Raw genomic sequence first — 60,609 nt, forward strand, 5'->3', positions numbered from 1 at the left:
TATTGAGAGATACTAGTCAATTCTTTTCCCATTCTTTATTTTCAGAACCACACATTACCACACATTACTACTAAGCTCATGCAATCTTATCAGATGTATTTCAGCTATCTGATATATTCTAATCATTTGTGAACACTGTGTTGTGGGTGTGAAGAGTGAATAAATCTTTTTTCTGAACAACTCAAACCGACTAGTGTTATGACTGGACACTCTGCAGAGGAAGAAAGAGAAACAGCATTATATAGTTACAATCTTTTTTAGCTGGTAAAGTGAATGAGTGTGTAAAGTTCTTACAGTTCACAGTTTTTGGGGAATTAAAGTCTGTATTGACAGTGCAAGTATAGCAGTAGTGCGGGTATTGGGTCTGTAGTGCAGGTCTGTTTTGAAAAGTTCCAGTACTGTGTGTGTTCTAGTACAGAGTTTCAGTACTGTGTGTGTTCTAGTACAGAGTTTCAGTACTGTGTGTGTTCTAGTACAGAGTTTCAGTACTGTGTGTGTTCTAGTACAGAGTTCCAGTACTGTGTGTGTTCTAGTACAGAGTTTCAGTACTGTGTGTGTTCTAGTACAGAGTTCCAGTACTGTGTGTGTTCTAGTACAGAGTTTCAGTACTGTGTGTGTTCTAGTACAGAGTTCCAGTACTGTGTGTGTTCTAGTACAGAGTTTCAGTACTGTGTGTGTTCTAATACAGAGTTCCAGTACTGTGTGTGTTCTAATACAGAGTTCCAGTACTGTGTGTGTTCTAGTACAGAGTTCCAGTACTGTGTGTGTTCTAGTACAGAGTTCCAGTACTGTGTGTGTTCTAGTACAGAGTTTAAGTACTGTGTGTGTTCTAGTACAGAGTTCCAGTACTGTGTGTGTTCTAGTACAGAGTTTCAGTACTGTGTGTGTTCTAATACAGAGTTCCAGAACTGTGTGTGTTCTAGTACAGAGTTTCAGTACTGTGTGTGTTCTAATACAGAGTTCCAGTACTGTGTGTGTTCTAGTACTGTGTGTGTTCTAGTACTGTGTGTGTTCTAGTACAGAGTTTCAGTACTGTGTGTGTTCTAGTACTGTGTGTGTTCTAGTACTGTGTGTGTTCTAGTACAGAGTTCCAGTACTGTGTGTGTTCTAGTACAGAGTTTCAGTACTGTGTGTGATCTAGTACAGATTTCCAGTACTGTGTGTGTTCTAGTACAGAGTTCCAGTACTGTGTGTGTTCTAATACAGAGTTCCAGTACTGTGTGTGTTCTAGTACAGAGTTCCAGTACTGTGTGTGTTCTAGTACAGAGTTTCAGTACTGTGTGTGTTCTAATACAGAGTTCCAGTACTGTGTGTGTTCTAATACAGAGTTCCAGTACTGTGTGTGTTCTAGTACAGAGTTTCAGTACTGTGTGTGTTATAGTACAGAGTTTCAGTACTGTGTGTGTTCTAGTACAGAGTTTCAGTACTGTGTGTGTTCTAGTACAGGGTTTCAGTACTGTGTGTGTTCTAGTACAGAGTTCCAGTACTGTGTGTGTTCTAGTACAGAGTTCCAGTACTGTGTGTGTTCTAGTACAGGGTTTCAGTACTGTGTGTGTTCTAGTACAGAGTTTCAGTACTGTGTGTGTTCTAGTACAGAGTTTCAGTACTGTGTTTGTGGGGGGGTTATTATTTCCCCATATTTTGTACCTTTTGTACCTTCTTGTATCTTGTTATAGACTGGAGTATAGGCACTTTAGGCAATTTAGTTAACCAGAGAAGACACAAAAACAGACATTTTAAAATCTCTCATTAAACATTAAAAAGCATGAAAAAATCTTCCTGCTCTTTTTTCTAAAGCACATTCCAGCAAATCTCTCTCTCTCTCTCTCTCTCTCTCTCTTTCTTTCTCTCTTTCTCTCACACACACACTTTGGCTCTCTTCTCACACAGTTTTTCTATGGGAATTTGTTGACAAGGCCCCTGCTGAAACCTGACTTAGAGATGGTCAAGCACTCTTATGGCCCAATTAACCCTCCACCCTCCCCAGCACTCCACTCCCAGCAAACACCACTCTCTCCCACGCCCCCTCCACCCTCTAAAACACACACGTACACTTCTTCACAGTCAAAAACCTCGCTCTAGCATCTCTGTCTGTTTAGTATTTGGTATTTGGCTTCAGCTTTACATCTTTAACCCCTAATGAAAGCATGTGACAGATGCTGTGAACGTTGTGCCAACAATAATCTGCACTTTTTCCCCTTCTCTCCTGAGCCCACAAGCATGTAGCTACACTCGAGAGCTCCTCTGATCACGGGCAAATAGTTTGGCACTCAGCCTCAACAATAACATACCTCTCTCTTTTAAACCTGTCAGAAGTGACAAGCTGCTTTAACGTATGGTAGTGTGTTTTTCCAGTCACCTGCAAAATGGGTTTGACTTTTTGGGTGAAACGCAAAAATAAACATACTAAATATTATAAAACGAAGCGAAGACTGAAAAAGAGAATAAGGTCTTTAGTGGTTGGCATTTGGAGTGTTCAGAAACATGAGCCGGAGAGGCTCTGAAATCATTTTTCATTTCACGCTGAGATAAAGCCACATTCTTTCAACTAAGGCAACCTGAGCTGCTTTAGCGTTCGCAGTGGTGATGGGCGAGACGGCAACGCGGGACATGTCTCTGTGTACTCACTCACTTCCATTAATGCCACGAGCACGTGCTGCTGGAAACCTATACCCACAACTAATGCAGCGCAGATACGTACACACACATGAGCTCACTCAATAGGGATGCTTGTCTGTTTGTACGCATGATTCTGGCTACGTGAGAAAAAGAAAAATACAAAAAAAAAAAAAGCTGGATTAAACTGTACACATTTTAATTTAATATCCCTTTGTAGTTTTGATCATTTTTAAGTCAGAATTAAGTTTTCAATAAGAGCATTAGCAATGAACATGACAAAGCTCTGATAAGGAAGCTTTAAATAAAGAAATGAATGGTACCACAGTGCAGCTCACAGCGCAAACAGCAAAACAGCTTCTACTCTTAACAGATAACAGAATAAATTACTGTAAAAAGTAGGAGAGGAAACATGTTAAACTTTCTCTTCATAGAAGCAACACCAGTGTGATATAAGATATATGAGTATTGTGTTATGAGAGTTAGTTATGAGATTTAATCCGCATTTTAAAATAAATAAAAATGAATCTACCTTCTGACTTTTTGAACTCAACAGTAGCGACTCCGTGCTCATATTGTTGATACTGTGTGAAAAGAGTGAATTACAGAAGGGGGTTGGGCTTAAACTTGAAAAAACGAGACACAGGGGCATTGGCCCCAGCTGAAATGTGATTGGTCCCTAAAGTGCCTCTGTCCTGTCACTCATGTGTTTTTGACCAGAGATCGATGTTCAGATTATAGGTGGCTGCAGCTCCATCTCTAATTCCATACTAGTGGTGCTAATGAGCCAAATAGGAATTTCCAGTGTGATTAAAGCTTATATAGGGAAGATGTTTTGATGTTTTGATCTGACAGTATTTGTGAAAAAGTAAAAAGGTTTGAAAAACTAATACAATGCAGGATATTCTAACATGCTGTGTGTTTAAGGGTATTTTGTCTTTAGAGTAAAAATACAGTAAAAGTTAATTTTATGCCAAAAATAAAAAATAAAATCTACAGTCATGATTGTTGATTATATATTTATAGAACCAACAAAAAAAATAAGCAGAAGCAAAAGACTTTCACAGCAAAATCTACAAAAATCCACATAACCACAAATTTGAAAGCAAAATCCTGGCAAAATCCAAACCTTGTAATACCTTTGACATAAAAATAATTTAAATTATTTTCAAGTGTTTGAACATGGTGTTACTGGTGAAAAATACTTGGTCACTTACTCATAAAAATCCTAGATTTGCCACTGGAAGGAAGTGTGGTCAGTGCCAAGATGAACGGTGTGTTGTCATGATTCATGTGTCCAGAAGGCCTGATGTCATGTTGTTGGGTTAAATTTTGTATGCCTGATTGTCTTTGGTCTTCATTACAGGCTTTTTGACAACCTAACATTACATTAACAAGGTTCTTCAACTAGTAGCCCTACCTTTTCTGAAAGCACAGTCCACTGCACTATTTCAACAAGACAATGCTCTAACACATACTGCTGCAAACTCAAGAGCTTGCCTTAAAGTGGCAGTCAACATTATTTCGAGTGGAGAAGGGATAAAATGTTGTGTTTAATGGTACCAGTGTTCAATGGTACCATCCCTGCTAATAGCCTAATAAAATCATTCTAAAAACTGGGGTGTTGGGTCGCTTTTCGCGGGAGTTCTTCTGGCCACGTCACACGTCTTTACATACATACGTCACATGTACAGCATCTAAAAGAGGATCTGGATCAGTTTTACTGAACGCGAGCGGCTGGTGGAGCAATGGAGACTTCAGAAGGGGAAACTCAGAGCTCAGTAGCTCATTCACTCATAGTACAAAACAAAGAAACTAAGGAGTAAAGTTTCTGACTGAGCGCGCTCTCTCTTTCTCTCTCTCATCACACCCGCCCAGTTTAAAACGATTCTTCCACATGCTCTGTGCAATTACCCACTCTCACCAGAGAGGGCCCTAAATCCCAAAACTTACGGACATCGGCTTTAAAGACACAAATACTGTGCCATGTCCAGCCACACCGGAATATTCAAGCTGCATGGGATGGATTATGGCAGAACACCATTAGGAACCTTTACAGCTCAATGCCAAATGTCTGGCCTGTTGTAACACAGGAATTACACACATTCTTCTGTACGTGTAAATATTGTCTCTATCAGTTTACATTTTTAATCATTTATTGTTCCTGGTAGCCTTTATTTTCCTTTTGAATTTCACTGCAATCTAACACTTCCTTCTGGGAAGTTATACTGAAGGAATCAAATATTTATTTTATATTACGTTTTTTATAAAAAGAGAAAAAAGAATCCAGTCATCAAAAAAAATCACTGAGCTTCTTTCAGCATGTGTGTGTGTGTGTGTGTGTGTGTGTGAGAGTGTGTGTGTGTGTGTGTGTGTGTATTTGGCCAGCAGGGTAGGAGGAACTATGAGGGAGGCGTTTTGTTGTGAGGGGACTTTCCCAGAGAAACACACAAACACACACACACACACACACACACACACACACAGTTTGGAGATCAAACGACAGATTCCACTTTCACTGCTGTTCCACTGAGACACCTGCGACTGTTACAGCTCCATCAAATCCGGCTGTCATTAATCATATCGCTGTGCTTCTGACAGCTAAACAGCTTAATAAGCACACACATGCATGCAAACACACACACACACACACACACACACACAGATACAGATCAAACATCTCTACACATCTCACCTGTGGTTCTACTGTCATGGTGTATAACTCTGTAATTGATATGCAGTTTTCATGCAGTTTCAGGATATGGAGTCATACATTATTTCCAAAAGAAGCTGTAGAACATATCGTTTCTGTCATAGAGCTGGATAATATGACAGAATTATGAGTGTAATAAATTATATTACAGTATCCTCTTTGTGGATATGGTCATTACATCTAGAGCACAGATTAAGTAACGTGCATTATGTGAAATGTTTAATGCAAATCATTTGTAATCAGTTGGTTCTATTTCTTGTCCAATCCAAAGAAACAAGTGTCACAAAATAGTGGACATAAGCAGGTAAGATTAAGGGTACTTTCTTAAAAGGACAGGACTAATTTGTGTTGTTTATCTATTTGCATGGACAATTCTAGCCAGATGTCACCAGTTATCTTTTTTACACACTGTACTGTTTACTGTGGATGGTATTGCCTTCTATTACATTTTCTGGTACACATTGTGGTAGTGTGGGTGGCATGGTCAAAAGGTACCGCTGTTGAATAGCGGCTTAATGGCAAAGGAGGCGCTTGGAGCAGTTGTAAGCTGTTCAGCTGACGTAAGTTTATTGACAAAAAAAAACAACAACAAAAAAAAACAATACACTATATACACTTATTAGGAGAAGGCAGAGATAAGTGGATTATGCTACCACTAGTTAAGACTATAAGGGTAAAAACGGTAACCCAGTCCTTAATAGAGTTCTTAAGCTTTTTAGCTCCAGCGAACATGTCCGTCCCAGAGAACTCAATCTACCTCTCCTCTCCCCTAATGCTCACCCTATACCCCTTAAATACCCCCTGGGCTAAACCGAAAGAGTACATTTACACAAATTACACAAATAACAAATAAACACATAACCGGTTATTTGCATTCATACAACATACTAGGACTAATAGGACAGGTAAGTATAATACACACACACATATATATATATATATATATAAATACACATTTTATAAACAATTTTGCTTTTTCCCCCACAGGTAATCTGGAACCCCCCTGGCACCAAAGGTTTCTTCCCACCCCATTAAGGGTATAAAAGCTAGGTGACCCGTGCGCTGCCACTCCCTAAGGAAGCCGGTAAGTAGCAGGGGTAACCTGCATAACTGAATACCTAAAATTGTCTTTTAGGATAGTTGGTGATTGGTGTGGGGACCCACCATATCACATACATATAATACCATATAATGGATTAAGTATTATTAAATGCCCACACAAGAAGAAATGGAATGCCCCATCCATCTGGTACCTTCTTTTAGGCCTCAGATTCAATATGTTTCATTACCAGAGGTGTATAAAAGGTACAATGATACTACGTTAGTCTCTCAGATCCTACTATCTTCACTATAGAGATCTCTGTGCTCTGCAGAACATTGCTAAGCAGTGCTTGCTGAAATATTTGTGATCTTTTAAGAGACCAGTAAAGGTCAAAAGGTCTTTGGCTTTAACTTTCTGTGGTACCAGTGAGTCAGATTTCATACGTTTTTCCCAGCTAAATCCAAATACAGCTTTGAGGCAAACAGCCATGCTCAAAATACTGACCAATAATTAAGATATAAAAAAAACGAAACCAAATTTATGAAATGATTACTCCTTTGTGATGATGTTATAAACAGGAAAATAGGAATTTAAAGCCATGTTCCATTTGTTTATGGCTTATTCCCACCAGTGTCAGCTTGGAAAGGGGGTCAGCTGGACACCAGACTGAAGAGTAAATAGCCTGGAGGAGTGAGTGAGCAAGAGAATGAGAGAGAGAGAAAGAGAGAGAGAAAGAGAGAGAGAGAGAGAGATGGAATCAATTTTGCTCTTTAGTACTTGTGACTGCTGAATGATGTTTTGTTTGCTCAGATGATTCACAGGCTGCTATTATATTATTATTATATAAATGAAATCTGTTTTAGAAATACAATTATTAACAAATAAATAAAATAAGTAAGCACGAAGTTAACACGAAGTAACCGCATGGCCTCCATCCACATTGTTGGGCACGTGCTTGTAAACGCACATGTCAAAAACTATGCACCTCAGTTCAGCACAGTTTAGCAGTGCAGATATTTCCAGTTACAGCAGAAATCATACTTTTAATTCCAGAAAAACGTTATTATTTATGCTGTTTTCCTCGGGTTTTCAGAGCTCGGCACTGACTTAGCTCTTGATCGGTCCGGACGCAAGACAACACACTGGTGGGGGTGGGGCTGGTGACGTCATGGACCCTGCATTGTTTAATATCGCAATAAATATAATCGAAAAAAGAACATTTGCAAATTTGCATTTGTCATTTTTTTCTAATATCAAGCAACCCTACTGAACACTAACAACAGAGTGCAGAACAGCCCGTGGCCATTTTTTTTAGCAGGATAATTCTTACCCACATACAGCAGGAGTTTCATAAAATACCCCACAATTTCTATAACCCTTCCTACTACTTTTTAAAATCTACATTGTAACAAGTGCAGTGATTAATCCATACAATTCATTAAACTGCTTAGCATCTTAAACCAAAAACAATATAATCTTAAAGTACTTATCACTAGTGGCCATTTCTCAGGCAGACAGAAATTACATTCCTACCTATTTAAAGGCTTATTCCTTTAAAAATCTCACAACATTGTGTTTTTTTTTCTTTTGTTCTTTTAAAGGGTGTTGCTCAGGGAGGGCACCAGCGTTTGAATGTGGAAAGATTTACACACATGAATACCTTAATGACACAACTCCATTGTGTGAGATGAGGAAGGCCGCTGTCCAGCTCATACTGTGGAAAACTCTGTTGTTCTGAAAGCAATTCTCTTAACACAACAACAAAAACTCACTGGAATCCAAGTGGATGAGCAAAAAAAAGCTACAGCCGTACAAAGGAGCCTCTTAATCAGAGTGTGGAAGTGATGACTGAACATTTCAGAGCAGCGAAAGCTCTCAGGGCCGAAAGGTCCATCCGACCACTGACGACAAAGATATGGTGGCCAGATGAATGACCAGTGGTCATAATTCAGGAATTTATCAGGCTCTTTTTCAGCCCCTTAACTTGGCATGAACACAATGAATCCATCAATGCTGCATTCTGTGTGCCATGAGCCTATATTTTTCTCTCTCTTTCTTGGCATCTCACACAGAAAGCAAGAAACAGGGAGAGACAGAGAGAAAGAATGTTAAATGTTTATTATTATAACGTAAAAATAATGCATTTTAATGCTTAAAAAAAATCTATTTTTTGTTACCAGAACAAAAATCTTGACAAAAAGAGTTCAATAGTAATACATTACTTAATTCCAAAGCATTCTGCTTCAGTACGAGGAACACAAAGAACAATCCAAATATACATTTTTTTTTTCTTTTTTTTTATTATTTTTGACTGACCTAAACTGACCTTCTTCTTTGCATTTGGAAGTGTTTCAAAACCCATGCAGTGATTTCTAGTACATAATCCTGTCTGTTTTAATCCGAGGGCCAAAAGATCACCAGCATCCAATACTGACTGTCAGCCTTTTCTTAATCTTTTAATAATATTCTATATTGTAGATGGTGGGATATCCAAAGCCTTTAGTTTTACATTGAGAAACATAGTCTGAAATTGTTTTACAGTTTTTCTCAGATTGGCGAAGCTCTAAGCAGCTTTGCTTCTAAGTAACTCTGCCTCTGCCTCTCTAAAATGTTCTTGGAGCAGTTTTTTACTAGAACCACCAACTATTCTAGCCGTTTGTTTTCTTTTTTTAATAATTTTATTTCTATTTTTTACCATTTTTCTTCCCAATTTACATGTCCAATTACCGAACCCACTTATTAGGACTCTAATCACTATCACTATTTATGCCACAACACCAAGAGGTGCCTTCTCCGACATATGTAAAGTCAGCCACCACTTTTTTTTGCCAAGTAGCATCAAAGTGCACTCGGATAAAAAGCACAGCAACTTGGTTCTGATACATCAGCTCACAGATGCCATGTGCTGAGCGACATCACCCTTTCGAGTGATGTGGGGAGAGAGTGCCATCTCGGGGCTCTGGTAGCCGATGGCAAGCTACATAAACAGGATTCGAACCAGCGATCTTCTGATCATAGTGGCAGCAGTTAGCCCGCTGTCTTTTTTGAGACATCAAAAACTTGCCATCAAGTTCTAAATGAGTTTATGTTTTTCACAAAATGGTGAAATGTCTCACTTTTAACATCTGACATGTGGCCTATGTTCTACAGTGAATAAAATATGGGCTTAAAAAAATAGTTTTTATTTACATTCATTTCCATTTCACACAGCCTCCCTACTTCTCTGAAATCAGGGTTGTACTTTACTGTGTTCCAGATAAAAAAACAGTAGCTTATGATGAATAACCTTATTCTAGTTTTTGAAGGAGATGTTTTAATGTATATACATTTTTAGCTTTCACTGGGACCTCTTAGTATTTCCTGCTGGCTGCAGCATTGCTTGAGAAAACTTTTGAGGAGGGCTTGACACGGTGTTGACTTTTCTTGTCACAAAAAATATAAATAAAGGTCTAGTAAAAAATGATAGTGGCTAAGCCATTGGCCCCTTGAGACGTGCAGTGAGAGCCAAGTAATTAGGTACATCCAGCACAAACTATAAGAAACAGGAGGTCATCTTGAAGTGAACTGACTGATTTTTGAATTCAGACAGTAGCTGATCTAACACTGGGATTAAACTGTCAACAACCCTTTCTAATTATTATATATGACCAAATCTTAATTTATCTGCTTCAATCTACTGAAAAGCTATATTAATAAGTTAAAATAAAACAATTACCTAAAAAAGAATGGATGTACAAAAAAATAATGCCATCCAAATGCCATCTCTGCATGTCTCAGGCTATATGTAATTGATTAAAGGTATGGTCTGATTTGACACAAGGTTTAGGTGAAGGGTTTAGGCACAGTTTGGCAAGTGCTGGTGTCATGATGTGAGAAGTCATAGTAAATGACTATGGGTCACCCCTGTTGGTGATATGAGAGAATATGTGCAGGATATCCTGTACATCCTGCTACATATATTGCTTGTCATGGCAGGGCTTCAGTTGGCTTCAATTGCCAGCAATTCAGCAGAACAATGCTCACCCACACACTGCAAGAGTTTACCAGAAATGTCTCTGCCAGATTGCAACACTCCCTTGGCTTACATGGTCCTCAGATTTATCACCAATCAAGCATTTATGGAACCAGTTGGGATCCAGCTTCAGCAACCTATGAGTGTGCAGGATCTAGAGGCCCAGTTGTATCACATGGCCACAGAGTCATGTAGCTTTTACCATGTTTTGTACAAAATTAATGATATATAAGTCATAGCATTGGTGACAGTATTAATGTAGGTGTTTGTTAGCAATGTTAGCCTAGCATTACTTTCTAAACTGAAAAAGCACACCAGGTAGTATCCATGTCATGGCTTTATGAATTAATCCAATAGTGTTTAATTTGAAATTTTACTAATTAATGAAATAAATGTTGGAAAATTTAGTCATAGATAGATAGATAGATTTTTAATGCAAAGTGAGCCGACTAATGTAAGATGAGTCAGGACTGTAAGAACGCTAACCGATCCACAGGCCATCCTCTTCAACTGAACTTTCCAATCATTGATTTCTCCATTGGTTGATCAAATGTTTTGGGTCATATGATGCTAATGGTTTATGCTGCTGTTTCAGGGTGTCAGTAGCAGTTCTGAAGCCAGTATCCAGCAGTATGACTGACTGCGATGCTTGACCTCTTAACTAAAATGGCATTGTGTCACTGGCCTTGGTGTAAATTATGGACAGGACTTTGGCTCAGCTTCCTGCACTGGCGACTCAACAGCATCAAACAATAGCGCTCTTCCCTAATTCATCATCCTGTTAGCTCACGCTCACTGTTACCACTGTACAACTTCCTCTGTGGGCTGGTAACATCATTAAGGCCAGAGACATTTGTACAGATGGGTTTACCTCAAAATAACCTTCCCAGTGAGCTCACAGATATTTAAAAGTATCAGATCACTTTTGGAAGATGCTCAGTTTAGTTGTTTGATATTTTAAGTTGTAAAAAAAGACAGAAGAAATATTGAGATACCTGTTAATTCATTGTTTTTTTCTGAAATCAAGGCTATTGAAAAACGGCTTTTGTTGGAGTAACCATTTGTAAGTTGTGAGGTTAGTGAGAATGAACACTTTAACATTGAATATGTAAGTTAAGCAATTTACATTCATCCATTCACACTGTCATTTTACCCCCCACATATGCCAGTGCAGTGGGTGGCAATGATTCTGGCTAGAATTGTCCATGTGAAAACAAAATCAACTCAGGGGGGCCCACATGCATATCCTGCAATTCAGTACAGTGTTCTTTAGCTTCCAAGAGATGTGGCAGATGTGTCACGGGACACAATACTATTTGCATTTCCCATTACATTGAGATGTCAGTGTAGTTTTGCTTCCCAAATTTTTACTCTAGTATTAGCTTTTACTGTGTAGTTGACTGTGTAGTTATAATGATGCATATAAGGCATATAAGGGTTAGCATAGACAATATAGCCTTTCTAGGTCTGCACAGCCCCAATGTTCAACACTGTATTGCTGTTGCATTGCTTCTAGCGCTTGTCTTATAGCCTACATCTGCTGGTTTGGTTCCAACTGTCTTATAGTTTTGCTCACGCTGGAATTCGACCTGATTTTAACTTGTGGAGAAATCCCAATGAACAAGAGCAAACGACTATACTGTACAGATGAATGGAACAGAGAAATGACAGAAGGCAAAGAAGATGAAGAAAGGGCAGTGAAGAAGAAAGCAGGGAGGAAGAGAGCGAGTTAATAAGATCCACAGCATTACAAAGAGAAGGAGCGAAAGGCCAAGTGAGTTAGAGAGGAAGCTGGAAAGTTTGGAAAGATGAGAGAAGCTCTGGAGCTTTGTGTTTAGGGAAATGAAAAGGAAAAATACAGAGAGAGATACAGAAAAGAAGAAAAAGAGAGAGAGAGAAAGAGAGATAGACAGCACGTTAAGTGGAAAAGACAGATGAGGACTTAGATGAGCTGTGAGGGATCTTGATGGCCTTGTTCACACTTGACCTCTGTCCTTTTCCTCAATTGCTGGGATCATCTTTGTCTGCGTGCGCACACACACACACACACACACACGCACACACACACAGTGCCACAGACAGTGGTTGTCATGCTATCTGGTCACAGTGCTCTTTTGTCCGTGGCTGTTTGCAGCTACCCACACATTTTCCTAATGGACTAACGGACGTGTGATGTGATACGGTTGCTTGCGGTCTATAAGCCGTGCTTTATGAATGATGTGATGGTTTTTGGTGATGGTACATTATAGACAATGATTTCACTGTGTCTTCACATGTCCAGTGTTTTTCTTTCATTCATTAACTCTTACAAAAAAAAGGACACTTCTGATTGACCACTGACCTGAAGATTTGTAATAAAACCTTTGACTCTTATGCTTCTTGTGAATATTAAGAACGCTGAAACATATTTTATAACCACTTTAAATTTCCAAACCGAAAAAGCAGGTGTAAAAATGTGCTGCAAATCCTGGTCCAGACCAAAGGACTAAAATTTGGTCAAACCAGAAGAGCTGGCCTTGGTCCAGATCAACTGAACCATGGTCAGGTATATTTCTAATTGGTTCAGACCAGAGACTGTAAAAAAGATGGACGCCGTGTCGCCGTTCCCATTCATTCAATGAAAATAAAGCCAAAATCTTCCGCCATGTTGTTCCACCATTTATGGTCCGCCCATAACCAGCCCTTTTAGAATAACCACACCTTTTTTGAATAGAGCTGAATAACGTTTTAAAAAAACGAATTCTGTGGGGATAAAAAAATTGGACAATATAAGCAGAGGTTACACTAGCTGTTGCATTTAAATAAAGGAGGTAGAATTACAGTATATTGGAAAAAAACATGATTGAAAGTTGTCTGTTTTGCCATTGAAACCTATGGGGATGGGTGGGGTTACACAGCTTTCTGCAACCGAACAGCAGGGGGTGCCCGACCTGTGGTGGCTTCACTTTTGAGAGACGATGCTCTGTCCAGCTATACACAGGCTATGGTTCAGATTTTTCGGTAACAACCATTCAACAATAGAAGAAGAAAAAGAACTGGCGTTGTGCAGAAATCTGACTCCACTTTGCATACATACAGCTATGTTGATTATTCCTGGATCTACTGTAACTGTAGATTAAACCTTAATTATAAACCTTTTATATAATCTTAACAGAAATAACAGGAATCCTTGGGTAATCTGGGAGTCGGATTCAGTACAACTCCTAGGCGGCCAACTCACCCAAATGACAACATTCTACAAACCAATCAGTGTCAAGTATGTGATGACAGTACGTAGCAAAGGTAGTTAGTTTAGTGGGTTCACTTAAGCGCAGTGTAAAACCAAAGCTAAAAAAACACGTGAATATGGGTTCTGGTCTAGATTCTGGTCTAGACTTTTGACTGTGAAAACGCATTCAGAAATAGGTAAGAATAAAGGTAAGTGTAGAAAAATGATTGGCAACTAGCCATGTGCAATTTGACAACGATTTATCACATTGTAATAAATTTTGTTTTAGTGATAAGCAGTATACTTTTCACAGCATATCAAAGATATCATCAGTGCTTAAAGGGCACTGACCAATCAGTGTCATTACATCCATTACAACCAGTGTAAGTTGTCCTCTTTAATGGTTAAGGATTGTGACCAGCAGTGTCTGGCTAGAATTGTCTGTGACCATTGTCATGAAATCTTGGCAATAGCTAACAGTACCAGCTCCTGTCCTATGACATTTGGCATGTAGATGTATATTACTGTACTAAGTATGGGAGAGTTTTCCAATAAAGGTTTTTAAAAATCTGCAGCTACTGATGTGTTTTGCCTGTGTGTCAAAATATTGTGATAAATATGATGTATTAAAACTGTTTAAACACTGAATAAAGTTTTAGTGCAGATCTACGATCTGACTCAGTGTCCCAGATTACCCTGAACCACCATCACCAAACGGAAGTGCACAAGTAGTGCATATTCATAAACAATGCCACTGTGTAATTTTGCATCTGCAGTGTGCATTTGCATGGATGTGTATTATAAAACAGCGCGATTTCTGGACATCTCCTTCAGGCTATGCTAATTTCATTTGCAAAGTTCAGACACCTTCTGTGTGAGCATTAAATGTTATAAAACCTTTTACTTCCCTCAGGTGTCGCAATGCTGCATTAGCCTTTATTAAGCCTCGTGTTCATTTAGATTTATGCAGAATGTTCACAATATTTTATTCATGATTCTTATGTTTATTTATGTTCTAGAATGATTTACATCATGATTGTACAATGTGGCATTGAGTTAGCTGCTATTTCTTTACAATTATCCTCTGTCGTGAAACTTGGAAGTGGTAAGACCTATATATATATATATATTTCACTGAATGTTTAGTTTATGATCCACATATACTTAATTTTTGCTATACTGGTTACAGTGTACTGACACTTTATCTTACTTGAACTTTGCAAAGATCACATTTATTTCATTTTATATGTAACTTATCCTACTGTAATATGTGTTAAGAAGTTAATTATGAATCTTTATCTGCTCTGTAGAATCGTGTTCTATTTGTAATACATATCTTTTCGGTTGTGTATAGTTTTGTAATTCCCTAAAAAACAAGACAAAGATAAAAACTGGCTATTTAATTTACTTGGAAAATGAGTATAAAGCTGCAACAAAAACATGTCTGATATTTGGTATTTTGTTTTTGGCCAAATGTTTAATTATGTTTTAAGGCTGCAAATAATGATTATTTTGGTAGTCGACTAAACTGATGATTATTTTTTCGATTAGTCGAAAAGTCAACTATTATTTATACCATGTCCTCCATCTCTAAAAACCATAGAAACAGCTAAACATGAGATTTAAAAAGCATTTAAATGTGTAGATTTTGTATACTTTAATTTTGCTTTACTGTTTACAGTGGACTGACACTTTATCTTACTTGAACTTTGCAAAAAACATAGAATTTTTATTTTATTACAAGGCTTGTTGCTGTGATAAGTGTTAAGATGTTAGTTATGTATCTATATCTGCTCTATTGAATCATGTTCTATTTGCAATACATATCTATTGGGTTGTATAGTTTTGTAGTTTCCTAAAAACCAAAGATAAAAAATATAAAAAATGGCTATTTAATTTACTTGGAAAATGAGCATAAAGCTGCAACAAAAAATCTCTGATAATTGGTATTTTGTTTTTGGCCAAATGTTTAATTATGTTTTAAGGCTGCAACTAATGATTATTTTGGTAGTCGAATAATCTGATTATATATTTTTTTGATTAGTCGAAAAGTCAACGATTATTTATGCCATGTCCTCTATTTCTAAAAACTATAGAAGCAGCTGAACATTTAAAAGGTTTAAAAGGCATTTAAATGCATTGTAGATTTTGTTTAAACATGGAAATTACTAATATTTAGTGAGTAAATATGTAATCTGTTGTGTTTGGGCACTTTTGGAGACACAGACCAAGTTGAGTGTAACCTGTGTGAGCAAGCCATTTACCCATCTCCCTTTTGAAGTGGACAAATTTAAGTAATCATCATTGTCCATTATATTGACTAATTGTTACAGCCCTATTATGTTTGTTTATTTAACAAACAAATACACAAACAAACAAAACAAAGTTTTCTAGGAGATGTCCCCACAGTCATTTAGATAGCTATGGTTTCCATTATCCATATAGGGACAATTGAGGACATTTATTTTGTCCTCATAAAGACCTAAACGCATGGCCACACATTCATAGGCTACACACACACAAACACACACACACACACACACACACACACACACACACACACACACACACACACACACACACACTCCCCAAATATGGATGAGGCGGCCCTGCCCTGAAGGGGCGGGAAAGATAAGAGCTCTGAAACTCGTGCAGTTCAGCAGAGGCGCTCGAGCTGAGCGTAATCAGGCCGCTCGGACCGCGCGCGCACACCGATAAGCCTCCACGGAACAGAGGAACAACGAAAACCTCCAAACCCAGCAGCTCATCCTCTCCCCACACACACACTGGAGCACTGTCCTGGATACTGACTGAATCATCACTAGCCTGGACTAACAGCATCTCATCAGAGAAGTGAATGAGTTTAGGAAGACTGGTTTGCCAACATCCACATCCCTGAACATCACTCTACCCAGTTTACCCAGTTCATCTGAGAGGCGCCTGCGCTGTTTAAACGATGCTAATGCTAAGTGTGAAACTTTTTTCCAGAATTTTCCCTTGTCTGCAGAGTTTTATGCGATTTACTGAGGAGATTTACTGTCAGTTAATCCGGTTTTAGTTTTTTTTATGTAGAAAAGGCAAAGAAAGACTTTGGATTTTTAGGATTTTTAGCTAAACTGACCTTTAACGTTACTGCCGAGATTTAGTGTCAGTTAATCTGTTTTGGAGGTTTGTTTAAGTTTATTTTCTGTGGCTGAAAGCCTTAAAAGACACTGGATTTCTGAGGTGATTTATGTCACATTATGTCACACGAATTTCCATTGTTTTATCAAAGTGTATAGCTTTAGTTTTTGAGATCACAGAGGAGATTTTGTGTCAGTTAACCTGTTTTGAGTATGTTGTGTTGAAAAGCTCATTAAAGATGTTGGATTTGTGAGTAAATTAGGCGTTTACTAAGTTACGATATTTTTTAGCTACTTTGTTACTTGAGTTTATGTTTATTAAATGTTGTGACATTTAATGAGGAGATTTATTGTCAGTTAATCTGTTTGGAGTTGTGCTTTTGTGCTTTTTGTGGCGGAAAGCCCAAGAAAATACATTGAGTTTCTGAGTTAATTTATGTTACACAACTTCTTCCACTTTTTTAACGTTAAAGTTGGAGTTTTTAACGATAACTGGTGAGATTTAGTATCAGTTAATCTGTTCAGAGTTTTGTTTTTGAGTTTTGAAGTCGAAAATAGTCGAAAAAAGGCGTAGCGTTTCTGAGGAAATTAATGTTACACTGGTAGTTAGCAATTAGCCGCCTGATTTGCAGCAGTGCTGAATCTCGCGCTCAGGTGATGGACCGCGGGTTTCTTCTCAGTGATAAACGGACTCACTGGGCTGCGGAGGGGGATCTGAGCGCGTGCACGCGCTGACCGGAGGAGGCGGTGGGCTTTTAGACGGACTGACTGACTGATATCTTTTTAACGGAGGAGAGAGAGAGAAAAGAGAGGGAGAGAAAGAGGAGGAAAAGAGGAGATCCTCGCCTCTTTAATAAATGCGCCCGGTCCCGCGGAGGCTCGCGGCGGAGCGGCACCATGAGCGCGAGGGTCTGGCTGCTCGCGGCGCTGGCGGCGTGCGCGCTCTGCGGCACAGTGGAGGTAAGCGCGAGGTTGTTACATGGTGCACTAATTGACCATGCACCGCACCCGTGTGCACGTGGCTACCCTTTCCAGTGCAAACAGACGCTAATAGACTACAATTAAACAGTGTAAACAGCTGTGCTTAAAGGTTTGTGAAACCTTTCAGCACACATTTGAATTGAAACTTCTTAAAAAGTTAAAACGTAATCCCTAAAATCAATTATCCAATATTACATATCTGCCAGTTAGGGTTGGGCAACATACAGCTCTGGAAAAAAAGAGACATCTAAGAAATGATGAGTTTCTTTAATTTTACCAAATTGAAAACCTCTGGAATATAATCAAGAGGAAAATGAATGATCACAAGCCATCAAACCAAGCTGAACTGCTTGAATTTGTGCACCAGGAGTGGCAAAAAGTTATCCAAAAGCATTGTGTAAGACTGGTGGAGGAGAACATGTCATGATGCATGAAAAATGTGTTTATTCCACCAAATATTGATTTCTAAACTCTTAAAACTTTATGTTTTCCTTATTATGCTTTATTTGAGGTCTGAAAGCTCTGCATCTTTTTTGTTATTTCAGCCATTTCTCATTTTCTGCAAATAAATGCTCTAAATGACAATATTTTTATTTGTAATTTGGGAGAAATGTTGAGAAACTAAAGTGATCTCTTAATTTTTCCAGAGCTGTATATTGAATTTCATTAAATTCCGTACTATTTTATACAAGATATCGAAAATGGTAATATTATAATATTGTGATTTACTTCCCAAACAAATAACGTACATGGGTCGTTTGTGTGTAAGTGGTTTGGATTCTGGAGAGATGACACTCAACAGTACAGTCTTGTGCAAATTGTGTTGGAGAAATATAAACAGAATAAAAAACAGATACTTTAATGTCATAATATTATATTATGATTTTCAAGCAATTACTTTGTAGTCATATTTCCCAGCCCAACTTTGAGTGGCCAATGTATGTGACCCTTTTCTTTCAGGTGTTACCTGCACATGCACCAATAACTGGAACAAAAGAATTCTGGTAACTGGTATGATCTTTTTTGGTCTCATCAGTCCACAAAATTAAGTAATTAAGTAACTTCTGTTCGGTGCAGATGGGAGAACAGTGATTCTCCGCCATTGTTGTTCAGTGTTCTCCTGATTAACATTAAAATGAACCAATTTAAGAAATAAAAAAAAATCTTCTTCTGAATTTCTTAGAAATCTATTCTTCTCAGACCATGATACACTTCCACAAACATGACTTTGATAGATATCTGTTCTTTACATAAAGCAGTGCTCCATGATTGACATCTCACTGATTGAGAACACCTCACTCTAATTCCACCATCAAGTTACCTGCTAATTCCAAGGGTTTAGAAACTTCTGCCACTCATATTGGAATTTTTAATAAATAAAAGTCTGATATTTTGGTATTATTTGCTGGATATGATTCTTTTTATCCACTTTTAGAACTTTTGGAAAATCTGCTGAAGTTTTAAGTAAAACCTATGCAGAAAAATAGAAAGGTTTAGTGGGTTCACAAACCTTTAAGCACCATTGTATCTAACCTTAAAGTACCTTAAAGTATCGTGCAGAAGTTTGTGATGCATGAGTACATTATTTGAAACCAGACAAAAACTTCAGTTGTAAAAAATGTCTAGATACATGTGGATGGGGGCTGAAGTGCAAGACAAAAGCTGCAAGAAAGGTTCATAACGTGCAAAGCAAAGATGTAGTAAGAAGTTTTAAATAGGTGATTGCCTACATTAAAGCACAATAAATACACACGCATAGTTTATGCACTTAATGTTCTACTCTGTTCCCAAATTAGCAACATCTGTTTGCATGGTGCCACATAAAGGGCTCTATTACCATGTGTGCGAGGGTGTGGCCAGATTAGACATGTGCCAGCGTTTAATAGCAAGAGACACCACATATGATGCTGTAATGGTGAACACTTTGATATAGTGTCACTGAATTAAAGTCAAACAAGCTGCAATTCTTAGATATGCAGATCATCATTGGTTTCAGAAGCTCCTGCTACATTGTCCCATTGTGATCCCAAGCTTTATTTGATGTTTCTACAGATGCTTTAATGCATTACTGGGTTTAACACATTCAAAGCTAATGGTAGAGTACAAAAACCTTGAATCTCATTTTGCTGTTTTTGACCATTTGACATCATTTAAATCTGATAGTTTTTCATGTTGAGTCAAACTGTCATGAAGAATCAACCAATACAAATGCTGTAAAATCTTTTTACATTTACTAGTGTAAAAAGTGGAAGGAGCTTTTGAGATTCTCCTGTAAAATTGCCTTTTCAAAGATACATGCTGTTTTTTATCTTAAAGTTGGAGTAAGTGATTTTGTAAAAAAACAGGAAATGGTTCTTCTTACTTAATCCAACCTCTCTTTAACTGTCTATCTCTTCTTGTGAACCTAACACAGTTAGACAGGTAGGTATACAGGCAATATAGCTATTGAAACACAATTGGTCTGAATACTCTTACTCTAATTCAATATGAAATGATTATACCAGGTTTTCACAGCCCTGTGGCCTTTTACAAATAACAACATTTTCTTTTTCTATCGGCAGAATATTCATTTATTATTTGGTACTGTGATGTAAAGAGTTCAAGAAACATTTACATAAATCGCCTACTCTAGCTTTAATACAATTCAGTAGTATAACCTGCAGTAGTATAGACTTTAAAATTTTCACACTGGTCTGTTTACTTATAACAGGTTCTCATCATCGCCTGACAAAAATGTGTATCTGCAAATATTTTACTTAATGGAGAAAGGAAACTACTCTTAACTTTTAGTGGAAGCCATGGAATTCTTTAACAATGTAAACAACAAATGCCATGTTTTTCACGTTTGTGTTTATATAAAGTTATATAAAGTGAAGACTTCCTGAAGTTAAGTCTAGGATTGGTTTAGTTTTAGCACAGCAACAATGGAATGGATATACCCCCACAAAGACAGGAATACAGGCTTGTGTGGGCGGGGGCTGGGAGCAATTTCATACACTGATGTGACTCCGGCAGTGGGTCTCTTCTGAGTGACAATATAAGGGGGATCATTGTTGCAGCCTGTCGGGAAAGAAAAGCTGGTTTATTTAGTGCACACTTTTAAATGTTTAATTGTCCTATGCAGTAACATGTGATATGTAAAATATATGGTGTCACAATATTTTTACGATAAATATTGCAATATTTTTACATTTTTTACAGAAAAAAATACTTTATTAGAAGCAGAATCCCAAAAACTTCTATTTGAGTGTAATCCCATATTGAATACAAAGAGTGTAAAAAGTACACAAACATCCTGGTTCAGTCCATACGGAAAGACAATTCTAGCCAGCTGTCATGATCACCCACAGTGGGCAGCCGGCCTTGATGTGTGACATATTCCTGGTACACACATGACACTGTGTTTTGGGAAATTTCTGCTCAACTTGAACAGAAATTAAATGACCCATCCATCTGGCACTCACTATCAGGCCTCCCTCAGACTTTGGGTAATTCTTGTTGCCTTGCTATAAACAAACTCGCCAGTGTTCAACCTTACTCACAAAATAGCACCTCACAACTATAGCATCCTCTGAGGCTACACTTTATTAACTTAAATAAGTTAAATTCTGCTGTCCCATGACTTTTGGCACTTTATTGTAAGTAGTACTTTGATTTGTATTCAAAGTGTGCCATCCAGTCCTAACTAGACAGGACTAATTAATTAGAAAAAAATAAATGTGCAGTTCTTTAGTGTTTATTAGGAACTAACCATGTCCACAATATGCTCAGAAATGTATGCAGTGTATCACAATAATAAAATGCCATCTGCAGTATGATAACAGTTAGGGGTGGGAGATATGGCCCTAAAATAATATCACAATATTTCATGGCATTTTTGCGATAACGATACTCTTGACGATATGACAAAACTCAGATTTTTTTTTCTCAAGAATACACTACTGCACAATACTAATAATACACTCCATATATCTCCATATATCCAGTGCTGCAGAAAAATGTATTATACTGGACAGATACGATTTGTCTCTAGTAGATATATAATGGGAAATGAGAACAGTGTGATTTTTTTCACAAAAAAAATCTAAAATCAGCACTAAATCACTTTCACTAAATCAGCAAAAAAGTAGTACCCCGGTGTGATTATTAGGGTTGGGTGATATGGCATGATATTTCAGGGTATAATATTGTTCACGATATTCAAAAATATTGGCGATATTATTGTGTACGATATGATATGGCACACCCCTAACAACAGTTAATTTTGCCCACCCTTAGTCATACAGCCTTTTGAGCAGTATTATATATACAGGGGTTGGACAATGAAACTGAAACACCTGGTTTTAGACCACAATAATTTATTGTGGTGACGGACAGTTCTGGTGGAAACAGGAGAGTTGAGGTGCACATTGAATTCTGCTGTGATTTGGGCAGCCGTGGTTTTATGTTTTTTGGATACAATCCGAATCCGGGTTAGAACCCGAACATCCCTTTCAGACAGCTTCCTCTTGCGTCCACAGTTAATCCTGTTGGATGTGGTTCGTCATTACCCTGGATACCATGGCTCTTGATACATCACAAAGACTTGCTGTCTTGGTCACAGATGCACCAGCAAGACGTGCACTAACAGTTTGTCCTCTTTTAAACTCTGGTATGTCACCCATAATGTTGTGTGCATTGCAATATTTTGAGAAAAACTGTGCTCTTACCCTGCTAACTAAACCTTCACACTCTGCTCTTACTGGTGCAATAATGTGCCATTAATGAAGATTGGCCACCAGGCTGCTCCAATTTAGCCATGAAACCTCCCACACTAAAATGACAGGTGTTTCAGTTTTATTGTCCAACCCCTGTGTGTATATATATATATATATATATATATATATATATATATATATATATATATATACTGAGTACACTGGTTTTAAATGGACAGGCAGCAGGTTAACACTGTGCAAAATATATATATATATATTTTATATAATAATAACATATAATAGTATACTACAGTAGCAGTACTCCGGTGCTGATGTTAGGTAACACTCAGCACCATTGACTGATTACTTGTGTTTTGTTGTTTCGGCATTATGTTCAGTATAACAGATTCAGAGCATTCAGAGTGGGCTCCCAATCAAGCATAGAACCTGAGTCATGTAGCTGAAGGAGTACACTGGAGTGTAAATGGAGACTGAGTGTGTGTGTGTTCTTTTTTAAAGCAGTACTCGTAGCTGCAGGGCATGACCGTTTTTACCTTTTACCTCTTAAGAACAAATGCATGCACACTTTGAGGTGCACCATTAGGAAGTCCCCCTAGTAAGAGCAGCATTTTTATCTTTTTATGGTGCGTGAATCGTATGGAAAAAAATTCAGAGGAAAGCAAAATGATGAGTTTCAACGACTGAAAGCAAAATGATGCCTTTCAGCACTTGAAATTAAGCGTGCATCACAGTATGTGTGCATGTAGTTTCATGTGCGTGGCTCATGTTTATTTCATGTTTTATCAAAGTGCTGAGCAGTGGCAGGCTTGTATCTAAACAGGGGAATTCCTACTTCAAGGAAAAGGCATTTCCACACTGCTCTCTTTATAACTGGTTAAAAAAACTAAGAATTTAAAATATTATATAATATTTTTTCTCAAGTTGAAGAACAGGTACACAAAAGAAGATGTATTTATTTACTAGCAAAAGCATTCAGGATTGTGATTGATATTTATGTTATGTTGCCATCAAAGCTTCACTTTTATCCCACAGAATGTGTCTATTATTTTTTTTTGCAGCAATCTCCTCTAATCCATGTAATTAAGTCATACACTAGATTGCTGCACTGTGTCTGTTGTACATTTACTAAGAATGTCATTAACCCAGGGTTCTTCAATCCTGTTCCTGGCGCCCCACATCTCTGCACTTTTTAGAAGTTTTTTTTTTTATTTAACACTCCCACTGTAACTCTGAAAGTGCTTGTTATGAGCTGATTAATTGAATCAGGTGCGCTGGGAGAAGGGAAAGCCATAAAAATGTGCAGGGCAGGGGGTGCGAGGACGAGAATTGAAGAACCCTGCATTAACCAATCCAGTGGGTTGATTCATGCATATATATTTTAATGCAAAATCCTAAACTGAAATTTTTTAATCGCATTAAATGTTCAAATGAAGCATTGATTCATCACTCCATCTTTACTCCCCTACTCAGTGATGTAGTAGAGTTACTGCATTGAACTGCATGATAGAAGCTTGGATGAGTGCCGGTGCAAATAAAATTTTCATTTGGTTTTCCTATACTCCTAACGTAAAGTTCAAACTTGAATGGCTTTTTTAACCTGCAGAAACTGCTAAGGGTTAATGTCGTGTCTCTTGCAACTCTTGTGCCAAACCCTAGCATCTTGTTTGAAGTGTATAGTGAAGTGTTAAATGTGTTGAGATTATGTATACGTCACTAAGTCATGTTCCTAAAGACATTCAGTGTAAGAGTCCCTGCTGCAACTTCTGTATTCATATAAAGCAGTGTTTCACAATCCTGATCCTGCACCCCCGAGCTCAGCATAATTGGCACAAAGATTCTTATTTAAAGGAGATATGTTCACTTAATGTATAGTAAATGTGCTATATTGTGATACACAGCTTTGAAAAAAGAAACCACTTCAGTTTCTGAATCAGTTTCACTGATTCTGCTATTTTTTTAAGTATGTTTGAGTAAAATAAACATTGTTGTATTATTCTATAAACTACGGACAACATTTCTCCCTAATTCCACATAAAAATATTGTCATTTAGAGCATTTATATGCAGAAAATGAAAAATTCCTGAAATAACAAAAATATGCAGAGATTTCAGGCCTCAAATAATGCAAAGAAAACAAGTTCATATTCATCAAGTTTTAAGAGTTTTAAGAAATATTTGGTGGAATAACCTCTGGTTTTAATCACAGTTTATATGCATCTTGGCATGTTCTCCTCCACCAGCCTTACACACTGCTTTTGGATAAATTTATGCCACTCTTGGTGCAAAACTTCAAGCAGTTCAGCTTGATTTGATGGCTTGTGATTATATATTCCTTTTGATTATATCCCAGAGGTTTTCAATTTGGTAAAATCAAAGAAACTCATCATTTTTAATATGATGGATATGAATTTTTGGTATAGTGATTTAGCGATCCCTTTTCTTATTGTATCGACAACATGTTTCTTCATGTTTATTGAGGATACCATCAATGCTAAAGGAACACTGACAAAACTGAACAATTCATTAAAGAGTGCACAATTTCCATTCATATTGGATCGTGCACAGCAAAAACTGAATAAAAGAAATCACTGTGCATTGCATTAAAGAATATTTTATTTTTAAGAATCTGTTACTGCTGATCAATTTTATCTCCATGTAAAAACATTGTATTAAATATAGTTTATTTTGTGAAAATGTTTTAAAATATCACAATATAATATTTTACCATATTGACCATCTCTAGTAATCCATCTAATAAGTAGAGTCTAGTAATACATTTGGGATGAGTTGGAGAATTATCCAACATCATGACCTCAGTCACGCTCTTGATGCAGAAATTTAGCAATCATCATGTCCTCACAGCAAATCTCCAAAATCTAGTAGAAAGCATTCCTTGGACAGTAGAGACTCAAACAAAAGCAGGATAAACTCTTTGTAACAGCCTTGGTTTCAGAAATAGCAACAAATGAGCAGGTTGTCTCAGAGTTTCCCATGCTTACTCACTCACTCTTGCCATTATTTTGCTATAATGATACTTATCTCAATTTAAAACTAGTGTATCTGGGGATACATTGTGGCATTTAATACCCAAGTGATTTACTGGCGTACCTTTCGCTAGTATTTCTAATATAATATTTATTTTTTTTAATATTTATTTTTTCTAAATGGGGATACATGTTGTGTTTATGACTGTAGTCTAAAACATCACAGTGTGACTGTGTGCCCAGTAATGTTATATAATAATGTTTTCCACTGTACCCAGTGGATACGCATTCTTTATTATCAGCTATGTGCAGCAGTTCAAAAGGTGACACTCTGTTTTAAATGTTTTGAGTAAGTGTGTGTGTTTGTATATTTGTGAGCAGATGTGTGAGCTGATGTTTAAGTGTGTGTGTGTGTGTCTGTGTGTGTGTGCATGTGCTTGCTTGTGTCAGCAGATCTACGTATCATTATCATCTGTCATTTTTCTGCAGCTCTCTTCTCTCAACATTGCATTCCATTCCTTCTCTCCAATCTTACATTTATTTCAGCTGCAGTGTAATCAGAAGCAACCATGGCTTGGTGGAGAGTCTCGTTCAGTAAAGTTCTGACTGTAGACAACTCAACATATTTTCTTTTAAGCACTGAGTGTGCATGTCCCTAATTATTTATATATATTTTTCAGTTTTTATGGGTGTGGGGTGTGCAGATTTATATATTGCAGGTGTTCTTGCAAGTATGTGCATATCTAGCATCTTGTAAATGTTTATGTGCTGCATGTGTGTCCACAAATTCCAGGCAGCTCATTCATTTAGAAAATCTCGGCGGCAGCATTTTAACAGCTTATCCTCCTGTTGAGACTGAGACATGTTCAAAAACATTGATTTCTGAACTCCTTAAACTTTATGAAGATGTTTGAACTTGTTTTCTTTGCATTGTTTGAGGTCTGAAAGCTCTGCGTCTTTCTTGTTATTTCAGCCAAATAAATTATTTAAATGACAATATTTTTATTTGGAATTTGGGAGAAGTGTTGTCTGTACAGTATATATTTAGGTGGGATATACATTAGTCCAGCTCATTTCTAAATACCCAAATTATCCCAAAAGTATTGGATGGTCCACAGCTCAATGCTGAGGATCTTTATACCCTTCTAGTCCACGTCTGGCACTAAACATGGTGCAGATAGGTTCACATTAATCTGCTTCTGTTCTATTGACTGTACTTCTCTACAGGGACTAAACAAGCTCTTTGTTTGCATTTGCACATCTGTGTCAGTAATGGATGTAACATAAAGTAGCTGAACACATTTATTAAAAGGGGTGTCTACCAGTTTATAAATATATAAACAGTGGGGTTTACATTTACATTTGATTTACATTCGGTGTAGTTTTGTATTGACAGGTTTGAGTCTACACTTCCAAGTTTTTCCTGCTTGAAAATATATTGTCACTGTCCAATGAAAAACACTTATCTCTATTTTTGTTGATTTTTAGTTTACCACATACTTTGAACAGACAAACTGTCCCTCAAACTGTGCCAAAATTTCTTGATGAACGGACCAATAAAACTCTTCAAAATGGCCTGAAATAAACTCTTTTTACATTGACTTCCATTGAAAGTTTACAAGGTTTTTTCTCTCTCCTGTAAAGTTGCTGTTTTGAAGATAAGTGTTTTTCATTGAACAGCGACTATATGGATGGGACTTTCCAATTGAACATCCCATCATAAGCTTTTTTTACTTATAGAAATTTGACCTTCATTTAAACAGCATTGAGAGATGAAGGTAATACACTGACATGTCAGAAGTTATTAGACAGCAGAACGAGAATTGATCATGAGGTATTACTTTAAGGCATGGCTTGAGAACACCCAAACATGTGTAAGTTGTGAGGTGTTATCTTTTGAGTGAGATTTAACACTGAATGACTGAATGCCCACCCCGACATTAATTACTACTTGAGGTGCAGCACATCAGCTTAAATTAGAGCATGGTTGGAGAGGTTTTTGGAGGAGTCTGTCTGTGTGTCTTCTGGACTTTCACGCTTTTCGGTTTGGTCTGAACCAAAGTAGAATGTGTGGAAGGGGCCAGAGTTTGATCTGACCAAAAGAGGTGGTCGCGGTGCAGAGCTACTGAACCATGGTCCAGTGTGAAAGCACTTTTCAAGATGATTCAGACTTTCTGACCAATTACAGGAAGCTGAGGCAGTCTTTAAACATATCAAAAGAAAAAAAAACTGGTGTTGTGCTGAAATCTGTCTCCCTGTGGTGTGCAGGCATGTTACGCAGCAGTATGGACACGATTATTTAGACTGGTAATTCATTTATTTACTGTAACAATAGATTAACCAACTTATTAACCCGTTTATAAACAGAAATCATACTTAACATTCTGCAAACCAATTAATATGAAGTATAGAGAGATGGAGATGATGAGGACAGGATGTAGTAAAGTTCTTTAGTCTGCTCCCTTAAATTGTGAAACCAAAACTATCCTAACTGAATGTATACAACATAACAAAGACACAAACCATGGAGCAAACTCTGATCCAGACTTTCAGGTGTGAAAATGTGAGTGCGTTCACCATGAAAAAAAACAAAGAGCTCTTTAGAAAGAAGGTTGTAGATGCAGATGCAGAGCCTGAGAGGGGTTTTAAAAAGATCTCAGAACATACTGTTACTGTAACAATATTTTGAATACAGCCCTCGCTTGTGATATGCATATCAAAAGCTGAAGTGTGAACAGGCCTGTGTGAGCTCCTACAGCCATTACAAGAGCATTAAGATCACTGCAATTATAGAAAATGAGTTTAAATGAAAGGAGCGTCACATAATGCAGGGTTTACCTGGCTTTGTACATTGTTTATACTTCTCTGAAATAACAGTTTAAGTAAAGAATATCATCCCAGTGATTTTGGAATGAGCAGATTATCCCTGCTCTCTTGTTTGTTTCTATCTTTCTCTATACTCTAGCTGCACAGCATGTTCATATCCCAATGTAGACATGCACAGTATTCACATTACAGGATACAATGTGCATTGTCATGTAAAGTGGGTATAATTCAATTAAATTACAACTTTTTTGCTGTTTGAAATGAAAAGAAAAATCTGCATGTCCTCGTATGCCATATTTACCATTATATATAATTATTATTATTTATTTTACACCAACATTGAGTTAACAGAGTGCATTTTTAATGGCAACTGTTAAAATGAATAAAATCACTGAATAAAATGCTATTGTAATGTCAGTTCTGTCCAATATTGTAAAGCCCACTTTAATGCCCATCCTTCACAGATAGCCCTCACTTCTTTTCTTCATCACTCCATCCCCCACTTCCTCCCTCTGCCCCCTTTCCTGCCCTGTGTCCCCGGTAAATGCTGCCATATGAGGCAGAGCAGTGGTCAGCCAGTGGCCTCTAGTCTGGACACACACTTTATGAACAGGGCCCTTGTGCTGCTACAAGCATAACTGCTATTGTGAGACAAACCAGCTTCCTCCCTTGATCTACACACACTCACCATGCTTATGTGGACAACGAAAAGTTCACGCGGGTTGCCAGAACGACGAGTCTTACTCTGTAGCTGATCAGTGAAAATACATGATTCAGTGTCCAAAATGCCCATCTCTACTATGCTTGTGGTGCAGGTAAATTACCAAGCTATGGGTAGCAACTTTACTGAAGCACAGTGATTACCTGTTCAGCAGAATAATAGCCAGCTCGCCCATTAACATAGCTGCAGCACACTGTTTGCATGCTGCTGTCTATACCTGGCAAACCGGAGTGTGGAAATGGGACTGAGGGAACGGCAGTGGGCAGATTCAGAGGCTACATCCCACTACGGGTGTGCTGCATCATATTATATATGCAATAATATCACTTTTGAATATCATGAGCAATATTATAGCCTGGAATTTCGTGCCATATCACCCACCCCTAATTATCACATCAGGGTACTTTTTTTTTTTTTACTGTTTTCAGCAAAAGAAAAATTCACACTGTTCTCATTTCCCATTAAAAATCTACAAGAGACAGATTATATCTGACCAGTGTAAATTATTTTACTTTAATCCTGAATACATAGAGATATTTGGAGTGCATTATTATTAGTATCATGACATTCTGAATCATTGACTTCTGTTACAAATTTAATATCTCAGGTAAGGGTGTGCCATATCATATTGTATGCAATAATATATATATATATATATATATATATATATTTTTTTTGCAGTTGCAGTAGTGTATTCTTGAAATATTTTTTTTTTTATTCAGTGTTTTGTCATATCGCCAAGAGTACCGTTATTACAAAAATACCATGAAATATTGTGATATTATTTTAGAGCCATAACTGTGACGTATCACATAGTTTACAGTTGTGGTCAAAAGTTTACATACACTTGTAAAAAAACATAATGTTATGGCTGTCTTGAGTTTTCAATAAGTTCTACAACTCTTATTTTTCTGTGATAGAGTGATCGGAACACATACATGTTTGTCACAAAAAACAGTCATAAAATTTGGTTCTTTCATAAATTTATTATGGGTCTGCTGAAAATGTCACCAAATCTGCTGGGTCAAAAATATACATACAGCAACATTAGTATTTGGTTACATGTCCCTTGGCCATTTTCACGGCAACTAGGCGCTTTTGGTAGCCATCCACAAGCTCCTGGCAAGCTTCAGGTCGAATGTTTGACCACTCTTCTTGACAGAATTGGTGCAGTTCAGCTAAATGTGATGGTTTTCTTGCATGAACCCGTTTCTTTAGCACTGTCCACATGTTCTCAATGGGGTTTAAGTCAGGACTTTGGGAAGGCCATTCTAAAACCTTAATTCTAGCCTGGTTTAGCCATTCCTTTACCACTTTTGATGTGTGTTTTGGGTCATTGTCTTGTTGGAACACCCAACTGCGCCCAAGACCCAACCTTCGGGCTGATGGTTTTAAGTTTTCCTGCAGAATTTGGAGGTAATCCTCCTTCTTCATTATCCCATTTACTTTCTGCAAAGAACCAGTTCCACTGGCAGCAAAACATCCCCAGAGCATAATACTACCACCACCATGCTTGACAGTAGGCATGGTGTTCCTGGGATTAAAGGCCTCACCTTTTCTCCTCCAAACATATTGCTGGGTGTTGTGGCCAAACAGCTCAATTTTTGTTTCGTCTGACCAGAGAACTTTCCTCCAGAAGGTTTTATCTTTGTCCATGTGATCAGCAGCAAACTTCAGCCGAGTCTTAAGGTGCCTTTTCTGGAGCAAGGGCTTCTTTCTTGCACGGCAGCCTCTCAGTCCATGGCGATGTAAAACACGCTTGACTGTGGAGACTGACACCTGTGTTCCATCAGCTTCCAAATCCTTGCAGACCTGCTTCTTGGTGATTCTTGGTTGACTCTTGACCATCCTGACCAATCTCCTCTCGGCAGCATGTGATAGCTTGCGTTTTCTTCCTGATCGTGGCAGTGACACAACTGTTCCATGCACTTTATACTTGCGTATAATTGTCTGCACAGTTGCTCTTGGGACCTGTAGCTGCTTTGAAATGGCTCCAAGTGACTTCCCTGACTTGTTCAAGTCAATAATTCGCTTTTTCAGATCCACACTGAGTTCCTTTGACTTTCCCATTGTAGCTTTTGTAGCTGAGTCTAATCACTGGGTCAAATGAGCCCTATTTAAATGGGCTCATGAGAAGTCAACAGCTGTAGTCAATCAGAATCACTTACAAGAAGTGAAGAGGCCATGACATGAAGTTAATTTGATTGACACAACTCGCTACATCACCAAAATTGACAAATTTTGTTGCTGTATGTATATTTTTGACCCAGCAGATTTGGTGACATTTTCAGCAGACCCATAATAAATTTATGAAAGAACCAAATTTTATGACTGTTTTTTGTGACAAACATGTATGTGTTCCGATCACTCTATCACAGAAAAATAAGAGTTGTAGAACTTATTGAAAACTCAAGACAGCCATAACATTATGTTTTTTTACAAGTGTATGTAAACTTTTGACCACAACTGTAAATACTGGCTGAAGCAAAGCTGACAAGAGCTGCCAGTGATTAAACTCACTGTTTCCTTAATATCTGATGGTACATCCTAAACTTATGTGTTACTGCAGAAAATATAATCCTTAATGGTCCTTAAAGGTGTGGAGCTCTACATATTTGTCAGCTAAAGGAAAATTTAGCCTATTTTAATTATTATTATTATTTTTTGTTAAGTTATTTGTCTTGGGTGCTCACTCATTCTCTCTCTCTCTCTCTCTCTCTCTCTCTCTCTCTCTCTCTCTCTCTCTCTCTCAGAATGATCCTCTCCCTGCAGCTCTGGCTGAGTTGGTGAGAAGCGGCTCCATCTCCTCTTCAGAAGAACTGCAGCTGCTGCTGCTTTCTGACTCCGTAGGTAAATCTGCTGCATCCATGCCTCATATTCATGCCTCATCACATCCCACACTCTGTATGATACTGCCTCACACTGCCTCATTCATGCATCAGTAAGATCTCTGATGAAAAGCAATTCATTTAGTTTAATGAATGAAATCAGTGTTGTTTAGCTCTCAGTGAGCAGCGCTTGTGGTGACGTTGCCTTTAGAGAATCTGGTATTTTGTGGTGACTGTTTGAGCAGAGACATAGCGACTTTTTGTAAGTCATGCTGCTCTGTTTTGCAGTCCTGTTTGGAGACTTTTTGTGGCCTTCCAATTTATGGATTTAATTCAGTTCAATTCAATAGTACTTTTTTCAACAAATATTGTCACAAAGCAGCTTCACAAGATACAGGTCCAACCCTTTTGTGAATAAGCACCACAATGATAGTGACAACTGTGCCAAGGAAGGACTTTCTCATACTAAAAGTAAGAAAGCTTGGGAGAAACCAAGGCTTAGTATGAGGATCCCATCCTCTTCCGGTCATCACTCTGAAAACCAAAAACAACTGTACAAAAAAATAATGGAGAGCTATAGCTAATGTAGAAACAGGTTCTGACCTGTTGTTGCTACAAAGTGACTTACAATTCATGGAGTGACATATATTTAGAAAACGATGAGCGGATTTGTAACAAACTGCATATTCAATGATGGTGCCATTTTCCAGCTAACAATTTTTGTTTAGTAGAAAGTTTTTTTAAATGTTACAGTCAATCTGTCAGATTTTCTCAATGTTCTTGGAATGATTTTATTTAAAGTTTTTCAACTATTGGGTAACAACGCTTCAATTTTACAGTCAGTGTCAGTGTTTTAATTTTTATTACATTGATTTGGGAAAGCTACTTTTACCTGTCCATATTGTTAGCATTCAACAAGCTTGGAGGGTTATGTGAGAAACGTTTTAGTAACATTGTGAAGCAAACCATAATTACGTCACATTTTCAGGACGTTTCTGGAACATTATTTCTGTAACTTTACAGGCAAAACTTCCTGGAACCTTTTCAAAAAGTTGCTAAATGTTCTCAGCTAGCTGGGTAATTAGCATGGCTAGTTAAAATTGGTTGTGTGAGCTCAAAATGCGTTGCTCTTTAATTTCTACTGATCCATCCATCACACATTGTAAAGGACAGCTGATTTAAAAACTCATTGAAAAATAATTATTGTATGGACGAAGTCAACATGCTTATGTTTATCTGCTCTAGAGATTCCTACTCTATTTGGCAATACTTTGCTTCAGAAAGTAGACAAAAAAGTCTATAAAAGCAATGGCTGATTAACTTAAAGTAGCAGGATTTAGCATTTATTAGAAGGGGTGTCCACAAACATTTGGACAAATACTAGTTTACACTTTGCTAATTAAGAATATTTGTATTCATCTTCCTGTTGTCATTGGCCTTATATTATATAGTAACAGCCACACTTTCGTCCTCACTTTATTCTCTCATTCCACTGCTCTGCTCTGTTTTATGGACCCATATAAAGCTCACACTCTTCCAGATTAAACTATATAGAGTGTTTTTTAGAGCTGCAGACGGACAGAGCTGCGCAGGCAGACTGCCAGAGGAGACTCTGTATTGTGGCTGCGGGTTTCTTTATGGTCTGCTTGTTTACTCAGCTACCTAAACAACACACACACAGGGTCTTCAGTAAATACTGTAACAATACTGCAGTTCCAGCACCGCACACACACAAACGCTGCAAGTCATAACAATAACTGTAGACTGAAGTTCTCTGATGACATCAGTAGATTAACACTGAACTCTCATTACAGACGATGATCGAGAGAGTTCCCATGCCAACAATACCAACAACCGACTGCCAAGGAGTCTTCTGGGTGAGCCTCAGACGCCCCGATACTTCATACTGTTTCCCTTTCCCTTCTGTTACTCTTTCTGTTTTACTCTCTCTTTCTTTCTCTCTCTCCCTCTCTGTCTTTCTATTTCACCATCTCTGTTTTACTCTCTCTCTTTTTCTCTCCCTCTCTTCCTATCTTATTCTCTGTTTAACCCTCTCTTTCTTTTTCTCTCCCTATCTGTCTTTTTATCTTACTCTATCTGTTTTACTCTCTCTCTATCTATTTTTCTCTTCTCTCTTCCTATCTTATTCTCTGTTTAACTCTCTCTTTCTTTCTCTCTCCCCCTATCTGTCTTTCTATCTTACTTTATTTCATTTACTCTCTCTCTCTTTTTCTTTCCCTCTGTCTGTCTGTTTTACTCTCTCTCTATCTCTTTTCTCTCCCTCTCTTTCTATCTTATTCTGTCTAACCCTCTTTTTCTTTCTCTCTTCCCCTCTCTTTTGTTCTTTCTATCTTACTCTATGTTTTACTCTCTATCTCTTTTTCTCTCCCTCTCTTCCTATCTTATTCTGTTTAACCCTCTCTTTCTTTCTCTCTCTCTCCCCTATCTGTCTTTCTATCTTACTTTATCTCATTTACTCTCTATCTCTTTTCTCTCCCTCTCTTCCTATCTTATTCTCTGTTTAACCCTCTTTCTTTCTCTCTCCCCTATCTGTCTTTCTATCTTACTCTCTGTTTTACTCTCTCTCTCTTTATCTCTCCCCCTATGTCTTTATATCTAACTCTGTCTGTTTTACTCTCTCTCTATCTCTTTTTCTCTCCCTCTCTTCCTGTCTTATTCTGTTTAACCCTCTCTTTCTTTCTCTCTTCCCCTATCTGTCTTTCTATCCATCTTACTCTATATGTTTTACTCTTTCTCTATCTCTTTTTGTCTCCCTCTCTTTCTTTCTCATTCTCTTTTTTTACTCTCTCTAGTCTTTCTCCCTCTCTTCCCTCTTCCTCTTTACTCTCTCCCCTTCTCTGTCTTTCTGTCTTACTCTATCTGTTTTACTCTCTCTTGATCTCTTTTCTCTCCCTCTCTTCCTATCTCATTCTCTTTGTTTTACTCCCTCTATAGCTCTGTCTTTCTCCCTCTCTTCCCTCTTCCTCTTTACAGTCTCCCACTCTCTGTCTTTCTATCTTACTCTATCTGTTTTACTCTCTCTCTATCTCTTTTTCTCTCCCTCTCTTTCTATCTCATTCTCTCTTTTACTCTCTCTATCTCTTTCTCTCTCCTTTTCTTCAGTCTTCCTTTTAATCCCTTTCTTTATCACTTACGCGTTTTCCCTCTCTGCTTCTGTCACTTTTTTCTTTTCTCTCTCTTTTATTTATCTATCTTTTTTCTCTTTCACACTTTCTGTCTCACTCTTTTTTTTCTCTTTAACACAAACTGTTTCTCTCACTTACTCACTTTTCTTTTCTGTTTTGCTTTCTATCTTTGTTTCACTTTCTTTTTGCTCTTATTTCTCTTTTTTATTTTTTGTGTCTCAAGTTCTATATTCTGTTTTTCCATCTCTCTTTTCTCTCTCTCGCTCTCTCGTGTATTTTGGATTTTTTTTTTCTCTTCACGTTTTTATTTCTCTTTTTCTTACTTCTCGCTGTCTTTCTCTCCATTTTTCTTTTTTCTCACTCCATCTCATTCTGACACTTGATTCTCATCTATTTATTCCTTCTTCTCTTCTGTCTCTATCCCTCTTTTTCACTGTATTTGCTCTCTTTGTTATTTCAGTCTCTTTCTCTGGTTCTTCTCCTTTCTGAAGCTTTCTCTTTTTTCTTCTTTCTTTTTCCTTTCTTTTCTCTTTTCATCTTTATATTTCTCTCCTTTTCTATCTCTTCATCCTTCTTTTCTCTCTGCCTCATTCTCTCTTTCTTAATGTAACTTTTTTCTCTCCATCTCTCTTGTCCTTTCTCTTTTCTTTTTTCTTGCTACCAGTTTCTCAATCACTCTATTTATCCCTTCCTTTCTATCCCCCTCTATCTGTCCTTATCTTGTATTAATCTGTACTGTTCTATCTCTCTTTGTGTAAGTTTGTAGGTAGGTGCAGTGTTTTCTGTGGCTGGTATAAATCAGGTTGAGTTGTTGGTTCACTGTCTGAGCAGACGGTCGACTGAACCACAGAAATGATGACCTCACAGCCTAAATCTTTAGCTATCATCTGTCAGATCCATTTTAATTTAATATAAAGTTGGCTTGCTCACTGTTGGTGTATGTGTGTGTATGGGTGTGTATGTACTTGTGAGACTTGTGTGCAGGTCTGTCACACTACACACATCATTAGCTCTTCCCCTGAGTCAGCGGATTGGCCTGTCAGTCAGTAAGCTGGAGGTGTTCTCAAGCAGCTGTATCAAATCACTGCTGCTGAGGAGAGGAATCAGCATAGCAGAGAAAAATGTAGAATATTCAGACAATACGATGGGTTATTAGAGCCATGCTGAGTCTGCTGTTTTAATACGACCCTACAGAGGATAATTTATACAGCACCTACTCCTCCAGCATCTGCTGAACTGTCTGAAGATCTTCTCTTCAGCACTATCTGATTTGGAATTCCATCAGTAGACTTATCATTGAAATGGTCTTGATTATAAATTACGTAATATGTAGTGGAGGAGGCTTTAAATAGTCTCTTATATAATTATTCTGACACGGCTCTGTAGTCATTTTTGTTATTAGAGCTGTAATTAATTATAAATAGTTGGCTTTTAGAAGTTGTAGTTTTTGCCAGTGACGCTAAAAACATGAAATAATTGGGAAATATATTATTTCTTTCTCATGATTCATTGAAATTCTGTCAAAAGTGCAGATTTTAAACTTTAGTCAATTCTACATTTGTGTTTATAAGCAGAAGAGGAGATATTTTACTGTGATCTGAATGTGTTGAGAAGTTGTTGTTTTTTTCATTGTTTTGCCAGGTTTCAAATTTTGATTATTTTTGTTGTGAAAACCAGTGTTTGTAGATGGAAGTGTAAATTGTGTAATTCATTGTGTAAACAAAGGAATTAATTATGTAGTCATTTTTTATTTATATATTATGCACATAGTTCATTAAATGAATAATTACATTCAATTAAATTCTTGAATTTAATAACAAATTACACAACTAACACCTTATCCCTTATCACAATCAGTAATTAATGAGAGCAAGAATGTGAAAAGCATGCAGGAGTCCAATTTCCAAACACTGGATTGAGTTTTCTGCGCCAATCGCGAAGCTCAGGCGGGTTGCCAGATTGACACACAGTAGCGAGCCATGACGAGGCTTACTCCGAGGCTAATCAGAGAATTCAATGTCCAAAATCATCTCACTCATCTCAACTATGTTAGTGGTGGTGGTAAATTATCCAGCTATGGTTAGCAACCATGCTGAAGCTTAGTGATTACCTGTTTAGCAGAAAAATAGCCAGCTTGCCAGTTTTTATTGCTGCAGCACACATACAGTTTTCTATAACTGTGGAAATGGGACTGTGGGAGGGGCCACATCCCACACAGATTACTATGATGTACCTTACAGTTCAAATAAGAAAATACTGTCTGAAGCTCTACAAAAAAAAGAGCTGCTTAAATTAGCATGTTTCCTTAGTATCTGATGATACATCCTGATCTTGTTTTGAGTTACTACAGAATAACATAATATTTAATGGTCCTTTAAAGAAGACTTTATTATTTATTGCTCTGTTTCTTCCTTTTTTGGTTTATTAAAATTTTAAAACAAACCATTTCATCAGTTGTGGTTGACATTGTTATTGCCATTGTCATCACTGTTGTAATTCTGTTTTAGTTTGGTTACAGACTTGGATTTAATTGATCCTAAAAAATAAAGTCTCTGTTGATTAGTCTGTTTGGGTGTATTATGTAAGTTTTGTTGGGAATGATTGTGTATATTTTTTTTCTTGGGTGTTTATAATATCTTGTATTTGCTCCTGAAGCTGCTCAGCCAGCCCAGCAGGCCCTGTGTAAAGTGAGGACAGAGGTCATGGAGGTCACCCGCTCCATGCTGGACCGCAGCAATGCCAACTTCCTGTTATGGCCTCCATGTGTAGAAGTTCAGAGATGCTCAGGATGCTGCAACACGAAGAGTCTGAAGTGTGTTCCTGTGCTCACTCACACACGTTACCTACAGGTACTTACACACACATCATACCCACCCCCCCCCCCCCCCGGCCAAGCAACACATATATAAAATTTACAATAACTACATATTCTCTGTCTTGACTGAATTATATGAACTTAATACACATAAACAGCCCACAAATACAGCTAAAAACCACAAAAGTATACAATAGACAACAACAATCAATGCCTAATGTTCCTACAAGTACAGCCGTTCAACAAATATCACTCATTTGTATGACGACAGTAAGCCAGAGCAGCCAAAACATTAAGTACACACAAAATCTCACCAGTCAGGCTGCCTTTTATTGTGGATTAGTTTCACATTGAAAAACAGCCTTTAAAAGGGCTTTTTAATATGATGTGACTCAATATCTGTCTGATATACAGTTGCAATTCTCTGATAGTTAGATAACTACTGAACTGAGCCAGCAAGCGCGCTGTTTTACAGCTAATCAGCGTGTACCCCTTCAGCACAGCGCTGAGAAGGGGTTAGACAGCCATGGCCCGCCCCCTTAGTAAAAATCACGAATATGATTGGTTAGATTGTCCTATAACTCATTACTACACCCTTCTCAAAATCAGGAGAAGGGTCCACGCAGAAACATGAGCAGAAGCCATTTTAAAAAGCTTTGATTGGTTGGAACCGTTGTCAGTCAGATAAGAGTCCTGTAGCTACTGAAAAACACAGACTAATGCTTTGAAATAATTAGTTGCTGTTTTTTTATTTTAGTTAATTTATAAAATAAGTCCATACACTCAAAATAACTATAATATATATTTCCTGATAAAAAATTATGTAATTATTTACATGCACTTATTGTCACCCCTAGAAGGGCCTCACTGCACACCACCCTTTTTACGCATGCGTGTAAACTCAAATGCTAAATGAAAAGCTGAGTGATTAAACAGTAACAACAGCTTAGGGGGGGGGGGGTCTAACCCTGCCCCTGCAGAGCTGCCTCCCTCAGACTTTAGATCTAACCCTAATGCCTCCCTCCTAATCCAAATAATGACTGCCTTCAGAAGAACTTAATTACTGAGTGGGGTGTGTTATATTTGGGTTAGAGTTGAAACCTGAAGAAAGATAGGTCTCCAGTTAATTACACTTACTATCTATTCTCTATCATAATCATGTGATTGTACCAATTCCTATATTACATAATTATATAAAATTGCACAGGTTCATGAGGTTCTTCAGAAAACCCTTGATTTTTTTTCATGTAGATAAATTGTAAATTGTGTAAATAATTATGTAATCAAAGAAATGCAGTTTTATTTATATGTCATACACATAACAGCACATTCTTACTTTCATCATATAACTAGACATAGAATCACAGAGAACTGTCTAACTATTAAAAGTATAAGTGTATAAGAAATTACAGATGAAGCCAGAGCGCAGTTAGTACTGTTTTCTACACCTTCAAAAGACTATGGTACAGAAGGAGTCTTGGTCTGGCTGACCCACATGGCAACAGCACATTTAGCTCAGCTTAACATTGAACTAAGTCTCAGTTTTAGCAGCGAAGGGAAGAATCAGAGTTCTGACAGGTGAAGTGCAGTAATAAAATAAAAAAAAAAACAGCTTGTCTGGGCAATGCAGCACTACTAATGGACTACATAAAAAATATGGGTGTTCTAAAACCTTTGAACGGTAGTGTATATAATAGGATAAATCAGGATTTATATGTTGAGGAAGCTAAATATAAAATAACACAATTCAATTTGGACTTCAAATTGACTAATTTTAAACAGATATTTAAGTATGTTTGATCCCAGCATAATTTTCTACTTCATTTGCTCAGGTGATGAAGATCCAGTACGCGAACATGCGTCCGGTTTACGATAAAGCCATCGTCTCAGTTAATGATCATGTGGAGTGCCGCTGCCAGCCTGCTCCTCGTCCTGCCCCCCGCAGGAAGTCTCCAGCACACAAACATGAAGTACTACGAGATCGTTCAGGGAAACCTCGCTCTAAAGACGAGCTTCATCGCAGAGACGAACTCAAACACAACCAGAGGCTCCGGCTGGAGGATCTGCTGGACGACAGCTGGCTGCCCAGGGAGAAGCACTCTGAGCTGGATACACCAGCTGGATTTCTGCCCACAGATGGGAAGGAGATCCACTTTGGACATTCAGATGTCTGGAGTCATAATAAGACACATCATAGTGGACATAAAGCTGAATTTGACGGAGACGGAAGGAAACACAATAGCAGTTCCAACGGTACAAGGGGAGGAGGGTTCCTGGAGAGGCTGACCATCCCCTTGCCCAATCACACAGAGAGAAAAGAGACAGATGGAAGCTTGTCCTTACTTAATGTTACAAGTTCAGAACAAAGAGAGCAGTTTCACAAGGGAAAATCAGAGACTCTGAAGAACACCACAGTATCTGAACACAGCCTAACCACTCAGGGACACGTTCCACTGCACGAGTCCAACCTGAACAATCAAGTACAAAGGAACACGTCTCTCAATCAAAAGCACAATGCACCACCTACAAGGCAAACTCATGAAACCTATGGGGTCACTCCTCATCCCACACAGGAGAAGCAAGGGCATTCAGATGACAGACTGAAAGGAAACGAGACCCCAGAGCCAGATAGAACAGGAGAGACAGAGGATAAGAAGACCAGTTCTGTCCTGCTGATGGAGAAAAAGGCTTTAGAAGAGGAGAAAGAGGAGCTGCTGCTGCTCCATAAACTCCTTGATGAAGAAAAGCACAAACATCTGCAGAAAACACAACACAGTGAACAAGAACATCAGAAGCATCACCAGAAACACCAGCATACATACACAACTACACAGCATACAAGTAAGCTCCATTCTTCAAGCACAGCACATTTTAGCTGTTCTTACATTTCCTTTTTTAATTTTTCAATCAATTAATATTTGAGGCCTGCAGTCATTCAACAGTCATTGTTGTCACTTTTTTATATATATAAAAAAAAACATATTTGTTATTGGGGACAGGTCAGGACAGCAGGCAGCCCAGTCCAATATCCCCTGCCTTTTGAACCTGTTGCCTAAAGATGAGATATCTTGGGTTCATACTGTCTGCAATTTAAAAATAATCTAAATATATTTAAGAAAAACTACATTTATTTATTTATATACATTTTTCTCTTTTTTTTTTTTTTGCATTTTCCATAATTGTCCCAACATTTTCTGATTCGCTGTGTAATAAGAGGTAGTGTGAGTGTGACGATCCTTTTGTCACGTGGGCCAAATCAAGAACAGATAAATGCAGATACAAATCAAACAATTTTTTTTACACAGGGGAAAAGCTTACAGGTGTAGTCAGAGACATACCAGAGTAAGCAGGAAAAAGGGTCATACACTGTAAATCCAAAAGGCAGAGGGCAAGGCAAATAAAGGGTAGTCAGAATACAAAAATAAGGTCAGCAATGGTAAACATACGATAGGAGTGGCAAGGCAAAAGAGTAGCAAAAAAACATACAAAAAGCAGTCTTTAATGTGTAAAAACAACCAAAAAGTAATGCTTAGTGGAAAAGCTAACAAGGGAACAAAGGAAACAGGCGGGTATTTATACAAGGCAGTCCAGGTCTGAGCAATCAGAAGCTCGGCAAGCATGAACGCCATAGCGTCATGTGATCAGGGAAGTCCGGTGAGTGAGCATGCTGGGAATTGGAGTCTTTGTTGTGAAGTTTAGTGTCCTGAGCGGGCAAAATGACAGCATCAGGACTGACACATTTAAATTGTTCAATAATTTTTACATCAAGAAAATGTTCTGTATGGAATGAAAGATGGTGATTCTGTGGCATCGTTTAAAGAACCTTTTGTAGTAGCTTTTTTATGAGTGTAAAAGTACAGTATTTAATAACTCTCTCTCCCTCCATCCTTTATCACCTGTAGTTACCACATCATCTGCTCCAGTTAAAGTCTCTCCACCTCACAAGCCTCCCCAGCCACCTCCTCAACCACCTCGACCGCCTCCGCAACCTCCCAAGAAGAGAAGGAAACACCGTAATCGCATCAGCAAGGCCGCCATGAGGGCCATGCTAATGTAGCACCCAAAGGTGAGGTATATTGGCATATATATTTATATACTGTATGTCTACACATACATTACTATCAAGTGATTTATTACTGACAAAGTTGTGCAAAAGTAATGGCAGTGATTTTTTGCACCAGTATGTTCTCTCACATCTTCATACTTTTCTCCCGTTTTCTTTTTTTTTTCACAGACAAGTTAAGGTGCAGTATCAGCGCAAGAGAGATGACCTTTCCTGAATAATGTCGTTTGTTCGTATCGTGTTTATTCATGGAGATCCGCCGGCTACACTACTAATCCTCATCCAGTAACCCTGTTCCTGGGAGAAGCCGTGTTTGGTGGACATCTGGGAATTGAGCTGCTTTTTCCCATGACAAAACAGCGACACTGTGGAGGAGGAGGATACAGAATAGTGCAGCAACTGTACTCTAATGTCCTTCTGCCCTGCTCCCAGGTGGAAACATGATGTCACCCTGTGAAACTGTGCAACTGAGGGGCTGGTTGAGGAATGCGTCTTACAGCTCTGATAGAAAAAGGAAATGAAAAGATTTCCTTAATGGGAAATGTTCTGCCTCTCTGCATCTCTTTTAAGACAAAAGAAAAGCTTTCTGGAATTGAGAAGATGATCTAGAAGTAGTCGGAAATGGAGCCGACAGGTCTGGAAGCTCTGCAGTGCAAGAGACTGGTCTGAAATTTCTTTAAAATGTAAGAGAATGGTCTAGAAGTGGTCTAAAATGGAAAAGACTGGTCTAGAATCTCTTTGCAATGGAGCAGACTGGTCTAGAGGCTCTATAAAATGTTGAAATGCAGCAGGCTGGTCTAGAATCTCTCTGGAACAGTAAGGCATTTTAATTTAGAAGTTTTCCAGTATAGGATGACGGGTCTAGAAACTTTCTGGAGAGAAAATATCTTTACAAAATCTCCCTGGAATTAAAAGACTGGTTTATAAACTTTCTGGAACAAAAAGATGGTCTAGACGCTCTTTGAGATAGGAAGTATTAGAAAAGAACCACTGAATAATGAGTGGTCTCCAAGCTTTCTGGACTGAAACAACTGATCTAGAATCTCTCTTGGACAAGAGAGGCCAGCCTGAAAGCTGTATGTGATGGATGAGACTGGTCTAAGAGCTCTCTTAAGATGGAAAACACTGGTATAACAGCGATCTGAAATGGAAATACAATTGAAGATTCTATACACATGCCCTAACTTGTCAGATAGCCATTGTTAACCAGCTGTAACTAGGTTGGTTATTTAATTTCATATTTAGGGTGGAAAACAGCTTCACGGAATCACTTCACTCACAAGATGTAAGCTAGCAGAAGAGCGTTTGCATTTTCCATTTTTTAAGAACTGAAGAGTAAGGAAAGGCAGGCAAGGGCAGGAGATAGTGACACAGCATAGCCAACAGACGCTAAAGTGTACCATTTAAAGTATATAACAATATTTCCACCATTCCCAGCGTTTCAGACTCTCTATCATGCAGTATTGAACCATTTACAACCACTAAATAGTTTCACCTTCTGTACATAATCCCGAACACCATACTGTTTTACTTTATTTTTTTAATGTAATGTTCATCTTATTTAATTTGACTGTTAACACTGGAAATTCACAAAGAACAGATAAAGCGTTTGCAGCTCCGTTGTATTAATTCCGACATCTATAAATATGAAGGTGCTACATCATGCTAAAAAAAAAAAAATCAGCTTCACTATTAATATTATTTATTCTTTTTCAGCTCTCTTTATTGTAAGTTTCTATTCCTATTTCTGTGTATTTGTTTGGGATGCATTCTGACAAATGTGTGTGTGTGTGGTTTAGTAAGAGTTGAGATGTGTATGTGTGTCTGTCTCCCAGTGTGGCGATGTTTGCACCAGATCTTCCCACCAAGATAAAATAAAACACTAAAACTTACCTGAGAAAATCATTTTTGAAATCTGATATTTGCTTTTGTTGACTGTTTTTTTTAAGAAGTCATGCAGTGTGTTGACGCTGCGAAACAAGCTACAAATGAATTTTTAAATGGTTTATGTGAACTGAGTGTTACATAATTTGAATGGCTCTAGGACAATTAAAAATATATATTTTTTTAGGAAAACTGTAGAACATTATATTCGATCATTTTGCCTTTTTTCAGTTTGTTTCCTCAGCTTTCATACAGTAATTTCCTTTTAAAATAAAGATTACACTGTATGTATTAAGGAGAAAAGGGTAAAACAACCGAATAAGGATTTATATAAGTAATAAATATAGTAATTTAATTGAAAAAAGGTTGACTGTAAGTTGTAATGCTTGTTAATGGACTTATTATAGTTTTTTTTTTTACTGCTAAGAAGCATATGCCTGTACTTTACATTAGGGCTGCAACTAATGATTTTTGATATTTTGTTAGTTGACTAATCTGATTATTTTTTCAAGTTTTTATTTTTAGTCGATTAGTCAACGATGATTTCTGTCATGTCCTCCATCTCTAAAAATGATAGGAACAGCTGAACATGAGATTCAAAAGGCATTTAAATGTCTGGGTGTTGTTTAAATGTGGAAAGTACTGATATTTAATAAGTAAATATGTAATCTGTTGTGTTTGGGCACTTTTACAGTACTTACACTTTTACACTTTTTTTACACTTTTGGAGTACTGTTACAAATTATCCAGTAAATATTTTTAGGTCCTTTTTTTTAAATCTCGATTTTATTCATATTGTCCAATAAGAACCAAGTCAACTACAAGCAAAACTATTTAATTTTGTAAATTAAAGCAAAAGGTATTTGAAACATCTGGCAAAAGCCTTTGTCTAAACCCAGCATGAATTGTGTGATGAGACTAGATACCACTGGCTATGAAGAACCAATGCGATTCTTTTTTTTTACACAAGCAAAATATTTCTTAGTGTTTCCCCTATGTGTGTGTGTGTGTGTGTGTGTGTATGTGCACCACAGCGTGGCATGTTTGTTTGTCTGGTTTTCTGCTGTTTACTTTGTCTTGAGTGGTCTACCGTTCTCTCTCAGTCTAAATAAATGTCTTTTCCTTTTTCCTGTTCTGTATTATTTCACTTCATATATTTTGACCTTTATTGGTAGGTGTAGTTTATACAGAGCCGACTACAGCAGTGTGAAGCTTATTGATATATTCATACACATCTATATACACATATATACGCATCCCTCTCTCTCTCTCTCTCTCTCTCCTGCTCTCCCTCACCATTCTCCCACCCCCCCCTCTGGCCTGACTCCCTTTCTTGTTGACTTTTCTGGCCATTCTCCCAGTATCCCTCCACTGTGTTCCCAGTGTCCAGGCCCAGTTCAGCAGAAAGAAAAGAAGAGGAGTGTATTAATAACCCTGCCTCCCTCTTCCTCTCTCTCTCTCTCTCTCTCTCTCTCTCTCTTTCTTTCTCTCTCTCTCTCTCTCCTTCTCTACTCAGCAAGTCTGATTAAAACAAACACACGGTCACTATGGGTGCCCTTCACCCCTGTTTTTTTTTTTTTATAGGTAACTGCTTACATCTAAGAACTAGAAGAAAAACATTTGGGTACCACTTTAAAATAAGACTACCTTTATAAAGGGTTTATAAATGGTTTACAATTAGTTATTAATGATTTTTAAGGCATTTACAACCTAATTAGTAACCATTAATAAACAAATTGTACACCATTTATGAAGCCTTTATAAAGGTAGTCTTATTTTAAACTGGTACCCACATCTGTAAAATTTTGTCTCATGGTACTGTTTGGTCCGGGCCTGCAAACTTTAATCAGTTTGGACTGTAGCAGGTGTGAAAGTTGCAGGAAACCAAGGTCCAGAATGCATTTTTCTCATACCACCATACCACTAGGAGCGCTACATGGAACACGCCAAAGAAGCACACTGGTACATCTTGACATCTGATGGGACTCGTGGTTCTAGGACAAAAAGTAAATATTCACTCAAGCTTTCTAGAGCTGTGTTCACTGATACATGCTTCTGCGGATGTGATTTCATACAAACTGCAGAACCACCAGTGGTTCCTGACCTCTTTTCCTTACTAGTATAACTCAGTTTGTGGGGTAGTATGGCTGTAATGGCTGAGCACTGGGTTATTGATGACAAGGTTGTGGTTTCTATTCCTGGGTTCCTCAAGCCTCCAGAACCTCCACTCAACACTCCAGGCTCCAGGATTAATCATAAAAGAATAAGTCCCTCACTGTTTAAAAAAAAGGAAAATTCTATGTTAGCTTTTCAGGTTTGTTCTTGTTGTGTCTGTGAGTGGGGACGGTTGTGAGGAGTGGTCTGACCTGTGCTTGCCCACCCACTCTGATATAGCCAAGCCAGACGCACTCCCATACATGATATCAAACTCTGCTTAAAGTGATATCAGTAAGCACCGTGTTAGATTAATGATGCCCTGCATTCCACAGCACAGCCAGAGGCAAAACACTGAATCATCTGTACAGAAGGAATAAAATAACTACACTGATGGACAGAAGACGAATGTTGCTAGGCCTATTTTGCACTGTAGAAATTAAAACAATTAGAACACACACACACTACTTCTACTAACTGCTACTTTCACTTTGCTGTTTCGTGAGTCTGTAAGGTCATGTTCACATTGCCAGGCTGAAGTGACTCAAATCTGATTTTTTTCCTCAATGAGGCTCAGATCTGAATTTGTTTTAATCAGATTTGAGTCACTTTCGTATGTGGTTCTAAATCAGATACGTATCTGATCTATGTACATGCGTCATGTGAACAGTCAAATAGGACTTCATGCGTCTTTTTGCTTTTACACATGTGCTACGTGCTTCTCTCTTGTACCCACACTCTATCTCTTAGTGTAGCTGTGCAGCTATAGCTGCAAAAACAGCAAAAGCAAACCACCTGGCCTTTTTTCACGTCCTCGACCTGAGCTTGTACTTCAGACCAGCTGTTTGCTCCCCACTCCAGCAAAAGATGCTCCACATATGAGCTGCTAATGCATCCATTTCCCTTTATAAAGCTATGAGTCATCTCTCAAATATGACATTTTTTGTTGATGGTAAAGAAGGCAATGTTTATACACGTATCAGTGTGCGCATGTGAAGCGTTTCACGGACAGATTTGTTCACATTACACACAGATCAGGATTTGAGCAGTGTGGCCTTAGTAGAGTGGATATTATGATGCAACTGATGCAATATTAAAGTTGAGTGCAAATAATGAAACTTGCAAATAATGCAACATTTTGATCAATGCCTTGATTAAAGTTCATGAAATGGTTAAAAGTATTGGGACACTGGTCTAATTAATGTTTTTTCAGAACTCAAGGGTATTTAAAGAGAGTTTGTCCTGCTTTTCTTGCTTTTTTTGGAATAACTGTCCTGTCTCTACTGTCCAGGTAAGGAAGGCCTTTTAGAAGATTTTGGAGCATTTCTGCAAGGATCTGACTGCATTCAGAGACAACAATTGTGAGGTCAGCATGTCAACACTTTTTATCTACAAAAAGTAGATAACATCATAAAACTTGACAGATTGAACTTATTGAAAATGTTCTACTAACCAAAAATTGTTAGCTGTGATGAGCTGAATGGAGCACCATCAGTCTAGAGATCACAGTTCCACTACTCTACAACTTAATGTGTGGGAACTTATTACCTTTCCATGGTGCAAAAACAAGGTTCTTGTTTTTGTTCTGCTCTGGAGTATCAAGATTAGATTTAAAGAATCTGAAGAGACTTATCCTATTCTGCTTATCCTAAATCTGCTAGTTTAAAGTCTTTTTTACAGCACAAGCACTGCCACATTGGTTCCCCTTGTCAGCATGTTGGATTCCAACAGAGAATGTTGTAAGAACTTTTAGCAACGTTTTGAAAAGGTTCCAGGAAGGATATCCTGTAATGTTATAGACATAATGTTCCAGGATCGTTCCAAAAACGTGTGACATATGAATAGTTTGCATCTCAATGTTTGAACCATTAAAATGTTTCTCACAAAACGATTCCAGCTACATAAATACTAACATTACGGAAATGTATAAAAAGTAGATAACATCATAAAACTTGACAGATTGAAGCTTCTAAGAACTTTAACCTTAACATTCTCAAAATGTGCTACTAACCCAAAATTGTTAGCTTTGATGAACTAAATGGAGCACCATCAGTCTGGCAATCACAGTTCCACTACTCCACAACTAGGTTCTTGTTTTTGTTCTGCTTTGGAGTATCAAGATTTCACCATGGTTGGTAAACCTCTCTAAAGCGATTCAAAGAATCTGAAGAGGCTATTCCGCTAATCCTCAGTCTGCTAGCTAACAGTCCAGTGTTTAACAGCTCAAGCACTGCCATATTGGTTCCCCTTGGGCAGTTGTGGTATAGCACGGGCTTCTTTCTGTTTACTCCTAATCCTCCTCACACACTGCTGTCTCTCCAAACATCAGAGAGTAGAGATATTCGGCACTAGACTGAAAAAAACCTGCCCTCAAAGCTTTGTTTCACTTCTCACACTCACAACTCCACAAACCCCCCACAGAACCCAGGCTGAAAGAGCAGGCAGATGGGGATGGGTGAGGCTCTGAAGGGAAACAGAGGCCACAATAGTATCATTAATGAAAGATGTATTAGAGTTATCTGATTGACTCTGGAAATCTGCTTCCTGATACGTGCTCCGGCGCTTTAGTGGACCGCTCACGTCCGACTAATCCTCTGATTTGAGTGAGCGACTGAGAACAACACACTCTACTGACCCCACTGACACTTCGGACGCTAGAGGAACAAAACTTTGAAGATGAAGCAACAAACATAGTCTCACTGTCCTCCACTGACTTAAGAATATGCCTCAAGGGTTTATTATAGACGTCTGCTTGACTTCCACTGTGGTCCTTCTGAAATCAAGAGTAGTAACAAGGAGATGGTGTCTCTTCAACTCATCCCAAATGTATTAGATAGAGATCCAACATTGGCCAATGCGCCAATGCCTAATCAGCCTGTAGCTGATGCTTGCCGTAGGACATGGTGACCTTAGATTCTGTTCTAAAAAATCCTTGTAATCTTCGATCACTCAGATGGCACTGCATCAAGAACTGTCATTCAATAATAGCTAGATACAGATAGGACCACACAAACAAAGAGATAACTTTGGTAAGCTTTTGAGCAACTGGCTAACTTGTGATGTTTCCAGAGTTTGCAGTTGATATGTTTGTTTCTTTAACAGTGTTAAAATTACGGCAGATTTAGGCAAACCTAATTCACATTTTCTGTTAAAGAAGAGGCAAAACGGAGTCCTTCATGTCTTCAAACATCCTGAGCCTAGTGAGCTGGATGCCAGTCCCACTGACCAAGACTAGGAACCAGCAGATGAAGGTAAGGAGTAATGTTCAGCCTTGTAAACTTACGATGTGCTGCACATGTACTTAGACATTTTGGATGGGGATCTAATCGGGTACAGGTGTTTACAAGCATATTAATCTTCTATTAATCAGATTTTTTAAAGGATTATCCACCTCGATTGATCAAGCTCAATTCCGATTGAGCTATTAGTCTGATTAGTACGATACGGATTATTAGGCTGCATGTAAACGTCTCTAAAGATGAAAAGGATTAACCAGGCTTTCAGGATTTCAGGTCCTGGAACAAAATCTGCTGACTCTGATCAGATCTTTTCTAGCAATGTCCAAGCATATTTCAACAAGACAATGCATAACCACATGCTGCACACATTACAAGGACATGGCTGTGGTAGAGGAGAGTTCTGGTATTGAACTGGCCTTCCTGCATCCTGACCTGCGCCCAAAAGAGAATGTGTGGCGAGTTAAAAATAAAATATGCAACAACAACAAGCCTGTACTCTTGCACACTTTAAGATTTTAAGGTTTAATTTTGCAGGAAGAATTGGACAAAATAAGGCCTGAAACACTTCATTACTTGGTATCTTCAGGTTCCAAAATGTGTTGTGGCAACATTACAGAGCAAATGGAGCAAGTGGGGCAAAAATTAGCGCACACGAGTCGTTGTTGCTGTTCCTCAACGGTCCAGGTCCAGGACATCCAGCAGTCCTCAGGGGAACTGCAGTAAAGTGTTATTTGTGGCTCACTGTCACACAGAAATATGTGCACACACACACACACACACACACACACACACACACACACACACACACACACACATGCGTGTTATGTGCGGAAGCACACATGCATTCACACACCCAAGCCGTACACACGCCCACATGCACACGCACACGCTAACAATGGATAAGATCTTTATCTCTACCGCCAGCACACAGCGTCTTCCTGTTGTCTTATTTAAGACTTGGGTCGTGTGTGTGTGTGTGTGTTTGTGTGTGTGTGGTGCATCTAAATGAGTGTGTATGTGCAGAAATGTGTCAACAACTAGGAGATGTGTAACACTGTTTACTATAAGGGTACATACTGATGCTGGTGCACGCTGTGGGTGAGTAGTCAGTAAATGTGTGTCTGTGTGTGTGTGTTTGTGTGTGTGTATGATGCTAAGGAAGTGGGCAGAATCGTTTTCAGTCCTGAGACAGACACTGTCTATAGGATTTCCTTACAATAAGTCTACAGTATCCCAGCTTCTATGGGACTACTACAGGAAGTCATGGGATAGCAGTGCATAACTTAATCATGAAGTGTTTCCTCAGTAGCTTGGGAATTCCCATACCTGAATAAGTTGAGAGGTGTTATCTTGTAAGTGTGGCAAGGTTTATAGTGGGTGCCCGATGGATAGGTCATTCCATTGCTAAAATTATGCATTTATCATTCCCCAATCAACAGTATCAAGTGTGTACCACGAATACATCATATCGTCGCTGTCCAATGAAAAACAAATATCTTCAAAACAGCAACTTTATAGGCGAGAGATAAAACCTTCTTAACTTTCAATGAAAGTCAATGTAAAACAGTTTATATCAGGTAATTTTGGAAAAATTCTATTGGTCCATTCATCAAGTAATTTTGACACAGTGTCAGGGACAGTCGGTTTGTTAAAATTAAGCTGTTGAAGTAAACTAAATATTTGACAAAAATGGAGATTCTCGTTTTTCATTGGACATCAACAATATAGGTATATAGGTATTACCTTCCACAGTGGACAGTGCAATGGTTGGTAATGTTCATGACTAGCAACGTCTGGCTAAAATGATTCGTGAGTATTTACAGTGGCTTGCAAAAGTATTTATAACCCTTGAACTGTTTCACATTTTGTCATCTTGCATCCACAAACTTCACTATATTTTATTATTTTATCTAAGTATAAACACACCTGTTCTGTGAAGACCTCAGTGGTTTACTAGAACCACTACAACTGTAGTGAACAAACAGAAACACTGCTCATCACCCTGAACACACCATCCCCACTGTAAAACATGGTGGTGGTAGCATCATGCTGTGGGCAATTTTGGAAGAAAACCTTTTGGAGACTGTAAATGACTTGAGACTGGGAAGGAGATTCGCTTTCCAACAAGACAATGACCCTAAACATACAGCCAGAGTTACAGTGGAATGGTTTAGATCAAATACTATTAATGTATTAGAATGGGCCTGTTAAAATCCTGACCTAAATCTAAATCTAGAATTGAATATCTGTGGCAAGACATGAAAATTGTCTGTTCACAGATGTTCTCCATTCAACCTGGCAGAGCTTGAGCTATTATGCAAAGAAGAATGGGCATTTCGCTTCACAAATATGTGCTGCTCTTTTTGTTCTATCACTTAAAATCTCAATAAAATACATGTAACTTTGTGTTCGTAAGGTGCACAATATGATAAAAATTCAAAAGGTATGAATACTTTTGCAAGCTACTGTACTGTAAGTGACTATGGCTGATATCAAAGCCACATTTAGTGCAATGCAGAAGGATCAGGAGAAGAACAGCACTAGTCAGATGGGGCTACAGCACCACTAAGGTCTGTACTTTGGTTATGAATGGCCACAGTGTGTGTGTGTGTGTGTGTGTGTGTGTGTTCTGCACAGGTTTACTAATGCAGCTTAAATCACACAGAGGGAGGAGGATGATCATTCAGCAGATTTATCTGCTCTTAAAGCACTATTTCATGTAAACATGAGCATGGAGTTACTCTCTATCATTCACACCGAACAATAATAATAACAAACCTTTTCTTTATAGCACTTCTGCGTAAGTGTGCACAGTTTTCTGTGGGAAAAGAAGTCAGAGCACGGAAGATGTCCTTAGGACAGTAGATGACAGTGGTCGGTTGCTGTGTGACCTTTTGACCTTTTGTGGTTGCTCAGAAATTAGATGGCAAAAGGAAATGTCTTTGGCCTCTTCTTCCCTGTCCGACCAATTGGTTACTAAAGCCCTATCCGGACGGGATTAGTTTTTCAGGGGGTCCTGGAGTAATTTTCTCTTGTATGGGGGGGTCCTCTGTGATTTTAGTCCCGTCCAGAACGACCATGTATGTGTTTTTCTCAGACGTCCTTTAAGCAGATTACAGGCTGAATTACCTGTTTTTCGCTGACCTCTGTGATCCTCAGATGATTTTAGTCCCGTCTGGACGCACATCTCTGAGTTTTGTCACCTTGCTCTTAATAAAATAGCTATTTGTCCACTGCCATGCACCGTAATTACACTTTGGGCGTGCGTTTCCATGGAGATCCACATAAACACAACAGATAGTGGAAATGGAGGAGCTACTGAACAGGATGTCACATGACCGAGAAAGCCAGAAAACTCACTGGTCCTCCTGTTTTTTCAATTTCAGTCTGGATGCAGAAGTTTTATCACTGAGTAGAAGTGTGAAATTTTTTTCAGAGGCGTCGCCCTGAGAAACTAATCCCGTCCAGATTAAGGGCTTAGGGTGGACCCTTTTTTACTGGTTACGGTTTTGTCTTCCATTTGCTGTGTTGCTAAATCAGGATTAGTTAGTGCACATTTGTTGTTGTTATTAAATGCAGCTGGTCTCAAAATTTCTGCTCTGGTTTCTCAGAGTTATAAAATTAGCATGTTAACTGGCGAAACAGAGCATACTAACTAATAGTGAAAGTAAGAACTGTGAGCTTTAATGAAAGCTACAGGCCACAGGCAACATCACTACTGCAGCATTAGCACACTAGCTTCCAACCCTAATGTTACATTGCTACTGCAAAAGTAAGCACACCTGCTACCAGCCTCACACCACATCACTACTGTAGCATTAGCACACTGAATACCAGTATCATCCCACAATACTATTTGCCTCATCCAATATTGCTATCACAGTGTTAGCATGCTGGCTACTAGCCTTATCCAACATTGCTCCTGGAACATCCGCATGCTGGCTACCAGACTCATCCCACATCGTTTCTGACCTAATTCTACATCCCAACCAACCTTATCTTACAATGTCGTTAGCATGCTAGATACCCATCAAATCCCACATTGCCACTGGCTATATTTTACATCACTACTAGCCTCATCCAACATCGCTACCACAGCATTAGCCTACTGTAACATCAGCATGGCCCAGATAGCCAATCAGCAGATCACAATGTCATTAAGCCTTTCTACAGCACAGTCCTGTGGCTCCATTTACAGTTAGATAAACACACTGTTCTGGTTCGCAAACTTAATTTTGACCCCGTTCACCGCATTTCCACCAACATAAGTAGGTTCGTTCCATAGACTGTGTATAGCTGGACAGAGCATCGTCTCTCAAAAGTGAAGCCACCACAGGTCGGGCGCCCCCTGCTGTTCGGTTGCAGAAAGCTGTGTGACCCCAACCATCCCTGTAGGTTTCAATGGCAAAACAGACAACTTTAAATCACTTTTTGTTTTTCAATATACTGTAATTCTACCTCCATTATTTAAATGTAACAGCTGGTGTAAACTCTGCTTATATTGTCAAATTTTTATATCTCCACAGAATTCATTTTTTTTTAAAACGTTATTCAGCTCTATTCAAAAAGGTGTGGTTATTGTAAAAGGGCTGGGTTACACCTAGCCGGGGTGAGACCAATGACTGTATGGGTGGGACCAAATACTGTGTGAGCTCTTGAGGGGCGGGTTTATTTAAATGAGTAGGCTGTCTCTCTCCGCAGCTCTACAGACAGCGGAAGATTTTGGCTTCATTTTCATTGAATGACACGGCGTCCATCTTTTTTACAGTCTCTGGTTCGTTCGCAGTGGGAACCAAAGAATACAAGGTTCTTCAGCATGAACCGTGACCACTTCTGTTCACCGCCACTGTGCTAGGCCCTCTGTTGATGATGTATGACGTGACATTTTGACGGTTCCACTAAATTTGGTGGAAACTGGTAGGTTTGTTTACTGAAAAGCACTATGCTTTTTATAAGCCCGAACTGAACTGGTTCAAGAAACAGTTGGTCTTCTGTTGGAAAAGCGCTATGAGAAAACCAGACCCAGAACCCTTTGCACCTGAAGTGGAAAAGCAGCTTTTGTTTTAGTTGAGAGCGAGAACTTGGCCAAGAACCCAGAGTTTTTGGGTTATGCTGCTGCTTTGAAAGTGTAACAGTGTTGATGAAAGAGATGATAGTGATGAAGACCATCAGCAGAACACAAACCAAAACATTCCTAAGAACACAGAGCTGAGGTGTGGAGACAGTCATGACAAACTCTCTTCCTGCACTCTGGAGTTATTGCAGGTCTTATCTGTAGTGATGACCCTCTGTGTTCTAAAGAGCAGGGTTTAAAAGGGGGGCGCAGTATCCCTGAGTACAGATGTTCACATGTCCCCCCGGTATCTGTGCCATTCTTTATGATTCCCAACTGCTATAAGCTTTAATGTAAGCAATGTAAAGAATTTTCAGCCACAACTGCAGGAAGAATGAGGTGCTGGCTGAGATCTGGAGTCCACATTTCCTTTTTAAGACTAGAAAATGAACAGAATTTACACAATCTTCCCCACAGATGCAGTCCAGAAGCCAAGAAGACAAGTTTTTTCTATCCAGTGTTTGCTTTTTCAGTTTTGGCTAATGTTATAGCCTAAAAGACTACCCCTCCAATTAGCATCATGCAAAATATATGTCTAAATCAATTTGCTGTATTTTGGGGATTTCTTTTTTAAATAATTTTGAATTAAGTATCAGGGCAAGATTATTCTTTTTTTCCAGCAATGCATAAAGCATTTGTTGTGAAAAGTTGTGACTGTTGCAGTAGTTAGAAGCTGTAACATTCACAACAGTTAAAAAATGTAAAAAGTGTTGGAAATTAAAGCAAACACAATCAATTCAATACAGTTCTTTGTAGTCTGAGCTTATCAGCGTTCCAACATAAATGCATTAAACTAATAACTATTTCATATATAATAATTAATACATTTATGATATTTTTTTACTAGAACCAGCCATTATCAACATTTATAATACACATATATTTGTCATGTTTAAAAAGTCTTATCTGATAAAGCTGTGAACTGTTGTACAAAAATATCTTAGACCATCGTTAACTAGTTAAAAAGGCGAGATGAGTTTAAAATATAATATATTGTCACTTTTCTTTTTGCAATATTGAACCTTTTGACTGTCTGTTGTGCTGTAATAAGTGGACAAATAGGAATGTTCCAAAAGGACTTGGAATACAATGTTTCTTATTAAAAAGACTTCTAGTAAATGTTATGAAGTTTTTGTCCTTTCCTGTAAAGAGTTTTTTAGCCTTTTTAAGCCAGTAATGCAATTCTATATAGGTATGTGCTGGGGCCAGTTAAGAATTAAAACTAACCTTACAGTGTGGAGGCTGTACTTCAGCCTGGCTAGCTCTCAGTAAGAGCTGTGATTATTCTTAAATGGCTCTATAGGTTACAGCCATTTTTTATGTTTTTATTTGGCCTGGCAGTGTATTTTCATATTTTTTGTGAAACACTGTGCAGTCAGAGTTATATTTTACTGTGCTTTAGATTCTAATTTGCATCACTATTAAACACAGTATGTGGCTAATGTGTGATTAAAGCAGGCAGTTAGCATGTGGCTAACAGGTACTTGTTTGTTGATTTGTTGTTAGCTACATGTAGCTCTAGTTGAAACTGTATGTAGCCTTGTATGTATCTCCAGTGAAAAACTACAGAAGCTAACAAATCAGGGAAGCAATGACGAGGCAAGCAAAAATATATTTTGGGGTATGAGGAGAACTCAGTAAACATTATGCAGACATCCCTAGTTGCAAAAGTTGATTTCAGGGAGTATTTTGAGTATTCAGAGGTGAAATGAGTTTTATCTTTTTTCTTTTTGGAAGGCTCTGCCTCTGCTTTCCTTTTTTTTTTTTTTTTTTGAAAAAAAGCCTTAATTTGACAAAAATTGACAGTTACAATATCACAAAAAAATTGCACAACATCAAAACATTTCATATCATATTACAATAATTATTAATATTGCCTCCGCCATGATCTGCTTTTTCTCACTCACTGAACAAATCCCGTCTGGGAGGGGGGAAAAACACTGCCCGCCCACACTAAAATCTGATTGGCTTTCTCACAGACTCTTTGCAGAGAACAGGCCAATCAGAACCCTCTCTGTTTTCTCTCTCTCCTTCCCACTCGCGATTAAAGAAAAAAAGTCTGTGGCCTGTGTGCGCGTTTGGGGCACTCCTTCTGAATTCCGGGAGATTATATGTGACTCGCGGGCATCAGGGAGCCGCTACCGAAATGCGGGAGACTCCCGCAGCTTCAGGGAGACTTGGTTTGTCTGTGTTATGTAACCTTGTATCTCCAGTAAAAAACTAAGGTAGCTAACAAATCATGGAAGCATTGAAGAGGCAAGCAAAAATATATTTTGGGGTATGAGGAGAATTCAGAATTCAGTTAACCTTTTTTTTTTAATATATATTTCTTCAGCCACCTGCTTAGCTGTTTTTGCCATAATGTTGCCAATGTTACTGGATGTTTACTGGTGTTACTGCGTTCTGCACTAAAATGCGAGGCTGTGATCTGTAATGAGGCGTGGGGTGGATTTGTACGGACTGTGAATTTCAGCAGACTGGCTGGATGCTTCAGAGATTTTGGATCATCAATAATAAACACTTGCAGTTTGCTTTATAAGCACCTCGCCAAGCCAAATGTGTACATTGTGGTGTGGTGTGTGCTGACCATTGCTTATGGTTGGCCTGGTCTGTCCTGCTGGTCTCTGCTGTTGTGAATCTGGATTCTCGTAGCACAGCGGGGCCACCTATAGCTCAGAGTGGACAGCAGGGGTTATATAAGCGTCTGTCTGATGCTGTATTTTCCAGACACTTTTTAAAGGCTTTCCGGTGTTTATTTACAACAAAGGACAAGGGACATACTGTCCATTAAGGACTATCTCTCTCTCCCGCTCTCTGTTTCTCTCTCTCTATGTCTCTCTCTCTCTCTTTTTCTCTCTCTTGCTCACTCACTCAGCCTCTTACTTTGAACAATGCTTCTCAAAGACTTGCTGTGGAATGCCTGAACTGGTCTGGAATGTGGCAGAATAAGTCCGGTGTCTTGGTCAAGGCTGGAGCTATGCTGGTCTGGAGGGTCTGAGGGGTCTGTGTGAGGACAGTGCGATAGAGAGAAATTACTGAGAGAAGAAACTGTACAAAAAAAAAACAAGCGTTTATAACTGTCAGGAACTTCTGACACTAAGAGAGCTTGCAGAATAAAGAGAATACAACAAAAAAAATACTGGATTTTAGATGTGTTCATATAAATCAACCCTTTTCTGCTCTGTTTGCTTATATCAGATTAGGCAAGGTTAAAGTTGTACTGCAGCGAACCAGCAGAGGGCAGTGTGACTTAAATTTACAACCATTATGTTTCAAACCTCCATTTTCAACCCTTTAATTTTGCCTCAGAATCGAACACTGATTTTTTTTAGAGTGGGTTTGCAAAACTAATGCTAAGCTCTGCTCTGATTGTATGATTACCGCCAATGCAGCGGCTTACAGAAGCATATAGTGCATAGCATGATATAACATAGCGTATCTTTGTTTTTTACAAGTTTTATCTTACCAGAAATTTCTCTCAGGTGTTCACTTTGTGTTCTCATGTGTTTGCTAGATGAAGATATTACAGCCAGTTAGCTAGCATCAGCTTTTAGCCTAGCATAGCAGACATACCAAGTTGCAAAAATTTATTTCAGGGAGGTGTATATATGTATATATACAAGTCTAACATAGCACCAGCTTGCCTTCCTGGATTTTGGTTTCAACACATGGTTGTTTTGAGTAACAAGTCTAAGACTGTGCTAATTCCCCCTAAATTGTCTGTTTTGTTTTACCTGTGTTTTGCACAGGTAAAACACAGGTAGATTAGGCCTATAAGTGCTTCTGTTGGGGTGATTGAGGGTCAGTTTAATGTTTAGCAATTTAACATTCTGAACAGCTAAGGCTAAAATCAATAATAGAAAATTTTGTGTTAAACCACAATATTTCATTTTATTTCCATTTAGTATAGTCAGGGCTGTTTCATACGGTGGCCGAGAAAGCCCAACGCAGTGCAAATTGAAAAGCGCTGCAAAAGCACAAAACACATCCATCAAAATTACAACACAGGCGCAGCAAATAGAAAAACGCGCTGCAAATAGAAAAACGCGCTGCAAATAGAACCACAACACAACGGAAGTGAGTCACAACACGGAATTTTCCCGGGGGACCTTAAAAGATACTGTACCAGCTAAGCTGCTTCTTCAGTAACGTCTCGGACTTCACTATGTGTACAAAGGACAATAAGTGGCAAACAAGGCGTTTTGTGAAGCAGACCTTTTAATAAACATAACTTACTTTTCAGAAGCTTGTTTGCCACTTATTGTCCTTTGTATACAGCTGGTACAGCATCTTTTAAGGTCCCCCGGGAAAATTCCGTTGTGTTGTGACTCACTTCCGTTGTGTTGTGGTTTTATTTGCAGCGCGTTTTTCTTTTTGCAGCGCGTTTTTCTATTTGCTGCGCCTGTGTTGTAATTTTGATGGATGTGTTTTGTGCTTTTGCAGCGCTTTTCAATTTGCACTGCGCTGGGCTTTCTCGGCCACCGTAGTTTCAAGATATTTAGAGGCCACAAGCAAAAGACAGGCAGGCCAAGAGGGATTTCTCAAACAGTGATTCGATTCGACTCTATTCTTATCCAGTCGTTGTTTAAAAATGGGTTATTTTGCTTGCCGTTTTGCAACAGGCCTGAGTATAGTAAATTAAAAATGTGTGTGTGTGTGTGTGTGTTTGCCCCTTACAATCTGAATTTTAGGAACACTTTAAAAAAACTTTACTCATTTTTCTGATTTCTACAATTTTGCATCTTGTAACAAAATTAATTGGAACATATCATCAAATTCATGTTGTAGAATGCAAACAAAATTTGAAAATTGGGTAAAGTTGTTTTTTTTTTATTCAAGGTGAGAAAATAAATCATTTTAATTTAGAATTCTGATAAACTGAATTAAAGTGATAAAAGCTTTGTAAATGTGTACCAGTCTTTTTTTTTTTAGTTTTTGGATTTTTTAGACTTTTTGGATTAGCTAGTGTAAATCAGGATTACTGCAGTAGTGTTTATTAAATTGTTTGTAAATTAAATATGAATTCATATAATGAGTCTTTATTATTTCAGACACAACTTTATTAACATTTTAATATTTACAAATTACACAGTAGACACAGTACATGCCAAAAAAGCATATATGATAAAATAAACACCCATACTAAACACCATACTTACATACAAACACACTCTCTGATCATCATCCCTGAGAAGAGAACATTCCTTACACTGGTCGATACATTCATAGCTGCAGGAATTAGTAATAGTGAACATTCATCATTAGAATAATCACACAGCTTAGTGTGATTAAGAGTGTAATGCAGAGAAGGAGAGAGAGACCTGATACTGTAAATGCAAAGAGATGCATAATAGAGCTCTTAACAATTCACCAACAGCGCTGCCATCTGTTGGTGTGTAACTCATATTGCATGGTCCCAGCTCCAAAAAAATCAATAAAAAAACGAGAATATCGATATTGATATACTTGAAATCAGTCGGTTTTGTATTTGTTTAGCTATTTACTCTATTTACATTTAATTGTTTGTTTGCAGTTTATATGCGTACACTAAATATGCTGCACTTTATTTTTTGTGGTAGATTCTTGTTTATTTTTGTTACATTCTTTATTTTGTTATAATATTTTTGATAAAAAAAATAGAAAAAAATTAGTTTCTACTGAATGTATCAAATCTGTAAGTGTTTTATTTGCACTAAATAAACATTTATTTTTATTTTGTTGCAGTAGTAAACTCTTAAAATGAAAAGTGAAACACACATCGCCAAAACATCATTATCAAAAAAACAAACAAAAAAAAACACTCTGAAATATTGGGATGTTATTTTAGGGCCATATCACACACTCCAACTACTTCACACTCAAAAACAAGATTGTATTACCAATTACTATGCAACTGTATGTAGAGACACACACACATCTTATGTGTCTGCGTTTTTATTTTTAACACTCTCAGACTTGTCAAAAAAAAAAGCTGCTTGAAACATCCGCCTGTATTTCAACACAGTAAAGTGAACACAGCTATAAGGTACATTCAGAAAGGCCTGGAGAACTTTTTCTGAAATCTCTCTTTTTCTGAGATGACTATCAGATGAATGAAAAAGTCAGAAATACAAGTTTTCGACTTAGTTAGATCCCATGTGTTTCCATATTAGTTGATCACTCTTGAGTTTCAGGATTAAAGCTGGATAAACACAACCAGGGCACATTCAAAACAAATACAATTCCAATCACTTAAACCTCTTAATGGTAATTGCAGTGTAAATGCATCTGTCTCTCCAAGATGCATCAATCAACAACCAAAATGCAATCAAAAGTACAACCCAAACTCCTCCAGATGCAATACATGGTGGCTACATCAATAAGTCTGAAAGCTAAAACAATGCTGAAACAGTTTGCATCCTCTGTCGTGGGGTAATAAATGTCTT

The 60,609-nt window shown here is 38.1% G+C and overlaps 1 protein-coding gene across 1 annotated transcript; it reads left to right on the plus strand.

Moving 5' to 3' along the window:
• Positions 1-16,248: 16,248 nt before the first annotated feature.
• On the plus strand, positions 16,249-44,806 carry pdgfbb (platelet-derived growth factor beta polypeptide b). The gene is made up of 7 exons (XM_022668482.2): positions 16,249-17,673; positions 31,696-31,792; positions 33,585-33,647; positions 37,572-37,765; positions 39,564-40,572; positions 41,634-41,797; positions 41,966-44,806. The coding sequence occupies exons 1-6, from the start codon at positions 17,611-17,613 to the stop codon at positions 41,786-41,788; spliced, it is 1,581 nt and encodes a 526-aa protein (XP_022524203.1). The 5' UTR covers positions 16,249-17,610; the 3' UTR covers positions 41,789-41,797; positions 41,966-44,806.
• The last annotated feature ends 15,803 nt before the right edge of the window (positions 44,807-60,609 follow it).

This window comes from Astyanax mexicanus, chromosome 19, assembly GCF_023375975.1.
Source record: "Astyanax mexicanus isolate ESR-SI-001 chromosome 19, AstMex3_surface, whole genome shotgun sequence".
NCBI classification, from domain to species: domain Eukaryota; kingdom Metazoa; phylum Chordata; class Actinopteri; order Characiformes; family Acestrorhamphidae; genus Astyanax; species Astyanax mexicanus.

What these genes read in the sequence shown, in the direction of transcription:
- pdgfbb (XM_022668482.2), top strand. Translation starts at nt 17,611, where the DNA reads ATGAGCGCGAGGGTCTGGCTGCTCGCGGCGCTGGCGGCGTGCGCGCTC. An exon ending in CGCTCTGCGGCACAGTGGAG is followed by an intron (nt 17,674 to 31,695) that starts GTAAGCGCGAGG and finishes TCTCTCTCTCAG; the next exon opens with AATGATCCTCTCCCTGCAGC. An exon ending in CTCACACACGTTACCTACAG is followed by an intron (nt 37,766 to 39,563) that starts GTACTTACACAC and finishes TCATTTGCTCAG; the next exon opens with GTGATGAAGATCCAGTACGC.